This window comes from Bubalus kerabau, chromosome 1, assembly GCF_029407905.1.
Source record: "Bubalus kerabau isolate K-KA32 ecotype Philippines breed swamp buffalo chromosome 1, PCC_UOA_SB_1v2, whole genome shotgun sequence".
Classification (NCBI taxonomy): Eukaryota; Metazoa; Chordata; class Mammalia; order Artiodactyla; family Bovidae; genus Bubalus; species Bubalus kerabau.
This window is the reverse complement of record NC_073624.1, coordinates 275206689-275278777: the sequence shown is the minus strand read 5'-3', so window position 1 is coordinate 275278777 and position 72089 is coordinate 275206689. Positions and strand designations below refer to the sequence as shown.

Below are 72089 nucleotides of genomic sequence, written 5' to 3'. Positions count from 1 at the left end.
ACATGTGTCCCTTTGAATCTAATAAGGAGGGGCTTTCTTTCCATCTCTACTTCATTTTGTACCATTAATAAAGACCACAGGGGGCTAATAATTGAATGGAGCATGAGTCAGAAAGATAGTGATTATAGTTATGAGGGATGGAAGATCAAGGGGAAGGAATTTTTTATTATAAGAGACATAATTATTTTTATTGGGAAAAAGTGAATAGAGAAATGAGATTTGAAAGTTAACCACAGTGACAGAGGAAGAGGAGAGAAATGATGATGAAGAAAGAAGACATTGGAGCAAACGGAATTAAGAACTACTATGGAAGAGTTGTCTTTGAAACACAGGAGAGAAAATCATTTTCTAATTTAACCTAGACTGATTTAACCCTGTTCATGTTTACTGTTTTTAGAAAAATCCACTTAAAACTGGAAGATTCCAAATAAATTCTGACTCTCAGTTCTTGGAATGCTTATGAAACTATTCTTCGATGGCCTTCTTTTTTAAGATATTTTACTGAAGTATAGGGGATTACTTTACCTATACTTCACCTATACAGCCCCATTGTGGTTCTTGCTGCTGTTTAGTTGCTTTAGTCCTGTCTGACTCTGTGCAACCCCATGGACTGTAGCCCTCCAGGCTCCTCTGTCCATGCAATTCTCCAGGCAAGAGTACTGGAGTGGTTGCCATGCTCTCCTCCAGGGGATCTTCCCAACCCAGGAACTGAACCTGGGTTTCCTGCATTGCAGGCAGATTCTTTACCACTGAGCCACCAGGGACGCCCTATTCAGCCCAATTACTTCATGGCAAAGAGCAGGGGAAAAGGTGGAATAGTGACAGATTTCCTCTTTTTGGGCTGAAGATGATGAATATAGCCATGAAATCAGATGATTCCTTCTTGGCAGGAAAGCTATAACAAACCTAGACAGTGTGTTGAAAAGCAGAGTCATTACTCTGCTGATAAAAGTCTGTATAGTCAAGGCTGTGGTCTTCCCAGTGGTCACATAAAGTTGTGAGAGCTGGACCATAAAGAGATCAGAGCACCAAAGAATGGATACCTTAGAACTGTGTGAAGCTCCAGTATTTTGGTCATGTGATGTGAACAGATGGGGAAATGGATGGGGAAACAATGGAAACTGTGAGAGAGACTATATTTTTGGGCTCCAAAATCACTGCATATGGTGACTGCAGCCATGGAATTAAAAGACACTTGCTCCTTGGAATAAAAATTATGAGAAACCTAGATAGCATATTAAATAGCAAAGACATTACTTTGCTGACAAAGGTCTGTCTACTCAAAGCTATGGTTTTTCCAGTAGTCATGTATGGATGTGAGAGTTGGTCCATAATGAAAACTGAGCCCCAAAGAAGGATGCTTTTGAACTGTGGTGTTGGAGAAGACTCTTGAGAGACCCTTGGACTTCAAGGAGGTCAAACCAGTAAACCCTAAAGGAAATCAGTTCTGAATATTCATTGGAAGAACTGAAGAGCTGAAACTGAGCTCCAAATCTTGGCCACCTGATGTAAATAACTGACTCATTGGAAAAGACCCCAATGGTGGGCAAGATTAAAGGCAGGAGGAGAAAGGGCTAACAGAGAATGAGATGGTTGGATGGCATCACTGACTTGATGGACATGAGTTTGAGCAAGCTCCAGGAGTTGGTGATGGACAGGGAGGCCTGGCCTGCTGCGGTCCATGGGGTTGCAAAGAGTCTGATGTGACTGAGTGACTGAACTGAACTGATGCAAACAGCTGACTCATTGGAAAAGTCTCTGATGCTGGGAAAGAATGAGGGCAGAAGAAGAGGGCATCAGAGGATGAGATGGCTGGATGGCATCACCAATGCAATGGACATGAACTCTGGCAACCTTTGGGAAATGGTGAGGGACAGGGAGACCTGGCCTGCTGCAGTCTATGGGGTTGCAAAGAGTCAGATACAACTGGGTAATTGAACAACAGGTGATTTACAGTGTTGTGAACATTACTTTGCCAACAAAGGTCTGTCTAGTCAAGGCTATGGTTTTTCCTGTGGTCATGTATGGATGTGAAAGTTGGACTGTGAAGAAGGCTGAGTGCCGAAGAATTGATGCTTTTGAACTGTGGTGTTGGAGAAGACTTTTGAGAGTCCCATGGACTGCAAGGAGATCCAACCAGTCCATTCTGAAGGAGATTAGCCCTGGGATTTCTTTGGAAGGAATGATGCTAAAGCTGAAACTCCAGTACTTTGGCCACCTCATGTGAAGAGTTGATTCATTGGAAAAGACTCTGATGCTGGGAGGGATTGGGGGCAGGAGGAGAAGGGGACGACAGAGGATGAGATGGCTGGATGGCATCACTGACTCGATGGACGTGAGTCTGAGTGAACTCCGGGAGTTGGTGATGGACAGGGAGGCCTGGCGTGCTGCAATTCATGAGGTCGCAAAGAGTCGGACATGACTGAGTGACTGAACTGAACTGAACTGAACTGAAAGGCCTTCTCTTTAGGTCCATTGCTGGTGCATCAGAATTCTCCCAATAAGTGGTATTTATTTTCTCTGAATACTTGCCATACGTGATCTCAACAACTCATTTTTTTCACAAAATATAAAAGGTAGATGATTGAACACTGACATTTCCCTTCTGAAATCTTTCCCGATGGCTTATCAGCATAACCCATTGTTTAAATGTTTTGCCAGAAAATTTACCATGTCCAAAACTAATCTGAGATATATCTATCCTTTTCCTCTATATTTCCCAAGTCATCAAAAAAAAAAAAAAAAAACAACAACAACAAAAAAAACAAAACCAGAACCGTGAAGCACATTGGTTACTTCAATACAGTGCAACCCACATTGCTATGATCAAGTGTTAATCCTAAATATTTCTCAGTTATTTCATCCCACTTTTTGATACCTAAGTTAAGACTTCATTCAACTCTCCTGTACTATTTCAACAGCATCCTAAAAAGGAGGGTCACTCTGCTTAAATCCATGGCTCACACTGAAACAAAAACATCTTCTACTCAAAATTCTTCAGTTGTTCTCCATCACTCATTGGATAATCCTTCAGTTTTCCCCATTATTCACAGGATAGTTCACAAGAGTCTTTTCATGACAATGAAAGGTATCTTTGTTCTAGTTCTTTTATCTGAAACCTGGTTTTGATATAACTATAAAGCTTCATCTGTCTTTGCTCCTTTGCTCACACTATATGTGTTAGTAAAACCAAAGCGTGTGGAGCTCCTGGAGACACTGCAGTATTGTACAACTCCTGCCTCTACTCGTACTGTTCTTCTGAGATTCATTCCTACCCTGCTGTTTTGATCCATTTAATTCTTGCTAATTCTTGGAATTTTAGTTTGGTACCACATTTTTTTTTTTCAGCTATTTCATGTCTAGTCATTATTTCTCTCCAAATTGTTAGCTTTCTCTAGTATCTGTATCATCCTCCAGAATCATCAAAGTAATTTCAGTCCCCTCAATGCTATAATCTTTTCCAATTGTAGATTTTTGCATTAACTCTTCAGTCTGTTCTTTCCTCTCCACTCCCCCTATCTTACCCCCTTACATGCCAACAGTTTTTCTCTATAACATTTTCCTTTGCACCAAGATAGTACTTTCTAGAAACTTCCTGAGTAGCAGTCTTTATTTGATGCCCTTTATGTCACTTCAAAGCATGGTAACAATATCAAACACATACAGTATCTAACATTTGATAGATACCTTCTAAGTACTTTGCATATGTTAAAGCATTTAATTCTGACATAATGCTGTGAGGTAAGCATGATTATTATCCCCACTTTAGAGGTGAAAAAATTGAGGTACTGGGGTATTAATTATGTTGAGCAGTTAGCAACTGAAAGGGACAAAGTTTACAGCATGCCAGGCTGTCTTCACTTTACTGTGTAGCTAGTGGTGAACAAACTGTTTGCTAAAGCAGGGGACATACAAGACGCGAGCTTAATCCCTGGGTCGGGAAGATCCCCTGCAGGAGGGCAGGGCAACCCACTCCAGTATTCTTGCCTGAAGAATCCCATGGACAGAGGAGTCTGATGGGCTACAGTCCATGGGGTCGCAAAAAGTCAGACATGACTGAGACGACTAAGCCGTGCATGCACACGCTATACGTCTCCATGTGCTGCTTCTGATGCACAGAATTAGTTTACAAATGGTATCTGTCACCATTTGCCTGATACAAATTCTATGAAAACTTATTCATTATTGAATCCTCATCATCGATCTAAAAGCCTTTGAATATCTGATGCTCAAAAATTTTTTGGTAAACGACAAAACGATATAGAACACTATCCAAAAGCAGAGCAAAATGCATCTTAACAGAACATGAGTCACTCAATATTAAATTGCCACAAGGAATTAAAATGAAGGAGAAGATATATTTCTTAACCACAAGGGCAATGTAATGCAGAAGTTAGCTACAGCACAAATACATCTGGGCAAACTTAAGTGATACAGGCATGCATATTCTCCTATTGACACGTCAGGATACACACAGGTGCAAGGATATCTGAAATAAATGAACCCAGGTGGATTTAGTTTGACAAGTTTTCCATGAGTTGAATCAGAAATGAAGGGTTTTTTTTTGTGCGTTTTTGCATTTAAGGTGTGTAACCTAGAAAGCACAGTGAAAACATATACTGTAACATATGGAGGATAAGTTAAAACGTTTTCATTTTTTTAGGTATTTATAGCATGTCATAGGTTGCATATAATAGTCTGACCCACTACTCAGAGATGAACTCATAAAACTCCTTTTCCTGACAAATACTCCAGGCATGGGCTTAATTTTTATTTTTTATTGTCCCATTGTGCTTGTACTTCCACATATACTCAGCGGTATCCCACATATCTTTCTACCTCTGCTCCTGGATATTTCTTCTCTTTTCTTTCACCCTCTTTCTTGTTTTAACACTATTCCTTGGCTTTTTATTCCATGGAGAACAACTTCACTAACTCTTAGCAATTAGCGCTTGCATTTCCAGTAACTTGTTAGTTCATCTCAGGTAGCAACCTCTTTTTGAAGTGAGGAAGTGGGGCTTAATGCTTTGCATTGTAAGCATTTTGGCATCTAACTTTAAATTAAATGTATCAGATCAGATCAGATCAGTCGCTCAGTGTCCGACTCTTTGCGACCCCATGAATTGCAGCACGCCAGGCCTGCCTGTCCATCACCAACTCCCGGAGCCTACCCAAACTCATGTCTATGAGTCAGTGATTCCATCCACCCATCTCATCCTGTGTCATTCCCTTCTCCTCCTGTCCTCAATCTTTTCCAGTATCAGGGTCTTTTCAACAAGTCAGCTCTTTTCATCAGGTGGCCAAAGTATTGGAGTTTCACCTTCAACATCAGTCCTTCCAATGAACACCCAGGACTGATCTCCTTTAGGATGGACTAGTTGGTTCTGCTTGCAGTCTGAGGGACTCTCAAGAGTCTTCTCCAACACCACAGTTCAAAAGCATCAATTCTTCGGCGCTCAGCTTTCTTCACAGTCCAACTCTCACATACATACATGACTACTGGAAAAACCATAGCCTTGACTAAACTAGATGGATCTTTGTTGGCAAAGTAATGTCTCTGTTTTTTAATATGCAGTCTAGATTGGTCATAACTATCCTTCCAAGGAGTAAGCATCTTTTAATTTCATGGCTGCAATTACCATCTGCAGGGATTTTGGAGCCCAGAAAAATAAAGTCTGACACTGTTTCCACATCTATTTGCCAAGAAGTGCTGGTACTGGATGCCATGATCTTAGTTTTCTGAATGTTGAGCTTTAAGCCAACTTTTTCACTCTCTTCTTTCACTTTCATCAAGAGGTTCTTTAGTTCTTCTTCACATTCTGCCATAAGGGTAGTGTCATCTGCATATCTGAGGTTATTGATATTTCTCCCAGCAATCTTGATTCTAGCTTGTGCTTCATCGAGCCTGGCGTTTCTTATGATGTGTTTCTCTGCATATAAATTAAATAAGCAGGGTGACAATACATAGCCTTGACGTACTCCTTTTCCTATTTGGAACCAGTCTTTTGTTCCATGTCCAGTTCTAACTGTTGCTTCCTGACCTGCATATAGGTTTCTCAAGAGGCAGATCAGGTGGTCTGGTATTCCAATCTCTTTAAGGATTTTCCACAGTTTATTGTAATCCACACAATTAAAGGCTTTGGCATAGTCAATAAAGCAGAAATAGATGTTTTTCTGGAACTCTCTTGCTTTTATGATGACCCAGCGGATATTAGCAATTTGATCTCTGGTTCCTCTGCCTTTTCTAAAACCAGATTGAACATCTAGAAGTTCACAGTTCACATATTGCTGAAGCCTGGCTTGGAGAATTTTGAGCATTACTTTACTAGTATGTGAGAGGAATCCAATTGTGTGGTAGTTTGAGCATTCTTTGCAATTTCCTTTCTTTGGGATTGGAATGAAAACTTTTTCCAGTCCTGTGGCCACTGCTGAGTTTTCCAAATTTGCTGACATATTACGTGCAACACTTTTGCAGCATCATCTTTTAGGATTTGAAATAGCTCAACTGGGATTCCATCACATCCACTAGCTTTGCTTGTAGTGATGCTTCCAAAGACTCACTTGACTTCACTTCTGGCTCTAGGTGAGTGATCACACCATTGTGATTATCTGGGTCGTGAATATCTTTTTTATACAGTTCTTCTGTGTATTCTTGCCACCTCTCCTTAATATCTTCTGCTTCTGTTAGGTCCCTACCATTTCTGTCCTTTATGGAGCCCATCTTTGCATGAAATGTTCCCTTGGTATCTCTAATTTTCTTGAAGAGATCTCTAGTCTTTCCCATTCTATTGTTTTCCTCTATTTCTTTGCATTGATCGATAAGGAAGTCTTTCTTATGTCTCCTTGATATTCTTTGGAACTCTGCATTCAAATGGGTATATCTTTCCTTTTCTCCTTTGCTTTTGGATTCTCTTCTTTTCACAGCTATTTGTAAGGCCTCCTCAGACAGCCATTTTGCTTTTTTGCATTTCTTTTTCTTGGCGATGGTCTTGATCCCTATCTCCTGTACAATGTCACAAACTTCTGTCCATAGTTCATCAACACTCTGTCTATCAGATCTAGTCCCTTAAATCTATTTCTCCCTTCCACTATATAATCATAAGGGATTTGATTTAGGTCATACCTGAATGGTCTAATGGTTTCCCCCACTTTCTTCAATATAAGTCTGAATTTGGTAATAGGATTTCATGATCTGAGCCACAGTCCACTCTCTGTCTTGTTTTTGCTGACTGTATAGAGCTTCTCCATCTTTGGCTGCCAAGAATATAATCAATCTGATTTCGGTGTTGGCCATCTGGTGATGTCCATGTGTAGAGTCTTCTCTTGTGTTGTTGGAAGAGGGTGTTTGCTATGACCAGTGAGTTTTCTTGGCAGACCTCTATTAGCCTTTTCCCTCCTTCATTCTGTACTCTAAGGCCAAATTTGCCTGTTATTCCAGGTGTTTCTTGAGTTCCTATTTTTGCGTTCTAGTCCCCTATAATGAAAAGGACATCTGTTTTTGGTGCTAGTTCTAAAAGGTCTTGTAGGTCTTCATAGAACCATTCAACTTCATCTTTTTCAGTGTTACTGGTCAGGGCATAGACTTGGATTACCGTGATATTGAATGGTTTCCCTTGTCAACAAACCGAGATCATTCTGTTGATTTTGAGATTGAATCCAAGTACTGCATTTCAGACTCTTTTTTTGACCATGATGGCTATTCCATTTCTTCTAAGGGATTCCTGCCCACAGTAGTAGATGTAATGGTCTGCTGCTGCTGCTGCTAAGTTGCTTCGGTCATGTCCGACTCTGTGCGACCCCATGGACTGCAGCCTACTAGGCTTCTCCATCCATGGGATTCTCCAGGCAAGAACACTGGAGTGGGTTGCCATTTCCTTCTCCAATGCATGAAAGTGGAAAGTGAAAGTGAAGTCGCTCAGTCATGTCTGACTCCTAGCGACCCCATGGACTGCAGCCTACCAGGCTCCTCCATCCATGGGATTTTCCAGGCAACAGTACTGGAGTGGGGTGCCATTATCTGAGTTAAATTCACCCATTCCAGTCCATCTTAGTTTGCTGATTCCTGGAATATCTATGTACTTGCCATCTCCTGCTGGACCACTTCCAGTTTGCCTGGATTCATGGACCTAACATTAGGTTCCTATCTAAAATTGCTCATTGCAGCATTGACTTTGCTCTATCACCAGTCACAGCCACAACTGGGTGTTGTTTTTGCTTTGGCTCCATCCCTTCATTCTTTCTGGAGTTATTTCTCCACTGTTCTCCTATAGCATATTGGGTACCTACCAACCTGGGGAGTTCATCTTTCAGTGTCATATATTTTTGCCTTTTCATACTATGCATGGGGTTCTCAAGGCAAGAATACTGAAGTGGTATGCTATTCCCTTCTCCAGTGGACCACAGTCTCTCAGACCTCTCCATCATGACCCATCATCTTGGGTGGCCTGATACTACATGGCCTAGTTTCATTGAGTTAGACAAGGCTGTGGTCCATGTGATCAGATGGGATGGTTTTCTGTGATTGTGGTTTCAGTCTGTCTGCCCTCTGATGCCCTCTTTCAGCACCTACTGCTGGGAAAAAGGTAGAATTATATAAAGTAGTCTAAGCATGGCTCTCCTCCTTTCTAAACTCCTTTGGGTCTCTGAAATTCCAGCTACAACCCCTAACTCATAAACAATTTGATTTACTATGATTTTCTTTTTTGTTTTCTGTGTAAAAACTTTACCTCAAATTAGGAATAGTAGATATTCCTGCAACTAGGATTGGCAAAGTGTTTCTTCTCTTTATTCCTGGGAGTGAGATATTCGACTGCTCAACCAGAATGTAAAGTGAAGAATCAGATTCATTCATAGCTCTATTGCTTTATTGATTATTATGGGAGGAAGAAATAAAGCAATATTCACCTTGTGTATAAATAACATACAACAGCAAAAAGCTAACATTTATTGAATGTGCCAGATGCTGTTTTACCTAGACAATTTATTTGTGTTACCTCTTCATAAGTGACAGATACTCTACCAAGTAGGTACCATCTTCATCTGTTTTACAGATAGATAAACTGAGGCTAAGTTTAAGTCTTTTTTTTCTAGTGATTCTTAACTATTGAACAGGAGGGCTGGATTTCAGCCCATGTCCACCTGGCTCTAGAATGTATATTCCTAAATAACATGCTATTAATATATCATTCTGTATTTAATATCACAAACCTCAGAAGAATTTTAATATTAAGTACTGTTTAAATTTGGAGAAGGAAATGGCAACCCACTCAAGTATTTTTGCCTGGAAAATTCCATGCACAGAGCAGCCTGGAGGGTTACAGTCCACGGGGTCGCAAAGAGTTGAACACAACTTAGTGACTAAACCACCAACACCACTGTTTAAATTATGTATTCTATTAAGTTCTCTATGATTAAAATTAAACTGAAATTTAATGACCTTTGAATCACAATTTAGGCAAAACAAATCGATGTTTCAAGTGTTCAAATGAAAATTTTAACTTATAAAAATACTTTATGTAGTTTTAACTGAAATTTTATGTAATATATCTCCACCAATCTCCTTAGCTCTCTACCAATAAATCTCATTATTCCACTTTTAGTCTCTCCTTGACTTATCTTTTATTAATGTCTCTCTACTATTTAATACATCATATTTTGTCCAACCTTTCTCCATCATGTAAAAATGTATTTAAATATTTTTGTTTCCTTATGGTAGTCTTCCAAGGAAAGGGTTTATTTCCTATTTTGAAAGATCTTAGAAAATTATAAAAAAATGCATATTTGCCCAGCCTGAAATTTTGAAACAGAAGTTTTGTATATTTAGCTATTAAATGACAATGATAGAATAATTGTTAGAGGCATATTGGAGGCTTTATATCAGCATCAAATGACTGTATCACTTAACTCTATTCTTTATTTTTATTTTTTTAAATTTTCTGTCAAAAAGGAGAATTAAATTTTCTTAAATTAAATTAGTTTGAATTGTTTCCTCCCAACTCAAGCCTCTTTTCAGGATTTATAATTGGAAAGAATATGCATAAAAATCAGCAAAAGCAGTAACACAAACATAAGTGAGATAATTATTAAAATATTTTTGTAAAGAACATTCTATGATTACAGAAATCTGAAATTATATGGTGTTAGAGACTGATTTTATAATGATTTAACAAACCAAATGACAACTTTAACAATCTAGTGTTGATGATAGTTTTATGATCAATTTAAATATATTAATGGGAATAATTCTTAATATAATTAGAAATAATTGATGACCAATTAAATTTACTATCAACTGCTTCTCAGTCATTTATGTCACATACCTCTGCCTAGGTGGTGTTTTATTCTGCTATATCTTCTAAGATTTGAAATATTCCCCTCTGATAGGGTTTCTTCACCCGCTCAGTGGTGAAGAATCTGCCTACAATGCAGGAGACTCGGGTTCTATCCCTGGGTCGGGAAGATCCTTGGAGAAGGGAATGGCAGCCCACTCCAGTTTTCTTGCTTGGAGAATCCCGTGGACAGAGGAGCTTGGTGGGCTACAGTCCATGGGGTTGCAGAGTCAGACAGGAGTGAAGCGACCTAGCACACACACGGCAATTCCTGTGTAAGTGTAGCACATGTTGTGTTCCTATGAATAGGTAAACTGTTTCCGTGGTGAGTTTTTATATGAAGTAGATTCATTATATGGACCCAATAAATGAGGTCATCAGCGATGTGAACTGCTCTGCTGTTGACATCAAGGCCCACAGTTTTGCTGCTTTCTCTTTTGTTGTGGTAGTTTAGTCGCTAATCTGTGTCCAGCTCTTTGTGACCCCACGTACTGTGGCCAGTCTCCTCCGTCTCTGGGATTTCCCAGACAAAAAACACTGAAGTGGGTTGTCATTTCCTTCTCTGGAGGGCATACATGATTTTTTCTTCTTTCTCCTTAACACAAATAAGGCTTGAAGTTTTAATAAGAGATTCTGGAAAGGATTCTAGGAACATGGCACAAATCAAGTAGACGGACATACCTACAACTGGCTACTCTGTGCAGTCAGAGATGTTTGCAAATTTCAGAACTGAACCTTCTTGTGAGTAGTTCACCATCTTAATATAGAACACTAGCTTATTAAATATTTAAAAAATGAGATTTGTTTCTTCCTCAAGACCTTGCTCCTCCCCCTGTTGAGGCAAGAAGAAGGGTGAAAATGGGATCTGTATTATTCAAACCAATCTTTGTTTTCTTTCTTTCCCTGTAAATTGCAGCTGTGTAGTGTCTGATAGGGTTTCTTTTTATTTGCTCTTAAAACTTCTGCTGGTTATCTGCAGTCCCTGAAGTCTATGTGAGACCTCTGAAGGTCTGTTAACTACAGAACACCCTCTATCAGACAGATTCTGCTTTGACACAACCTCATTTGCTCTCCCTTAGCTCCTCCCCACAGGACACATACTTCAGGGATTTTCTTGCCCAGCAAACATTTCTATTATACGGTGCACAGGCAGGGTTGCTCAAACACAGCTAGTTTTCTAGATGCCCACTTGATCCACAGCCATCTGTCTCTGCTCTGATAAGAAAAGGGACAGTTCAACAAGTGAAAAACTTATGTATGTCGACCAGGGAAAGGAATAAAATGCTAGACTCCTCCTTGCACTGGTGTCCTTGCCTCTCTCTTTCCTTTTCAGCCTCTCCCAGAACAATATCTTTCTTCTTTTTTTTTTTTAATTGTTCAAATTTTTATTTTGATGCACAGTATGAGGAATGAACTCTTAAATCAACTGAATTTTATAGAAATGAAACAGCAAATAAATTAGACCCATGTTAAAATAGAAGGTCAGTTAAATGTCCAAATTTAAGGACATAACAGCCACAGATAAACTTCAATTCTATATTCTTCTTTCAGGAAGTCAAAGTCTTTCAAACACAACTTTACTATGAACTGGTCCAGAGCTCAACAGCATACGGGAATGCTTAACAGGGGTGGTGATCAGGGACACGCTTCCTTGGTGCTGCCTTGATGATGTTGTCCACTCGCAGAATCACCTCTGCTGCTTCAGCTGCACTTAAAAGAACTTGTCGCTTCACCTGGAAACTTTCTGTTATACCCAGTATCGACATATCTCCAATGGTACCTTCCTTCATATCCAGTCCAGCAGTTGTTTTGCCTTCACTATGGGCAGCTCGGAGCTGTGCCACCAGGTCTGCACTGTCATAGCCCGCATTGTCAGCTATGATGGTTGGCAACATTCTCAGTGCTTTAGCGTAAGACTCCATTGCAACAGCTTCTTTGCCTGGTGTTCTACTGGCAAGCTGTGTCACGGCATGAGCCATCAGCATCTCAGAACAGCCTCCTCCATAAACTGTTCTAGAAGAACAATATCTTTCTAATGGAAAAATATAAACACAAATTGCCTTTCTTGTTCCTATTGGAGAGTGATAGTTGGTTAACTTCTGCAAGACCAATTTGACATACTCTAAGCACTGGGTGAAGATGGTTAGACACAAATGCTTATGAGTTACGTACTATATGAAGTTTCTTAGAGCTATTAATTTTTAGTCTTAGCACAATCATGAAACACCTAGTCATCACTGGTTGAAGCATGTTTGATTATGCTCTAAACATTTAACTGGGTTTCTGAGAGTTTCCTTATATTCCATTTACTTACCTTACATGTTTCCATCCTATGCATTTGCAAACTGGAGAAAGCAATGACATCCCACTCCAGTACTCTTGCCTGGAAAATCCCAGGGACGGAGGAGCCTGGTAGGCTGCAGTCCATGGGGTCGCTAAGACTCGGACATGACTGAGCGACTTGACTTTCACTTTTCACTTTCATGCATTGGAGAAGGAAATGGCAACCCACTCCAGGGTTCTTGCTTGGAGAATCCCAAGGATGGGGGAGCCTGCCGTATATGAGCTGCCGTATATGCAGTCGCACAGAGTCAGACATGATTGAAACGACTTAGCAGCAGCAGCAGCAGCAGCAGCAGCACATAAAATAGAGTAATATGCACTGACGTCAAAATTACACTTTTGATTATTATTTTTCTAAAAATTATTGATTAAGTTTATAATATTTCCCGTGTAACTTCCTTTCCAATATAATTTTCACAGAAGAAGAATTTCCCAAGTAATCATATCCAAAGCATTGTAATCTCAAACTATTTGAAGACAGTTCAATTCAAATCAGTCGCTAAGTCATGTCATACTCTTTGTGACACCATGGACTATAGCACACTAAACATCCCTGTCCATCACCAAATCCTGGAGCTTGCTCAAACTCATGTCCATTGAGTCAGGATGCCATCCATCCATCTCATACTCCGTCATTCCCTTCTCCTGCCTTCAATCTTGGCCAGCATCAGGGTCTTTTCCACTAGTCAGTTATTTGCATCAGTTGGCCAAGTATTGGAGCTTCAACTTCACCATTAGTTCTTCCAATGAATATTCAGGACTGATTTCCTTTAACATTGACTGGCTTGACATCTTTGCAGTCCAAGGGACTCTTCCCTGATGCTTCAGTTCAAAAGCATCAAACTTCAGTGCTCAGCTTTCTTTATACTCCAAGTCTCATATCCACATATGACTATAGGAAAAACCTATATAGGTCTGAATAGATGGATCTTTATCAGCAAATTATTATCTCTGCTTTTTAATATCCTCCCTGGGTTGGTCATAGCTTTTCTTTCAAGGGGCAAGTGTCTTAATTTCATGGTTACAGTCACCGTCTAGAGTGCTTTTGGAGTCCAAAAAAATAAAGTCTGTCACTGTTTCAATTGTTTCCCCATCTATTTGCCATGAAGTAATGGGACCACATGCTATGATCTTAGTTATGGCACCCCACTCCAGTACTGTTGCCTGGAAAATCCCATGGATGGAGGAGCCTGGTAGGCTCCAGTCCATGGGGTCGCTAAGAGTCGGACACGACTGACCGACTTCACTTTGACTTTTCACTTTCATGCATTGGAGGAGGAAATGGCAACCCACTCCAGTGTTCTTGCCTGGAGAATCCCATGGACAGAGGAGCCTGGTGGGCTGCCGTCTATGGGGTCGCATGGAGTTGGACACGACTGAAGGGACTTAGCAGCAGCAGCAGCAGCATCTGCATATCTGAGGTTATTGATATTTCTCCTGAATCTTGATTCCAGCTTGTGCTTCATCTAACCCCAGCATTTCACATGATGTACTCTGCATATTTGGAGAAGGAAATGGCAACCCACTCCAGGACTCTTGCCTGGAAAATTACACGGATGGAGGAGTCTGGTAGGCTACAGTCTATGGGGTCACAAAGAGTCAGATAAGACTGAGTGACTTCGCTTTCTTTCTTTCTTTCTATAGTTCCTTTTGGAGAAGGAAATGGCAACCCACTTCAGTGTTCTTGCCTGGAGAATCCCATGGACAGAAGGACCTGGTGGGCTACAGTCTATGGGGTTGCAAAGAGTTGGACACGACTAAGCAACTAACACACACACACACTGCATATAAGTTAAATAAGCAGAGTGACAATATACAGCCTTGACATACTCCTTTCCCAATTTGGAACCAGTCCGTTGTTTCATGTCTGGATCTAACTGTCGCTTCTTGACCTGCATACAGATTTCTCAGGAGGCAGGTCAGGTGATCTGGCATTCCCATCTCTTGAAGAATTTTCCACAGTTTGTTGTGATCCACACAGTCAAAGACTTTGGCATAGCCTCTGGAACTCTCTTTATTTTTCAATGATCCACTAGATGTTGACAATTTATTCTCTGGTTCCTCAGCCTTTTCTAAATCCACGTTGAACATCTGGAAGTTCAAGGTTCATGTACTGTTGAAGTCTAGCTTGGAGAATTTTGAGCATTACTTTGCTAGCATGTGAGATGAGTGCAACTGTGCAGTAGTTTGAACATTCATTTGCATTTTCCTTCTTCGGGATTGGAATGAAAACTGACCTTTTCCAGTCCTGTGGCCACTGCTGAGTTTTCCAAATTTGCTGGCATATTGAGTGCAGCACTTCACAACATCATCTTTTAGGGTTTGAAATAGCTCAACTGTAATTCCATCACCTTCACTACCTTTGTTCATAGCGATGCTTCCTAAGGCCCACTTTACTTCGCATCGCAGGATCCCTGACTCTAGGAAAATGATTACTCCATTATGGTTATATGGGTCATTAACATCTTTTTTGCATAGTTTTTCTGTGTATTCTTGCCACCTCTTCTTAACATCTTCTGCTTCTGTTAGGTCCATACTATTTCTGTCCTTTATTGAGCCCATCTTTGCATGAAATGTTCCCTTGGTATCTCTAATTTTCTCAAAGAGATCTCTAGTCTTTCCCATTCTATCATTTTCCTCTATTTATTTGCATTGATCACTTAGGAAGGCTTTTTTATCTCTCCATGCTATTGTTTAGAGCTCTGCTTTCAGATAGGTATATCCTTCCCTTTTCTCCTTTACCTTTAGCTTCTCTTCTTTTCTCAGCTATTTGTAAGGCCTCCTCAGACAAACATTTTGCCTCTTACATTTCTTTTCCATGGAGATGGTCTTGATCCCTGCTTCCTGTACAATGTCACAAACTTCTGTCCATAGTTCTTCAGGCACTCTATCTATCAGACCTAATCCCTTGAATCTATTTCTTGCTCCCACTGTATAATCATAAGGGATTTGATTTAGTTCAATCTGAATGGTCTACTGGTTTTCCCTACTTTATCTTTGAAGACAGATATATTCAAAATAGGAGAGAAATAAAATTTTCACAGATAGAATTGTTATGTGTAAAATCATGTGAAATTTGTGTTACAGTTTTATGGAGTATTATCTTTTCAGTAAAAATTTTAAATAAAATGGTATCATAGGAATGCAAAGTATCATAAGAGACGACTGAGAACAATAATATGCCCATAAATTGGACAACATGGAAGATGAATTAATTCCTAAAAGTATACACTGTACCAAGAATGAATCAGGATGAAGTAGAAAATATGAACAGACTGATTACTAGCAAGGAGATTGACTCAGTAATAAAAACATCTCAACAAACAAATATTCAGGACCATATTGTTTCACTGCTGAATCCTATCCAGGTGTTAAAGAATTTATATCAATTCTTCTCAAACTTTTGGAAAAAATAAAAGTAGGGAACTCTTCTAAGCACATTTTGTGAAGTCAGGATTACTGATACCAAAATCAGAGATGCCACAAAAAAGTAAATTATAAGCCAATATCCCTGATAAACATAGATATAAAAATTCTCCCTAATTATTAACAAAGCAAACTCAATATATTAAAACGATTATACAGCATGATTAAGTGGAATTTATTTGAGTGATTCAAAGATGTTTCAACATCGACAAATTAGTCAATATCATATACCACATTAACAAAATATGATCATCTCAATAGATGCAGAAAAAGCTTTTGATAAAGTCAAGCATGCATTTGTGATAAAAACTCTCAGTCACACAGGGGGTATAGAGGGAAACATACCTCAATATTATAAAGACCATATATAGCAAACGTAGCTGACATCACTAACAGTGGAAAGCTGAAAGCGCTTCTTCTACGATTAGGAAGAAGACAAGGATGCTGACTCTCAGCACTTTTATTCAACACAGTAGAGGAGGCCCCAGCTAAGCCATCAGAAAAGAGAAGGAAAATCCATCTAAGTTGGAAAGCGATAAGTAAGACCATCGTTATTTGCAGATGACATGATGCTACTTACAGAAAAAACCCTAGAGTTCATCAGCAAACTTTTAGAATGAATAAATTCAGCACAGTTGCAGGATACAAAATCAATATGCAAAAATCTATTGTCTTTTTATATTAAACAGTGTATTATGAGAAAGAGAAATATATAAAACAGTTCCATTTACAATTGTACCAAAAAGAAATCCCTAAGAATATGTTTAACTGAGGAGGCAAAAGACCTATGCACTGAAAACTGTAAGACTCTACTGAAACTAACTGAAGAAGACACAAGTGGAAAAACACTCCATGTCCATGAGCTGCAGGAATGAACAGTGTTAAAATGTTCACACTATGAAAACCAACCTACAGATTCCATGTAATCCCAATCCCTATTTCGATGGTATTTTTCATAGAAATAAAACAAAAATACTAAAATTTGTATGAATAACAAAAGATTCCAAATAGCCAAAGCAATCTTGAGAAAGAGCAAATCCATAGGCATTGCACTTCCTGGTTTCAAACTATATTACAAACTATACTAATTAAAACAGCATGGCATTGACCAAAAAAGCCACATAGGTCAACGAAACAGAAGAGAGAGCCCAGAATTAAACTGCAGCATATACTGTCAACTAAATCCTGACTAAGAAGCCAATACTATACAATGGTAAAAGGACAGTATCTTGAATATTGAGATCACCGGGAGAAATATCAATAACCTCAGATGTGCAGATGACACCACCCTTATGGCAGAAAGTGAAGAGGAACTAAAGAGCCTCTTGATGAAAGTGCAAGAGGATTGTGAAAAAGTTGGGTTAAAGCTCAACATTCAGAAAACTAAGATCATGGCATCTGGTCCCATCACTTCATGGGAAATAGATGAGGAAACAGTGGAAACAGTGTCAGACTTTATCTTTTTCTGCTCCAAAATCACTGCAGATGGTGACTGCAGCCATGAAATTAAAAGACGCTTACTCCTTGGAAGGAAAGTTATGACCAACTAGATAGCACATTCAAAAACAGGGACATTACTTTGCCAACAAAGATCCGTCTAGTCAAGGCTGTGGTTTTTCCAGTGGTCATGTATGGATGTGAGAGTTGGACTATGAAGAAAGCTGAGCACCGAAGAATTGATGCTTTTGAACTGTGGTGTTGGAGAAGACTCTTGAGAGTCCCTTGGACTGCAAGGAGATCCAACCAGTCCATCCTGAAGGAGATCAGTCCTGGGTGTTCATTGGAAGGACTGTGGTTGAAGTGAAACTCCAATACTTTGGTCACCTGATGCAAAGAGCTGACTCATTTGAAAAGACCCTGACGCTGGGAGGGATTGGGGGCAGGAGGAGAAGGGGACGACAGAGGATGAGATGGTTGGATGGCATCACTGACTCAATGGACATGAGTTTGCTTAGGCTCTGGGAGTTGGTGTTGGACAGGGAGGCCTGGTGTGCTGCAGCTCATGGGGTCGAAAAGAGTTGGACAACACTGAGCGACTGAACTGAACTGAACTGGAAAACCTTCTATACAACAAAGGATCCCATTAAAAAAAATTCAACCTACTGAATAGGAGAAAATAATTGCAAATCATATCTGATGGGGGTTAATATCCAAAATTTACAAATCACTCACAGAATTCAATAACAATAACAACAAGAAAACAACAAACATTCTGGTTAAAAATGGGTAGAAGACCTGAATAGTTATTTTTCCAAAAAAGACGTTCAGATGACCAACAGATATATGAAAAGATGCGCAACATAATCAATCATCAGGAAAATGCAAATTGAAACCACAGACAGATATCACCTCACACTTGTTATAATGACTATTATAAAAAAGAGAAGAAAAATAAGTGTTGGGAGGATGTGAAAAAAAAAGGGATTTTATGCACTGTTGATGGGAGTGTAAATTCATTCAGCCACTCTGAAAAGCTGCATGGAGGTTTACTAAAAATTTTTAAATGTAATTATCTTATGATCCAGCAGTTCCACTTCTGGGTATTTATCTAAAGAAAAGAAAAACACTAATTTGAAAAGATCACATTCCCATGTATATTGCAACATTAACTGCAACAGTCAAGAAACAATCTAAGTGTCTATCAAAGGATGAGTGAATAAAAAACTGTGAACCTCCCAGATATTTCACAAAGTGAAATACGTCAGAGAAAGACAAATACTGTATTATCTCTTTTACAAATGGAATCCCCCCAAAATAAATACAAGCACACAGATGCAGAGAACAGATAGGTGGTTGCAAGAAGCAGGATTGGGGGTAGATGAAAGAAAGGGGTGAACTGTTTTGTTTCTGTTTTTTAGGTTAAACAAACTGAATAATTTTTTAAATGGCTAGAACATAATATATTAAAAGGAAGAACACCATGTATGGGAGACCATATGTCACACAGGAAAAAACACTATCTTTCACATAAATGTAGTCATTTTTTAAATCAGAATTGCAGAAGCTATGGAGCTCCACTTGGTGTTCTACATAGCTTTATCAGGAATTTGAGTCATTTACCGAAGCTATCTGGAGAAGGCAATGGCATCCCACTCCAGTACTCTTGCCTGGAAAATCCCATGGACGGAGGAGCCTGGTAGGCTGCAGTCCATGGGTCGCTGAGGGTCAGACATGACTGAGCGACTTCACTTTCACTTTTTACTTTCATGCACTGGAGAAGGAAATGGTAACCCACTCCAGGGTTCTTGCCTGGAGAATCCCAGGGAAGGGGGAGCCTGGTGGGCGGCCGTCTATGGGGTCGCACAGAGTCGGACACGACTGAAGCGACTTAGCGGCAGCAGCACTGTAGCTATCAATGTGTATTCTCTCTTTCTCTCTCTGAATATTGTAAGATTCTGGCTCTGGTCAATAATCATGCTTCCCAGCTGCTAGTAGTTGAATCAATAGAGTTTGTTCTCTACATGGATTTAAGAAGTGCATCTTGACTTCAATAAATGCTTTGTAGAACCAAGGGTTTTTAGGGCATGACTGTGTTAAATACTGAACAACTTTACAATTGATACTAAATCTTGTTAAGCTTAGAAACTGTTAAGAATGCCATGAATATAGACAACCCATAATTTAAAAGATGCTATTCCTAATGAAAATAACTGTTATTGAGTTTTAAAAAAACTTAATTGAATATTCATTCTGTCATTATGACAGTATAGGTGCTAGTCGTATAAAACAGGGAAATCATATATAATTATATTTAATTTTAGCAACATCATTATTCTTTCTTGGGCTTACTATATGTAGTCAAATATGACAAAAATGTGGGCATTTGGAGAATATGAAAATGATTTTGACTTAGGGACACTTGGTTATTTATGTCCTAACCCTAAGATTTCTTCTGTTATCTTTAGCTAAGAAAGAAAGTGAATACTATGCATGGTTTATCGAAAAAAAATATGATTAATGTATCTTTTAAAGTAATTGATCATTAATAATAATAATAGAAGTAGAGTTCTTAAGAGTCCTAAGTTACACATGAACAATTGTGAATAGTATTTCACACGCATCATTTGATTTGATCTTTATACATTAATATTGATAATAACAACATCTATCTTTGTTCAAGTATTTACTTGTATCTAGACAATTTGTAGAGGAAACTTAATAGTTTCAGGAAAAAAAAGACATTAAAAACCCTGAGGCTTAAATACTGCATTTTATATTGTCACTATACTTTGAGAGCAATGAGCCAAGATTCTTTTTCACTATTAACTGACTCTGCCCAATACACTAGATTTCCTCCTCAAGTTCTTGAACAAATGCAAGGTAATTATCATTAACCATTCAATAAGTGAGGCTCCATGATCAGGAAAATCTCACAGACTTTGAATAATAAACTAAATCAGATCCTGCTGCACCCCCATATAACCCTTCTTCAATTATGAAGATAATGAGTATGTACAATAAAGAATGAAAACTCAAAATCCTTTGTGGCATTAAGAAAGGGATATAAATAGTAATTTCAAAAGACAAATATAGGTACTTTCAAATGTGTAGAATATGAACGCAAGGGAAAATCATATGAAAAAAAGGGCTTTATTCATCCACTTCACAACTTTTTATGAAAGAAAGTTGGTGAACATGGCATCTTGATTAATTTCACCCTTAATTTTTTTCTAATTCATTTTTCTTTTCTCACATTTTTATGAGATGGTCAGAAAACTTCTTTCTTTAACTTAAATTTATTTACATTATAAACATCAACTACTTAAGTTATTTTGAAAGAACTTTGAACAAGCAAACAAAACCCACTTAGTTCCCACTTGTTCTTAATGGTTTATAATATAGTATTGTATAGTATATTGTGTCCCTTTTCTTTCTTTTTCACTTATTATACAAACAATTATACCATTGTTTTCAGATAATAAGATGCATAATACTGTACTCTGCTTTTTCCCCTGTAGTAGGCTAATACAATGTAAATGTTATCACCTAACAATAAAGATAATTGTTTTAATAAAAAAAAACTTTTACATCTTCTGTGACAAAAATGATTTTAAAAAATTGATGTAGTTACACCGCTAAACAGAATTTTTTTCTTTTAGTTTGGGTTCTTGTGAAGAGGAATAAACATGCAGCCCTTAGCACATTTTAGAATGTACTCTAATACCCTGCATTTAATACGGTGTATCTCTCTGTCCCCACAAATGTTTTGTATAATCCCCTAAGAATGTACAATAAACTGCATTCAGCCTGTTGTCAAGAGCCTGAAACCAGGATGTCAGAGACATGTAGCTATTAAGATATAAAACTTGTAATCTCAGTAATGTTTTACTTTGAATGTCATTTTATGAGGATTTTCCAATACCTTTTCCCAAGTTCATTGAGGCTCACAGGGGCAGTGTGAAACAAGGAGTTATAGGCCAAAAATTTGGGTCAAGTTCAAGCTTACTGCAGAGAAGGCAATGGCACCCAACCCCAGTACTCTTGCCTGGAAAATCCCATGGGGCAGAGGAGCCTGGTAGGCTGCAGTCCATGGGGTTGCTGAGGGTCGGACACGACTGAGCGAGTTCACTTTCACTTTTCACTTTCATGCATTGGAGAAGGAAATGGCAACCCACTCCAGTGTTCTTGCCTGGAGAATCCCAGGGAAGGGGGAGCCTGGTGGGCTGCCGTCTATGGGGTCACACAGAGTCGGACACGACTGAAGTGACTTCGCAGCAGCAGCAGCAAGCTTACTGACTGAATTCATCAAAACTTTATAAGGTACACGGACCTTGTTTTTATCCCCATTTCTTCACATAGAACTTGGCGTGGATTAAGTACTAAATAAATATCTTTTGAACAAATAAAGACATGAGCTGAAACAAACTGTTAATGTTCCCTGAGTCACAGATTCTTCAGTTGAAAAATGGAAATAATAATATCTGAACTGTGATGCCAATAGGAAACTTACATGCGTGTTTGGTTGGTTTGTGTGTATATGTACATGAAAATGTTCTGAAGTTTGTGCTAGCTATAAAGTACATGTGCATGTAAAGAATTATTATTTTTTTAATACTGGAATCCTTTTTGAAGGCACTAAGTGAGGAAAATGAGCACTTTATGATTCTCACTCACTATGATAAACATCAAAAAAAGCTTGTAAATCCAAAGTGAGGTTTATAAATACAAAAAGTGAGAATACCCCTATGCTTCCCACTTGTGATAAATTGTCCTGACCCAAATACTCACATCTGTTCCCTGAGAGGCAAGTTAAATACCACTTAATGCTGTCAATAGGATGTTCAAGAAGAAAACAATGTCTTAATGTGTCAGAGACGTTCTCACACACTGCACTGCCATTAAATATGCACATCAATCAAAGCCTCATTAAAGGAAGTAGTGGGTTTAACATTTAGATTATCCGTAAATCTTAGAGCACTCACTGTGATTGGTAGGAGCACGTCAAAGATGAGTCAGTGGGAGCCGTCCATCTGTGGAGCAGGCAATTCACGAGGTGCGCTGTTGGTGGAGAATTTAGAAACAATAATAAAACTCGACTAAAGTTGGTCTGCTTTTTATTAAAACCACGCCTCAAGTCAGTGATAAAATTGTCCTTCCAGAAAATATCTGTTGTTTTAAGTACTAAACAATTGCTATGGTTACTACTCAGTTTTAATAATATATATGTAAGCTTCAAATTAGCACACTTTTATTACTTATCCTTTGGTAAACATTGTATTCTACATGGAATTTAATTTAACTCTCAGTTATACAGCTGGGCTTCATACATGCATTTGTTTCAATGACAAGTTTTTAAAGATGTGGAATCATTTAAGCTCTCTTCAAGCACAGTTCATGGTTCCATTTAAACAGCAGAGTAGAAATAAACAAAATAGTCTAGTGATTGTAAAAGAAGGAACAAAACTTGATAACCTATACTTTTATTTGTGGTAGGTACTAGAAGCTGTTGGAATTACTCCTAAAGAAACAAAGATGTACAGCAATATGACACTTTCTGGAATTTGCTGTAAAATACATACCTTGTTTCAACAGTCTGTTCTTTATACAACAATCTGTGGGTCAGGAATCATCAGTAGCATAGCTAGCGTGAATGACACACCAAGTAGGATTTTTATAACTCTATGGCAAAATTTTTCCTTATATTTTAGATTATTAAAATTGTATAAATCGGTTGCATCGTGAAATAAATTTTTTGAAATTAAAATTAATGAGAAGTGTTTCTCAATCATTACTATAAGTAGTCATAGTGTTACTAGTTATATTGCCTATAACAATAAATATTTTAAGAAGATTCATTTTGATAAAGTCATTGATATATCAACAGATTAATACTTTCAAATACAAAATGTAAATGTATTAAAAATCATTACAACCTTAAATATATGATATTTTCATAACCTTTATGAGACACAGTAATAAACTAAGAAATACTAACTCACTCTAATAGTCCTTTCTGTAATATATAATAATTCCACATTTATATTCCTTAATTTGTTTTATTGATATTATACATCCATGAAGTTCAGTAAATAAACCTTTGCTCTCTTTGTTCTTTCTGGACATCACTCTTACGACTCTCATTCCATAATTATTAGTTGGTAATGACCTACTCAGTGTATCATTTGCTACTGATGATTCCTGACCCACAAATTGCTGTATAAAGAAAAGACTGTTGAAACGAGGTATGTCTATTTTCAAACAATATGGAACTAATGGATTGTTTTTAATAACAGACAAATTCACTTCTCAATTGAATACCAAAGGGAAAAAAAAATTAATGTTGGTGGTTCAGATGGTAGAGAATCTGCCTGCAAAGCAGGAGACCTGGGTTCGATCCCTGGGTCAGGAAGATCCCCTGGAGAAGGGAATGGCAACCCACTGCAGTGTTCTTGCCTGGAAAATTCCATGGACAGAGGAGCCTGGTGGGCTACAGTCCATGGGTTGTAAAAAGTTGGACACTGAGTGATTTTTAAATTACAAGAAAATAAAAGGGACTAACAACACCTACCACTGGCAAATATACAGAATACCTAGTGGTAGGAGTCTAAACGGGTACAATATTTTGCAAAAGAACTTAGCCATAGGCATACCCTGTGACCCAGAAGTTTCTTGTAAGAGTGACCTTTGTTGTTGACTAAGATGTTGGCTCAGTCACTAAGTTGTGTCTGACTCTTTGTGATCCCACGGACTGGGGCATGCCAGGTTCCTCTCTCCTCGACTCTCTCCCAGAGTATGCTCAAATTCACGTCCATCAGGGTGATCTAGCAGCTTCATTTATGATGTTTAAAAACTGTAAACTACCCAGTTTCTTATCAACTGTAGAATAAATGAATTATCTGTGACATATTAATAGAATTAAATATTCTAGAGCAATGAAAATGAAAAATCTGCTAAATGCAATAAGATGCATTCTCACAAAATTCACTAACATACTTTATATAAAGCATATATAAAAAAGAACTACAAAATTTATATTAAGTTCAAAACTGGACAAAACTTTTATGGAAAAAAAATTCTTTATAGAGCATCAGAAATCAGGGGAGTAACTAATTTGGGAAGAAGTATTAAAACTGGGAGATATCTCAAGGAGGAATTTTGGTGTGCTAGTAATATTTAATTTGTTAAAGTTTTCTATATGCATGTTCTACTTCCATAAAAAGTGTTTATAATACATGATAATACATAGCACTTAGTGTAATTTCAAGAACATAGCAAGTCTAAACAAGAATTTTACTTGTATAGCAGAGCCACAGAGAAGATGTCTCTAACCTATAATAGCACTAAACATAAATTGATCTTATAGCAACCTTTGTCTTAAGGCACTGGTATAGACATTTATATTTTACAAAAAATGTTTTAGATGTAAAGGTCATTATTAGGCAATTTAGATAAAATTGGATTTTGAGATTGAGGGAAAAAGATCTATTACTTTTGTTTCTTATATGAAGATTTGATATCTCATTCACAACTTAAATCATTATCTCACAAGGAATTACTAGACTGCCTAGTGGAATTAACAGTTAAAGAGATATAAAGAATATGTATGTTACATTATTCTTAGCATTTCATTTATGAGTTTTCACAGATGTCTTGAAGTGTACATTAGGGAAAATCACTTTGCCAGACATATAATTAATACTTTTCAAATCAAGAACCTATTGAAAGTTATATCATATCTGAACTATTTTGAGCTTTTCTAATTAGGTATATGCTATTATTTGTTTTGACCAATTTTATTTTTTTCCAAGAAAACTCAAACCTAAATTTTCTGGGTAAAAATCCTTGAATTTTCTTCAAGGACAGAGGATAAGGGAATAGTAACAATGTATTATAATGGCAAGAAGTATATATGTGTGCTTTTCTTTTTGATTTCCTAGATTATGCATATTGATTAATACTTATAATAATTAATACATAATGTTTTATAAGTCAATTTCATTATTATTATAACTATGTGTGAAATTTCATCAAATATGAAATTATTATAAGTTACTGGTAAGTTAAGAATAAAAGCCCCATACCAATGTTGTTCAAATTATTTAAATATTATCAAGATTTATAAATGGGGAAAAGAATTAGTAAACCAAAAGGATGAAATTTTAAAGTGCTTGACAGACAACTAAATCAAGGTTAATAAACTGTGTCCTTTTATCAAACAAGAAATGTTTCAAGACAATGTCTATATGATACCATTAATTCTTAAATCACTAGAAAATTACAATTCCATATGCAAAAAAATTCAGTTTCTTATAATGTGAGATAATTGTCATAAATTATGTACATAGAAATTATGCAAGGTTTTAGTGTACTGACATCACTGAAAAATCTGGAAAAAATATGATTTAAATATTTTGCTTTGACACGAAGTTAGAATATCATAGCTTGGGTCACAGAAAGACACTTAAAAAATAATTTTTTTCCAACTACTACATAGCAAAACTATCATTGGGTAGAAAGTTAATTTTCTTCCATATTATGTAACTTATCACAGATAATTTACTTTCATTCCCATGAATCATGCAGATAGAAAGAAACATTTATATATACCACTGCTCCACTTGTAGGTTTCTATTAAAAAATAATATCCTAAAATGCAATAAGTGGTTTAAAAATCTTGGGTCTGCTATAATTTTCAATACTGTTATCTCCATGAATTAGATTTCAATCTCTTAAAAAACTATAATACGTATCAATCTAGCAGTTACCTGTCCTGATGAAATTTTGGTACTTGATCCCTTTCTTCAGTTCAGTTCAGTTCAGTTCAGTCGCTCAGTCGTGTCCGACTCTGCAACCCCATGAATCACAGCACGCCAGGCCTCCCTGTCCATCACCAACTCCCGGAGTTCACCCAGACTCACGTCCATTGAGTCACTGATGCCATCCAGCCATCTCATCCTCTGTCATCCCCTTCTCCTCCTGCCCCCAATCTCTGCCAGCATCAGAGTCTTTTCCAGTGAGTCAACTCTTCACATGAGGTGGCCAAAGTACTGGAGTTTAAGCTTTACCATCATTCCTTCCAAAGAAATCCCAGGGCTGATCTCCTTCAGAATGGACTGGTTGAATCTCCTTGCAGTCCAAGGGACTCTCAAGAGTCTTTTCCAACACCACAGCTCAAAAGCATCAATTCTTCAGCGCTCAGCTTTCTTCACAGTCCAACTGTCACATCCATACATGACCACAGGAAAAACCATAGCCTTGACTAGACAGACCTTTGTTGGCAAAGTAATGTCTCTGCTTGCTCAGTCATGTCTGACTCTTTGCGACCCTGTGGACTATATAGCTATACAGCTCGCCAAGCTCATCTGTCCCTGGAATTTTCCAGGCAAGATACTGGAGTGCGTGGCCATTTCCTTCTCTATTTAATTAATCATTAAAAATGATTAATATATTTAATTAACACATTTTGAAGCTTGTTTTTAAAAACAATTTTCAAATTAAAAAATTAGAATGTGATCATTTCAAGTATTTCTCATAAAGTTCTATATGAAAATATATGCTTGGGACACAAAAAATTTGACTGGATTACCAACATTAAAACTGGGGCATCATTCACAAAGAATTCCCATTGGAAGCTTAATGAATAATTATTTTTCTGTTTTTATTAATCTGCTTTCTTAATTTTTTTAATCTGTTCTAAATATAGACACAATCAGTTTCCCCTTGCCTGAAATTCTTTACTATTGTGAAATGAAGGTATGACTTTTTATCCTGAAATTTACTGGTAGGAAAGTAAAAGACCATAATGTTGCAGATGAAATATATGGACCAGATACCCTCATACGATTCAAGAAAAAGTGTGAAAAGTTGGCTCTGCTTGCTGTGGTATTAAATGAATGAGACATGTATATTTTCTTTTTTAAAATGTTTTTGATGATATTTGTTTAATTTGTGGACTTTCCAGGGACTTAGTTGTAAAGAATCACCTTCCAATGCAGGAGATGCAGATGACTTGGGTTCAGTCCCTGGGTTGCGAAGATCCCCTGGAGAAGGAAATGGCAACCCACTTTAGTATTCTTGCCTGGAGAATCCCATGGACAGAGAAACTTGGCAGGCTACATACAGTCCATGGGGTCGCGAAGAGTCAGACAGGACTTAGCAACTGAGCACAGCACAGCAGCACATTTGTTCCACTTTTTAGGTTCAAGTCGAGGACTTCAATGAATTAAATATTTTAAAGATTTTATCTAGATAGATATGAATTTTTAAAAATGTAGCCACAATATATTATCCAATTTAAAAATTACTATTTCCTTAATACTATCACAAAATATACAGATTAAACCATAATTTGACTTAATATGGACACAAATAAGATCAATATTTCCCAGGTCTCTTCTGTTTATTGTGAATAATTCATATTTATTTAATTATATTCTTTCCATAATACCTCTTTTTTGATTTGCAATTTTTTTATTGAAAAAAAATGAATTTTTTGGTTGAATTTCACAAAGTTTGGATTTTTCTGACTGCAGTGTCATTTATTGAACATATTTTTTCATAATTTATATCTCCTGAAAACTGACAGGTAAATCTTGAGGCTTGATTTTACTTCAGGTGAGAGACTTCATACATGGTAAGGTGTAATTTTTTTCATTCAACATCAGCTAAGAGTTTGGAAAATTTATTGTTGGCAATTAAGACTACATTGTCCTTATTCCCAGAGTGTTGTTACTCTGAGTGGTGATGAGGTTTCTTCTCGATGAGAATCAATGTAAAACATCCTGTGGCAGAAAATATGAGGATGATACAAAGCATTAGCTCTCTGGGGTTCCTGTTTGGATTAGATTTATAAGGTAACGGTATACCTCTATATTTCATTGGGGACACATAAGCAGAGTCATTAATTCTAATGAGTCCTGCTGAATACTTAGCAGTGCTAAGCTACTTTCTATGTAATCTTCTACCTATATTCTGGAGAAAAAGTTTATCTTGTCCTGTAGTGAGCTTTTGGGAATTAAAGACAAAGTTTTGTCAACTTAGCAGAAAGTAGTGCTGAGCATTTGTGCTTTAATTCTCCAAATATTAGATGTAGCTCAGTGGTAAAGAATCTGCCTGTCAATGCAGGAGATAACGGGTTTGATCCCCGGGTCGGGACGATCCCATGAAGAAGGAAATGGCGACCCACTCTAGTATTTTTGCCTAGGAAAACCCACGACAGAGGAGCCTAGCAAGCTACAGTCCATGAGTTTGCAAACGAGTCGGGCACAGTTCAGCAGCTAAACAACAAACACCTCTGGGCCAGGCACTGTTTTAGAAAATGAAGGTATAAATATTAGTGAAAACAGATAACATTTTCTCTTTTTATAGCACCATGATGATATGAGGAATAAAGATAATAACTAAATAATCCTCCTAGTTAATATACAATTACTAATTGAAAGTGCTCTGAATGGAAAGAACATTATTTAACATCATTAAAACAAAGGAACCAAATTTCGAGATGTAGCAAGAAATGATGAAGGCAGTCCAGAACCAGGCACATTTGGGAGGTGATTAGTATCCACCGGTATGTTCATGGATTTCTCCTGGCAAAAATACTGGAGTGAGCTGCCATTTCCTCATGTGATAGAGGCAAAAGGAGAACAGGCTGGCAGAGGGTGAGATGGTTAAATACCATCACCAACTCAATAGACATGAATTTGAGCAAAGTCTGGGAGATAGTGGAGGACAGAGGAGCCTGGTGTGCTGCAGTGCACGGGGTCGCAGAGTCGGTCACAACTTGGCGAATGAGTAACAAGTAACCATCAGGATAATTTGTGCAACATAAAAAAATATTTCTCAGTTTCAATTCCAGATATTCATTAAGGAAGGAAACTTGATTCCTGAAAACATTTCTGAAAATCTTTGAGATATCCTCCTCACACTTTTTAAAACTAGACATTGAATACAAGGATTATCCCTAAAAGGAAGAGAGAGATGAGAGATATAATTTCTAACTCACAACTGCCTGTAAAACACAGGCCTTCTCATCCCTCTTGTTTGCCCATATGGTCCACATGGAACATATTGGGTAAGCAAAGAACTATATTTGGTCACAAAGAGTTCTGACTTCTGGTTAGGTCCAAACATAATTTTAACTGATGTTTGCAATTCAAACTAAATAGTGTAGTGATTATATTAACTACATCAATATTAGGCTAACTAAGTTGCTTTGTCTAGAAATAGAGAAATTTCTCATAGGCCACATGTAAAACAACCATAAATAACCATGTGAAAAAATATGAAAGCAAGCTGAACAGATTTAGAAATACAATATCCCCTACATCATGAAGTATTTCTCTACTTTGGCAGTTCTTTGTGTGAGAGAGTCACCAAAGACACTTTAATATACAGAAACCACAACTTTTTTTGTAATAAATGGGAAACAGAAGAATTGGAAAACAGAATATAGGAAATAATTTATGAAGAAAAAGATAGAAAACAAAGGAACAATTTTTTACTTATAAAATTTTGCAGTCTGATACCTGTCTTGCTCATATGAACCATTTTTTCAGAGAAGATAAGTGGTGACAGATGTGGTTTTGTTATGGAAAGAATGTAATGTCAAGCAGCTGAGCAAGTACACTTCTTAAAGAAATTAATCCTGTCTTCCTAATTGGACTCTTTTTGTCTCTTCTTTCCTCCTTAAATTTCTAACTGGCATTTTCAGTAAATGATAACAATCTTGATGGCATCTAATGGTCTTAGTGATATTACATTCCCAATTCTTTCTGTTGGTAGTGTTCAGAAACACTTTTATAGTACAAGTACCCAAGGTAGAATAATTCATTTGAAAGTATGGCCATTTATTTATGATATGTTATCATTTCCATATATATTCTCCTTTCTATTACTATATATTTTCTTTCTTGTTATACTTTTTTCAAAGGAGAAATAGGTGAAGTGAAAGTTGCTCAGTCGTGTCCGACTCTTAGTGACCCCATGGACTATACAGTCAATGGAATTTTCCAGGTCAGAATACTGGAGTGTGTAGCCTCTCCCTCCTCCAGGGGATCAAACCCAGGTCTCCTGCATTGCAGGTGGATTCTTTACCAGCTGAGCCACAAAGGAAGCCCAGAAATAGGTTAGACAATGATAATGCTAGTAATTCTATTTTATAGGAGATAAAAATACCATTTTTATATGTTATATATTTAACCATGACATTTGATATTCCTGTAGCATGAGGATAACATCTTTAAGTGGGGAGGGGCAGTTTCACATTTCTACTAGCTAGAATTTTATACCAAAACCTTTATTTTTAATCCATCATAAACAACAGAACAGTCAATGACAGAATACCAAATTAAAGGCCCTCTGTGTGTGTTAAGTCGCTTCAGTCATGTCCAACTCTTTGTGATCCCATGGACCGTAGCCCACCAGGCTCTTCTGTCCATGGGATTCTCCAGGTAAGAATCCTGGAGTGGGTTGCCATGCCCTCTTCCAAGGGATCTTCCTGACTCACGGATTGAATCTGCCTCTTTTACATCTCCTGTGTTGTCAAGTGGATGCCTTACCACTATCGCCACCTGGGAAGCCCAAAGGCCCTCTGGGACCTTTTTACCTTCCTCAAAGACCCTCTGTGGAAGGTATATAGACGGTGGAAATTATATTTGTATATGTATAATACCTTTTCTATTGCTGTATGTATTGGGTTGGCCAAAAAGTTTGAGTTTTTCCATAAGATGGTAAGGAAAAACTCACAAAATTTTGGTGAAGCCCGTATTTGGTATGTTGTCACTACACCATGAGGATTATCCCAGTGACACTAGGGCCCTGGGGCTATGCCTGGGTGATGATGGTGATGAAGTGAGGAGGATGGGGGTAATTTATACTTTGGGAGCCTAGAGGGCTGCTCAAGGAGAGACTGTGATTCCAGTGATACTTCCCTGGTCTGGAACGACCATCTTCACATTCCAATGAAACAGCTCCTCACCTCTGTGTGGTGTTGTCTGGCTCTGCATGTAGTCTTTCACCTGGGATTTTCTATTTTCCTATCCATCATCTTCTTACATCATGGTTAAGCTCTTCAAGGCATTCTAGATCAGTGCTGTCCAAAAGAAATATTATTAATGACCCATATATAATTTACAAGTGTCTAGTAACATTATTAACAAAAGTAAAAATGAATTAATTTTAATATCTTTAAACTAAGATATTAAATATTTCACACACATCAATGTAAGAATCATTAATGTGTATCTTATTACCTTTGTTTTATTTTAAACCAAAGGTCCAGAATCTGGTATTTTACACGTACAGCACATGTCAGTTCGAGCTGGCCACATTTTAGGCATGCAACAAGCACAGTGCCTTTGTTGTTTTCAGTCACTAAGTCGTGTTCCACTCTTTGTGACCCTGTGACACACCAGGTTCCTCTGTCCTCAACTATCTCCTGAAGTTTGATCAGATTCATGTCTGTTGAGTTGGTGATGCTATCTAACCGTCTCATTCTCCGCTGCCCAATTCTCCTTTTACCTTCAGTCCTTCCCAGCATCAGGATCTTTTCCAGTGAGCAGGCTTTTTGCATCAGGTGGCCAAAGCATTGCAGTGTCAGTTTCAGCATCACTCCTTTCAATGAATATTTACGGCTGATTTCCTTTAGGTTGTACTGGTTGGATCTCCTTGCATCCCAGGGGATTCTCAAGAGTCTTCTCCAGCCCTACAATTCAAAAGCATGACTTCTTCGGCAGTCAGCCTTCTTTATGGTTCAACTCTCACATTCATACATGACTACTGGAAAAAACCACAGCTTTGACTACATGAAGCGTTGTCAGTCAAGAGATGCCGCTGCTTTTTGATATGCTGTCTAGATTTCTCAAAGCTTTCCTTCCAAGGTGAAAGTGCCTTTTCATTTTGTCACCGCAGCCATCATCCACAGTGATTTAGGAGCCCAAGAGAACAAAATCTATCACTTTTTTAGTGATAGATTTTTTTCTACTTTTTTCTATTTTTTCCCCCTACTTTTTCCCCTTCTATTTGCCATGAAGTGATTGGACCAGATTCCATGATCTTAGTTTTTTTGCATGTTGAGTTTCATGCCAGCTTTTTCTCTCTCCTATCTCATCCTCATGAAAAGGCTCTTTTGCTTCTCTTTACTTTCTGTTATTAGAGTGGTATAATCTGCATATCTGAGGTTGTGAATATGTTTCCTGGAAATCTTGATTCCAGCATGTGATTCATCCAGCCCAGCATTTTGCATGATGTACTCTGCGTAGAAGTTAAATACGCAAGGTGAACATATATAGCCTCGACATACTCGTTTCCCAGATTTGAACCAGTGCGTTGTTCCATGTCCGCTTCTAACTGTTGCTTCCTCACCCAAATGCAGGTCTCCCAGGAGATAGGTAAGGTGGTCCAGTATTCCCATCTCTTGAAGAATTCCCCACAGTTTGCTGTAATCCACACTGTCAAAGGCTTTAGCATAGTCAATGAAGCAGAAGTAAATGTTTTTCTGGAACTCTGCTGATTTCTCCATGATCCAGTGAATGTTGGCAATTTGACCTCCGGTTCCTCTGACACTTGGAAACCCAGTTTGTTCATCTGAAAGTACTTGGTTTAGGTACTGCTAAAGTCTAGCTTGAAGGATTTTGAGCATAACCTTGCTATTGTGTGAAATGAATGCAACTGTATGATAGTTTGACCATTGTTGGGCATTGCCTTCTTTAGGATTGGAATGAAAAGTGAACTTTTTCAATCTTGTGACCACTGCTAACTTTTCCAAAATGCTAACATATTGAGTGTAACAATTTAATAACATCATCTTTTAGGATTTTTAAGTACCTTAGCTGCAATTCAGTCACCTCCACTAGCTAATGTTTCCTAAGGCTCACTTGACTTTACATTCCAGTATGTCTGGCTTGAGATGAGTGACCACACCATCATGATTATCAGGGTCATTAAGATGTTTTTTGAATGGTTCTTCTGTGCATTCTTGCTACCTGTTCTTAATCTCTACTACTTCTGTTAGGTCCTCACTGTTTCTGTCCTTTATCACGCCCATCCTTGCATGAAATGTTCCCTTGGTATCTCCACTTTTCTTGAAGAGATCTCTAGTTTTTCCCATTCTATTGTTTTCCTCTATTTCTTTGCATTGTTCATTCAAGAAGGTCTTCTTTTCTCTCCTTGCTGTTCTCTGGAACTCTGCATTCAGTGGGGGTATACCTTACCCTTTCTCCCTTGCCTCTTGCTTCTCTTCTTTCCTCAGTTATTTAGAAAGTTTCCTCAGACATCCACTTTGCCTTCTTGCATTTCTTTTTCTTGGGGATGGTTTTGGTCACTGCCTCCTGTAAAGTGTTATGAACCTCCATCCATAGTTCTTCAGGCACTCTTTCTTCCAGATCAAATTTGAATCTATTTGTAATCTCCATTGTATAATCCTATGGGATTTGAGTTAGGTCATACCAAATGGCCTAGTGGTTTTCTTTACTTTTTTTTTTTTTTTTTCAGCTTAAGCCTGAATTTTGCAATAATGAGCTCAATGATCTGAGCCACAGTCAACTCTAGGTCTTGTTTTTGCTGACTGCATGAAGCTTCTCCAACTTCAGCTGCAAAAAAACATAATCAACCTAATATAGATATTGACCAGCTGGTGATGCTATGTGTAGAATCATCTCTTAGGTTGTTGGAAAAAGATGTTTGTTATGACCAGCATGTTCTCTTGACAAAACTCTGTTAGCCTTTGCCCTGCTTAGTTTCGTACTTCAAGGCCAAACTTGTCTGTTATTCTGAATATCTCTTGACTTTTCTACTTTTGCATTCCAACCCCCTACGATACAAAGGTCACTTTGTGTGTGTGTCTGTGTGTTAATTCCAGAAGGTGTTGTAGGTCTAAAATCAGTCAATTTTAGCTCTTTGTCATCAGTGGTTGCTGCAGACTTGGATTACTGTGATGTTGAATGGTTTGCCTTGAAAATGAATTGAGATCATTCTGTCTTTTTTGAGATTCCACCTAAGTACTGAATTTGGGACTGTTTTGTTAACTCTGAGGGCTACTCCGTTTCTTCTAAGGGATTCTTGCCCATAGTAATAAATATCATGGTCATCTGGATTAATTTTGCCCTTTGCCATCCATTTGAGTTCACTGATTCCTAAGATGCTGATGTTTATTCTTGCCATCTCCTGTTTGATCACATCCACTTTACCTTGATTTGTGGACCTAACAGTCCAGGTTCCAATGCAATATTGTTCCTTATAGCTTCAGACTTTACTTTCACACCATGCATATCTACAACTGAGCATAATTTCTGCTTTGTCCCACTTTGTTCTTTCTGGAGCTATTAGTAATTGCCCTCTGCTCTTCCCCAGTAGCATATTGGACAGCTTTTGACCTGGGGGGCTCATCCAGTGTCATATCTATTTGCCTTTTAATATTGGAGTGGGTCGCCATTTCCTTTTCCAGGAGACCACATTTTCTCAGAACTCTTCACTATGACTCTTCCATCTTGGATGACCCTGCATGGCATGACTTGTAGCTTCACTGAATTATGTAGGCTCCTTTGCCCCAACAAGGCTGTGATCCATGAAGGGACACATGTGCATAATGGCTACCATATTGGAGAGCACAGCTCCAATTATTCCTCCTTCATGTAGCCACAGGCCTACATCAACCAATCAAGTTCTTTATCAAGGATACCCCATTTTTTAACACTGAGAAACCTATTAATGAGACAATCAAGTAAAATCCTTAGAAAGCCAAATATCACATTTTCCTTTAAAGTTTATCTGATCTGGACACAATTGACATGAGTCTGTATAACCCAGTTCATAAACAGAGCATATGAAATTTCATTCTCAGTCTCCTTGCATCCCACACCTAGACATCAGGATTGTACATTATTTCCTCTTCAAACTCTTAGGTATCTATTTGTTGACCAAGCCCTTCAGTTCAGTTCAGTTCAATTCAGTTCAGCCTCTCAGTCATGTCCAACTCTTTGCAACTCCATGAATCGCAGCACGCCAGGCCTCCCTGTCCATCACCAACTCCCAGAGTTTACCCAAACTCACATCCATCGAGTCGGTGATGCCATCCAGCCATCTCATCCTCTGTTGTTCCCTTCTCCTCCTGCCCCCAACCCCTCCCAGCATCAGAGTCTTTTCCAATGAGTCAACTCTTCACATGAGGTGGCCAAAGTATTGGAGTTTCAGCTTCAGCATCAGTCCTTCCAATGAACACCCAGGACTGATCTCCTTCAGGATGGACTGGTTGGATCTCCTTGCAGTCCAAGGGACTCTCAAGAGTCTTCTCCAGCACCACAGTTCAAAAGCATCAATTCTTCGGCGCTCAGCCTTCTTCACAGTCCAACTCTCACATCCATACATGACCAGTGGAAAAACCATAGCCTTGACTAGATGGACCTTTGTTGGCAAAGTAATGTCTCTGCTTTTTAATATGCTGTCTAGGTTGGTCATAACTTTCCTTCCAAGGAGTAAACCCTTAAGATGTTCTTAATATAAATTAGGCAGAAATAGGAAGCAAAAGAGAGTTCCAAACTCAAGAGAAGTTGGGAATCATATACACCATATATCATATCCTTAGGAAATTAGTATGTTCATAGTAAAAGCCAAAAGCAAGGTTATATTTGTTCAGATAGAGCTATATTCTAATTCTGCCTCTATCATCTGTTTGCATATATGCTAAGTCACTTCAGTCATGTCCGAATATTTGTGACCCTATGGACTGTGGCCCTCCAGGCTCCTCTGTCCAGGGGATTCTCCAGGCAAGGATACTAGAGTGGGTTGCCATTTCCTACTCTAGGGAATCTTTCCAACCCAGGGGTCGAACCCACATCTCTTATGTCTTCTGCATTGGCAGGTGGGTTCTTTACCACTAGCACCACCTGGGAAACCCTAGAATATTAGAGTGGGTTACCATTCCCTTCTCTAGGGGATTTTCTTGACCCAAGTTTCAAATCCAAGTCTCCCACATTGCAGGCAGATTCTTTACCATTTGAGCTACTTGGGACCTAAAATTTTCACTATAGGAACATTTTTTGCTCTAATATAGGAACAAAAATATTAATAGTCTTTGATTTTAAGAATTACAATTTCAACCATATCTTTAATACTTGCACTGGATCAGACGGTTTGCTAAGGATTTCACATTCATTATTTATTAAATAAAGGAAATATATCTCACCAAATGTGGTAATACATGTACTATTTCTATCTTATATTTGCTTATCAATATAGTCAGTATAATACATTAACTATTATGATTATAATGAATGCCTTATTATTTCTCATCTATCTTCAATTTTCTTAATTGATGATAACATCTCAATTTTCATAATAGAAAATCTGCAGTGACAAAACAATGTGTATTATATGAATCCCCAGGGTACAGTTTGTTTATTTCTTATCAACTTCTGATGCTCAGCTGCTCAATAGATAATGAATAAATTAACAAATTAATTAGTGAGCCAAAAAAGGGAGAATTTCTGAATTCAATAGCCATGGTACAGCAAAGCGAGATTATATTATTATGTTCTCTATTTCATTTAGAGAGCTGTATTTTACACAGCATCCTCCAAAATTTCTCAAAGCAAACCAAAAGAGATGTACGTTGTACCATCAGTGGAACAAATCGAATGTCTATTTAAATGGGGGAATCAGATTCTTTGACAATGAGACCAATTTGATTCCTCTTACTGCTGACTCATTTGAAAAGACCCTGATGCTGGGAAAGGCTAAAGGCAGGAGGAGAAGCGGACGACAGAGGATGAGATGGTTGGATGGCATCACCGACTCAATGGACATGGGTTTGGGTGGACTCCGGGAGTTGGTGATGGGCAGGGAGGCCTGGCGTGCTGTGGTTCATGGGGTCCCAGAGTTGGACACGACTGAGCGACTGAACTGAACTGATTGCTCTTCTCCTTCCCCTTCCCACTAGTGACTAGGTCACAGATATGCCACGTGGTTTGTTAAACAGCCGTACACAGACACTTGTGAACTCTCTGGATGCAGAACAGATTCATATAAAAGAGGGTCTGCTCTTTCTGAGATTTTAGATCTGGGAATTTGTTGAATCTGCTTCCTTCTTCTTTTTTTTTTTTTTTTCAAAATCTTACAAAATATGAAGTTTTTGCTTCTACCATCAACATGTAAGTTATTAACAAACCATACCAAACCATTTGAGAGCAAATGTTGAGGTAATGCCCTTTTGTGTACAAACTTCTAGTTTAAAAATGCTCATTTTGTAAGAGCCAACAAAGTTAACTGGCAATGACATTGGCATTTTTGAGAAAATTAGATATTCATACATAAAAGCAATGAGACACCTATTTTACACTACTCAGAATTAAATCAAAATATATTAAAGACTTAAATATAAGAATAGAAACTATAAAACTCCTAGAAGAAAATAGTAAAAAAAAAAATTGCTGGACAGGGCTCTTGGCAATGATGATTTGGATGTGACATGTAAAGCACAAATAACAAGAGCAAAAATAAACCTGTAGGACCATAACTAAAATGCTTCTGCACAGCAGAAGAAACAATTAACAAAATGAAAAGGCAGCCTATGGAATGGGAAATGGTATTTGCAAACTATGTATCTGACCATGGGCTAATATCCAAAATATATAAAGAACTCATATAACTCAACAGCAAAAAATGTCCAAATAATCCAATTAAAAACTGAGCAGAGGATCTGAATGGACATTTTTCAAAAGAAGATATATGAAAGGACATAGGTACTTGAAAAGATGTTAAATATCCCTAATCATCAGAGAAATGGAGTGAAAAGCACAAGATATTATCTCACACCTACTAAAATGGCTACCAACCGAAAAGAAAGGGATAACAAGTGCCCTATTACTGCAACTGCAAGTTGGTATTGCCACTATGGAAAACAGAATGGAGGCTCCTCCAAAAATTGAAAATAGAACTGCTATACAAGTCATCGACTTCAATCCATAAGACATATCCAAATAAAACAAAAACCCTATGTAGAGAGATATCTGCAACCCTGTGTTCATTGCAGCATTATTTACAATAGTCAGGCGTAAAAACAATATGTGTCCAAATAAAGATATATGGATAAAGAAGTTGTGACATACATACAACAATGGACTATTTTTCAGTAATTAAAAAAGAAGGGAATCTGCCATTTGTGACAACATGAATGGAACTTGAGAGCATTATGCTAAGCAAAATAAATTAGACAAAGAAATACAAATTCTGAATGATTGCTCTTACACGTGGCATCCGAAAACAAAACAAAAAGCCCCACAAACTCAAAAAAGATCAGGATTTGTACTTATAAGAGGTGGTAGGTGGCGGGAGGACGGAATGGTTGAAGGTGGTTGAAAAAGTACAAACTTCAGTTATAAGATAGGTAAATAGTAGGGATCAGCAGGTAAAGAATCCACTGGCAATGCAGGAGATGCAGGTTCAACCCTCGGGCTGGGAAGGAGCCCAAGGAGAAGCAAATGGCAACCCACTCTAGTGTTCTAGCCTGAAAACTCCCATGGACAAAGGAGCCAGGTGGGATAGAATCTAAAGGATCACAGAGTCAGGCAAGACTGAGCTACTGCACACACGCAAGTGCTAGGTGTGCAATGCACACGTACAGTTAACACTGCTATATGATACATTTGAAAGTTATTAAAAGAGTAAATCCTTAGAGTGGTCATCATAAGAAAAAAAACCTTTTTTTTCTCTTTTTTTGTATCTATATGAGATTATGGAGGTTAAGCACTTACAGTCATTCTCATTTCAGTTCAGTGCAGTCGCTCAGTCGTGTCCGACTCTTTGCGACCCCATGAATCACAGCACACCAGACCTCCCTGTCCATCACCAACTCCCAGAATTCACTCAGACTCACGTCCATTGAGTCGGTGATGCCATCCAGCCATCTCATCCTCTGTCGTCCCCTTCTCCTCCTGCCCCCAATCCCTCCCAGCATCAGAGACTTTTCCAATGAGTCAACTCTTCGCATGAGGTGGCCAAATACACTTAAAGTAAGATTATGCTGTGTACCTTAAACTTATATAGTTGTTTAGTTGCTAGTCATGTCCAACTCTTTTGTGACCCCTGGATTGCAGCCCACCATGTTCCTCTGTCTAGGGGATTTCCCAGGCAAGGACGCTGGAGTGGGTTGCCATTTCCTTCTCCAGGGGATCTTCTCAATCCAGGGACCAAACTCTTGTCTCCTGCATTGCAGATGGCCTCTTTACCAACTTGTATAGTGCTATATGTCAATTTTATTGCAATAAATTTAGAAAAATTTAGGAGAAAAATAATCAGCATTTTGTATTAAATGCTATTTTGAGTGTCAATCCATTTTCTTTACTTTTCTTGCCCTATTAAACTTTACTTAAATGGATATATTTTTATATAGCTACATTTCCTATTTACGTGAACAGCAAATAATTGCTACTTTATATGTGATTTTATCCCTGGAGCAGGAAATGGCAATCTGCTGCAGCATTTTTGCCTGAAACATTCCATGGACAGAAGTCTGGTGGGCTACAGCCCATGGGGTCACAAAGAGTCGGACACAACCAACAGGCTGAGCTCACATGTGATTCTATATCAGAGTTACATATCATTATTTTCATCTAGGCTGTTTATTTAAAGAACTTCTACATTAAAAGAATAAAAAACTACACCATCAAAGGATGAAATTTTCATTGAAACGGCTCAGGAAATCCTAGTCTAAAAATTTTCAGGATGTTTCCAATGCCAGTATTAGAACATATGCTTATAACAAATAAAAGAGATGTAATTCTTTACACCTGGGAGATACTTAAGATGAAGTGTTTACTTAAAGAAAGAAATAAGATTCAATGTTTTTCCTCAAAGGAAAATTGATATAAAAATGTATCTCCTCTCTCCTTCCTGCTTCCTTCCTTCTTACATTCCTTCTCCCCTTCCTTTCTTCTCTTTTTCGTTCCTTTCTTTCTTAGCAGAGGAATAAAGCTCCAAATATTGATATCATTGGAGTTCAAGAAATGAGATCCATTCTTTGGAGCCCTACACGATTAAAGATTATTGCCTGTGGGGACAAAGAGTTTGTCTCAGTAGACTCTATAACTACTTCAATTGAGTAAAAGGTATGCACGGTCCTGCTATTGAGCTTTCTGTGAAGTTCATACTCGGATCATCACATTGTTGACAAGATATCTCACATATGGGAACAAGAGCACAGATCCATAGACATACTGCTCCGCCTTTCCATGCTTGAGGATTCAGCAAACACGATCTGGATTATGCACGATACTTGATGGAAATAGCCAAAAAACAGACTCGATCTTGCTGTAAACTGACAGGAATCTTAGCCTGAACGTGTTTGAAAGACAAAGACACTATTAAAAAAAGAGCGGGGGTGGGGAGAAATCACCAAATTATCAAGAATTGTCAAGCCATCCTAGTTTCAGGACCTATACAGTTCAAAGTTGAGTAGAGGACTCCAAGCCAGGAAGGTTTATAGACTTCTAATTCTGTCTTTAAGATATTTAATTTTTTGCTTAAGCTCTTTTTTTAAATGACAATTACAGGGAATCAAAAAAAAAAAAAACAAAAAACAAAAGCAAATGAAAACCAAAAAAGCAAAATCTCAGCTTTGTTAAGCTTTATACATTCTCAAAGAGTTATCTGTAAAGTAAAAGAGTCTTGCTGAATAAATGAAGGTTAAATCATCAATAGCAAGATCATTATTTTCTCATTTAAAAGATCTATAAAAGGACGCAGCGCTGCCCTTGCTGTATTAATTTGTGAGCATAAATACTTGAAGGTAAATGCTTGGGATATGCATCTGGTCCAAAGTTAAAATAATAAATGAAAGCTAACTTCTATTTCTTTGAATCTACTTTTCTCCTAGATTATAAAGCAGATCAAATTATGATTTGTAAGGAAACGCACCTTTACTACTATATTTATCATATTGTGTATAATACTGTACTATATTTATATATCAAATCATATTTAACATGTGACAGAAGGTGTATCCATATAAATAAATAAGGGTCGTGTTACTAGGAGTTCCTCTCACTGGTTTCACTTTATGTTCATTATGAACCAAGTTTGGCATATGCATATATTAAGTGAGATTCTTTACATATTTAGCACAACAAATACACAGCAAAGTACCTAGAAGTAAGAGATTTGTGCATAACTTTTGATGAGAAATTTTAACTTTCTGGGGCTCATTGTTTTTGTTCAGTCACTCAGTCATGTCCGACTCTTGGTGACCCCGTGGACTGCAGCACACCAGCCCTCCCTGTCCTTCGCTATCTCCTGGAGCTTGCTCAAACTCAAGTCCATTGAGTCACTGATGCCATCCAACCATCTTACATTCTGTCATTCCCTTCTCCCGACTTTAATCTTTCCCAGCATCAGGATCATTTTAAAGAGTCGGCTCTTCCCATCAGGTGGCCCAATGTACTGGAGCTTCAGCTTCACTTCAGCACCAGACCCTCTAATGAATATTCAGGACTGACTTCCTTTAGGATTGACTGGTTTGATCTCCTTGCAGTCTAAGGGACTCTCAAGAGTCTTTGCCAACACCACAGTCCAAAATTATCAATTCTTCATTGTTCGGTTCCTTATGGTCCAACTCTCACATCCATACATGACTACTGGAAAAAAACATAGCTTTAACTAGGCAGACCTTTGTTGGCAAAGCAATGTCTCTGCTTTTTAATATGCTGTCTAGGTTGGTCATGACTTTTTTTCCAAGGAGCAAGCATCTTTTAATTTTTTGGGTGGAGTCACCATCTGCAGTCATTTTAGAGTGCGAGAAAATAAAATCGGTCACTGTTTCCATTGTTTCCCCATCTATTTGCCATGAAATAATGGGACCTGATGCCATGATCTTAGTTTTCTGAATGTTGAGCTTTAAGCCAACTTTTTCACTCTCCACTTTCACTTTCATCAAAAGGCTCTTTAGTTCTTCTTCGCTTTCTGCCATAAGATGAAACCCCTGCATCTCTGAGGTTATCGATATTTCTCCCGGCAATCTTGATTCCAGCTTGTGTTTCTTCCAGTCCAGCGTTTCTCATGATGTACTCTGCATATAAGTTAAATAAGCAGAGTGACAATACACAGCCTTGACATACTCCTTTTCCTATTTGGAACCAGTCTGTTGTTCCATGTCCACTTCTAACTGTTGCTTCTGGACCTGCAAACAGCTTTCTCAAGAGGCAGGTCAGGTGGTCTGGTATTCCCATCTCTTGAAGAATTTTCCACAGTTTTTGTGATCCACACAGTAAAAGACTTTAGCATAGTCACTGAAGCAGAAGAAGTTTTTCTGGAACTCTCTTGCTTTTTCTATGATCCAGCATATTTTGGCAATTGGATCTCTTGTTCCTCTGCCTTTTCTAAATTCCAGCTTGAACATCTGGAATTTCTTGGTTCAAGTACTGTTGAAGCCATCTTGGAGAATTTTGAGCATTACTCTGCTAGCATGTGAAATGAGTGCAATTGTGCAGCAGTTTGAACATTCTCTGGAATTGCCTTTCTTTGGAATTGGAATGAAACTTTATCTTTTCCCATCATGTGGCCACTGCTGAGTTTTCCAAATTTGCTGGCATATTGAATGCACCACTTTAACACTTTTAGGATTTGAAACAGCTTAGCTGGAATTCCATCACCTCTACTAGCTTTGTAGTATTGCTTTCTAAGGCCCATTTGACCTCACACTCCAAGATGTCTGGCTCTATGTGAGTGATCACACCATTGTGGTTATCTGGGTCGTGAAGATCTTTTTTTATAGTTCTTCCGTGTATTCTTCCCACCTCTTCTTAATATCTTCTGCTTCTGTTAGGTTCCTACCATTTCTGTCCTTTATTGTGCCCATCTTTGCATGAAATGTTCCCTTGGTATCTCTAATTTTCTTGACGAGATCTCTAGTCTTTCCCATTCTATTGATTTCCTCTATTTCTTTGCATTGATGGCTGAGGAAAGCTTTCTTATCTCTCCTTGCTATTGTTTGGAACTCTGCATCCAGGTGAGTACATCCTCCCGTTTGTCCTCTGTCTTTCACTTCTTTTTCTCAGCAGTGTTGTTATGCCTCCTGAGACGATCATTTGCCTTTCTGTTTCTTCGGGAGGGTTTTGATCACCATCTCCTGTACAATGTCACGAGCCTCTGTCCGTGGTTCTTCAGGCTCTGTATCAGATCTAATCCCTTGAATCTATTTGTCACCTCCACTGTATTTTCATAAGGGATTTTATTTAGGTCTTACCTGAATGCTCCAGGAGTTGGTGATGGACAGGGAAGCCTGGCGTGCTGCAGTCCATGGGGTCACAGAGTCAGACATGACTTGAGTGACTGAACTGAACTGAACTGAATGCTTTAGTGTTTTTCTCTACTTTCTTCAATTTAGCCTGAATTTTTGCAATGACTTCATGATCTGAGCCATAGTCAGTTCCTGGTCTTGTTTTTGCTGACTGCACCGAGTTTCTCCATCTTTGACTGTAAAGAATGTCCTTAATGGCCTTAATGTCCTTATTTGTAAAATCATTTATTTGAAAAAAAAATAGGTTAGAGCTAGATGTTCAAGCTGTTATATTTTTTTTTTCCAGACAGGGCACAGAGACACATGCTTAAGAATCTATCTATATTATTCCTTCCTTTTCAATATAAAAGAGCTTATTAACTGATTTACTTATTTTCTTGATACTTAAAGATGTATTATTAGAGAAAAATAAAGTAAGTTTTTAATTATTTTTTTGTCCAGCTTTTGCTTCGAGGAGCTTGTTTTATATATAAGAAGGTATGAAGATTTTCTCTGAAACTGCATGAAGAATAAGAATAAATAAAAACTATAAACCAGTTTTGTACCAGGTTTCAACAATAAAGAAATACCTTTGGTTCTTTATATTACCTTTTGGACTATACACATGATTATAATTGACTGATCTAGTTACCTTTAATTCCAGTTTATCCCCATTTGATTCTAAGCAATTATCTGTCTAGATGAAGTAAAGAAATAAATCATCTGCATTTTATATGAGGTGTTGACATTTATTGATTTAATGTTCTCTTAAATTCTTTCAGGGAAACAGTTTTTAAATTATAATAATAAGTGGACAGAAATTAATGGACCTAACAAGAGCAACATGTTGGCGTATAATTCATTGTCAAAATTTTGTAAGTGAATTTTATTTTCACCCTTTTTAGTAAGAGAAAATTATGGCTCAGAGGCTATGTAGCTATCTTTTGTAACTTGCATGGCTCCTTTCCCACGAGCAGTGTGAGGATACTGCACTATCAGTGAAGTGAAAGTCCCTCAGTCGTGTCCGACTCTTTGCGACACCATGGACTATACAGCCCATGGAATTCTCCAGGCCAGAATACTGGAATGGCTAGCCTTTCCCTTCTCCAGGGGATCTTCCCAACCCAGGGATTGAACCCAGGTCTCCCACATTACAGGCAGATTCTTTAGCAGCTGAGCCACCACTGAGAAACATAATTATTCCTTTTAGACGCTGACATGTATTATGTTTTCTGTTTTCACAAGACTAAAAGTCCTTCAAAACAAAATCTTTGAAAAAATACTGTATTCTAAATAATTTAGAAAGAAACAGATAAACTATTATGAATATAATAAATGATTAACATTCAGAAACTTCTGTATTAATATTTAATACAAAAATGTGTTGTAATGTAAGTATAAACTTTACTAAACATTGTATATAAAAAAATGAAGCATAAATCATTCAGATTACCTTTCTTATAATCTCCAAGAAAGCTGTGAGTATGTATTAAATGTGTCTTTCTCCAAATACATAATCAGCCATCTTTCACTTCATAATTCCTTTCATGATCTTTACCTTGCACTCTATCAGTTTTACCCAATCCTTTATCTATCCTCTTGATTTTTTGGCATGTTTTCATCTTTAAAACAACAGAGTTACAGCTTCTATTTTTCAATATGCAAATAAATTATATTTCAAAATTGTTACACTTTATCAGGTTTGATTGGTGGCTCAGTGGTAGAGAATCCACCTGCCAGTGCAGGGGATGTGAGTTCAATCTCTGAGTCAGAAATTCCCCTGGAGAGGGAAATGACAACCCACTTCAATATTCTTGCCTGGGAAATCTCATGGACAGAGGAGCCCTAGTGGGCTACAGTCCATGGGATTGCAAAAGAGTCGGACCTGACTTACTGACTAAGCAACAGACAACACAGATACATGCAAGGTAAGTATAAAATTAGAATATACCACTTATCCCATATCAGTTTCATATTTAAGCATCTTTAATAAAATCTGGATTTTCCTAACATTAACAGCAATAAAAATTTTGTTGTCAATAAAGATTAGGTTAAGGGAGCAATAGATAGATCATAACAAGTTCAGTCAAAAAAAAAGAAAAAGAGAAGTGAGCTGATTTTGCCTTAATAGGAAATATAGAAATGGTGAAAAGAGTTCAAGTGTCAAAATTTTACCTTCGGTTGAATTCTTTCCTTATTTGAAATCATAGTGAAGGGCTGTCTCCTTTTAGACACCTGTGTTTAACCATACTGTTTTCTGATACAAACTATTTTTCTTCTGTTACAAGTGTCTATGCTACATTGTTAAATCTGAAGTCTGAGGTCAAAGAAGACAATATCACTTCATGATTCAGACACACTACAAGAGGCATTCTCCCATACCCCTCTGATGCCTGAAGTGCTCTTGTGAGTTTCCAGAGCTTAGCCTTCCATAGAAGGGAAGGCTAAAGTGAATCTAAAACATGGTTAAAGCAACTGTTAGGTTCTCACTATTGTGGAAAATAAACCCCCAGTCTTGAAATTTTACTTCAGATTGATTAGGCAAATAAATGATGCTTGAAAAAGCTGTTCCACTTCAAAATCATTGGCTTTTGCACACTGTTCTCAGTTTGATTTTTGAAAAACCTCTCCTCTCTGACTATTGTGCTACCCACAATGGTCTTTTGGCATTATCTGTTGGGTTATTGTAAGATCTCAGTGTACACAAAATGCAAGCAGCTGAAAAACTTACTTTATATTAAAGACATACACAAGTTTTTAAATGGAGAAACAAAAGAAAACCTTAATGGAAGTGTGGAAATCAATCCAAAGAAAGTACAAAATTGACTTAACTTGGCAGGTTTAGACTTATTGAGCTAAACGGACAATTCAGTTGGATAGTGAAGTTCAGGAAATACAATTATTGTTCTATTATATTGATGACTCTTGGGATTTGGCTTTTGAGGTTGTTTCAGTACAAATCTTTTACAAAACATCTATGTAAAAATCTCTCCTTACCCTTCTGGTGTGTAGGTCACGATAGTTAGTCAGTTACTATTGATGTTTACCAAATATTATTTTGCTAATTTTAAGAATTTAAAGTCTCATATATCCAATGATACACTCATTTAAAGCCCCAGCACGTCTCACCAGGATTGTTTGCATTCTTGATTAATCCCTGGAGCATACAGGATAACTCATCCTAACTAGCTGTATGAGGAAGTGGAAAATCTATAGCAAGACTGAAGCCCTATGGTTATTCTGAGAAAAGCACCTACCCCTTCAGTCTCACTTTTTTTTTTTCTATTATGTGTATTACTAGTCACTAAAAATCAAGTGATATTTTTCTAACATTTGATTTGGTAAAAAGGCTTTACTGTTTTCAGTTTATAAGACCCTAAATTCTTAAGCTAACATGTTTCATAAATCATCAGACAATAAGAATGCTAGTGGCTCTATACAAGATATATTTGGGAGGGCATTTTAAAAATATTCAAATACAATTAGCATCTAAAATTTTATATTATTTAATTTATAATTTAAACTTATAGGTCATACAATTTTAACATGATTCTACTTAGCATATGTAGTGAGATAAGTTTGACACTTTGCAATAGAAAATTTGTGGTGACTGAGGGTTTTCTGTTCAATGATAGGCAGCGTTGGAGAAGCAATTATTTTATGCTGAAAGCAACCATATAACCTCATGATTACACCCATAGGAATGCCTTCAGAGTTTACTCAGATGAGTACACAGCAAGATGACCAAGAACCATTCAAACAATAGACACAGACTCCACACTTCTGAGTTAGTTCACTGTGGGTAATACAAAGCTAAAAGAGACCGAAGATTTAGAACTTTAAAGTCATAAGACATAGAACTTCAGTGCACTCGATTTTTCATGTCACTTCCAAGGGCTCACAGAGTACCTGTAATTCAGATTATACATCACTAGCTTATATGGAGAATGTTAAGAAAAAACTTGGGTTACCACAAAACATTTTAGCTGGGCCAATAGCATTATGAGAACAGGCATTTCCAGGTTCGATGCAGGATACAGGCAGCTTGGGGCTGGTGCACTGGGATGACCCAGAGGGATGGTATGGGGAGGGAGGTGGGAGGGGGGTTCAGGACTGGGAACACGTGTACACCCGTGGCAGGTTCATGTTGATGTATTGCAAAACCAATACAATATTGTAAAGAAAAAAATAATAATAATAAAAAAGAGAAAGAGCCGCTCTTGTTGAAAACCTCATCAAAAACCCCGTCAGGACTGCTTTACCTTTCTGAATCATCCTGTAAATCTGATTATTTTATAAGGGTGATCAGGTGAAGAGAAATGACAGAAAAGTCTGGTTCAGGCTTTGAATAACTGCAGTTCAGATAAACACTGAGCCTTCATGAGAAATGTGTATCTTGTAGAGTCAGAGTGGCAAGTAATGGATACAAAGTCATGATAATTCATTCAGTAGAGGCTTGACACAAACAAGGAATCTGGGACCACTAAAGTGGGGGAAAACAACAAAAAACAGAAAACATACAAAAATTGAAAATATGACTTTGGTGGATTTTGTTAAAGATAGCATCCTTTGCTGCGTAGCTCTGCTGAAATGTTATCAAGTAGAACATTACTTGTTCTGTGTCTAGGAGGACCTGTGACTCATGCTGCTGCTGCTGCTGCTAAGTTGCTTCAGTCGTGTCCGACTCTGTGCGACCCCATAGATGGTAGCCCACCAGGCTCCCCCGTCCCTGGGATTCTCCAGGCAAGAGTACTGGAGTGGGTTGCCATTTCCTTCTCCAATGCATGAAAGTGAAAAGTGAAAGTGAAGTCGCTCAGTCGTGTCCGACCCTCAGTGACCCCATGGACTGCAGCCTTCCAGGCTCCTCTGTCCATGGGATTTTCCAGGCAAGAGTACTGGAGTGGGGTGCCATTGCCTTCTCTGTGACTCATGCTACTTCTTCCCTTTTCCCATTCTTCTTCCCTTTTCCCATTTGTGATTCAGGGTCCTGGCTGGATTCCTGGAACACAGTGGATATTTGGATAATGGGTTAATCAAGTATAATAAATCAAAGTATGCCATATATTATGCAGTTAGTGGCTATTTGGTTATTTTCCATAATGAGAAATATTATAAATAATCTGAGTTTCTCACTCTTTTTCTACCAAACACTCTTTTCATATCCAATTCAAGACGTAAATAACTAGTAGTCATCTCTCTCGCAATTGGTATTTTAAATGCTCATTTGTATTTCTTTTCAAATTTCTTCCCAGGGAATATTTAATGAGTGCTTGTTAATTATGTCTGTGTTCAAAGATGGGATGTATCATTTGCAAGAAAGATCAAGTTTTGGCCTTTCATGGGGCTTCCATTTTAGTGAAAGAAAAAGACATGAAACACAAAATTACATAATACAATTATCAGATAAATAAAATGGGAAGTGAGAATAAAGAATAATAGAAGTGATTTTTAGATAGAGTTAATTCATTCTAAAGGAGATCAGTCCTGGGTGTTCTTTGGAAGGAATGATGCTAAAGCTGAAACTCCAGTACTATGGCCACCTCATGTGAAGAGTTGACTCACTGGAAAAGACTCTGATGCTGGAGGGATTGGGGACAGGAGGAGAAGGGGATGACAAAGGATGAGATGGCTGGATGGCATCACTGACTCAATGGAGTTGGTGATGGACAGGGAGGCCTGGCGTGCTGCGATTCATGGGGTTGCAAAGAGTCAGACACGACTGATCAACTGAACTGAACTGAACTGAATCAAGGAAGGCCTCTGTGCAAAACCAGCACTTAGGATAAACTATTTCAGGAAAATAAAAGGCAAATACGATGATCTCATGGAATGAAGAGTTTTGTGAAGCAGAGGATTAGAAAGAAATCCAGTGAGGTTGGGGCTTATGAGTGAATGGGAGATTGACAAGCAATGTAATTGGAAAGGTAGGAAGAACCAGATGTTCTGTGATTGTGGAGACGCTTGGATTTTATTCTGATTGTGACAAAAGCCACCAAAAGTTTTGAAAAGAAAGTGATCTGATCTAATTTAGGCACTAAAATGATCATACTGACTGCTCTGTGGGAAAGAGGTAAGAAAATGGAATACAGCAAGAAGACTCTATTGCAGCCTATGGTGGCTGAAGTGGGGTGATATTACTATAAAACTGGAGAGAACAGTTCGGATTCAGCCTTTATTTTCAAGGAGGAACAATGTGACTTCTTGTAGATGAGAATTAGGTATAAAGGAAAGGAAGGAGTCACATATGACTCCTCATATTTTGGCTTAAAATAATGAGACATTTTGATGGCCTTATTTATCCAAGTAGGGAAAAAAGGGAATTTGAATCTGAAGATACCATTTTTGGATTATTTTTCAACCTGGGTATCAAATGTACTGGCTTATGCATTTAGAATTCTTTAGGAGAGTAAATTAAGTTGTCCTTTTAGTAGGTAAACTAACCCTCAATATGATAGCACACATCAGCAATCCTAAAAGCAAGTATCAGTAAACAAGGAAAAGGCTTTACTGAGAATTCTCTTCAGAAGTAATGTAAGTGTTTTCAATATTATTATTATTCCTTTGTTGGGAAAGAAAATATTTTACCAAAATCTTGCCTTCTTTATCCACATACACTCCCAATGGACTATTGTAATGTACCAAAAACCCCAAGGAAATACTGACAAATGACTATACCATAGTATACAGACATGTTTAAGTATTTCATTCGGAGAAGGCAATGGCACCCCACTCCAGTACTCTTGCCTGGAAAATCCCATGGGCGGAGGAGCCTGTTGGGCTGCAGTCCATGGGGTTGCGAAGAGTCGGACAGGACTGAACGACTTCACTTTCATGCATTGGAGAAGGAAATGGCAACCCACTCCAGTGTTCTTGCGTGGAGAATCCCAGGACGGGGGAGCCTGGTGGGCTACCGTCTATGGGGTCGCACAGAGTCAGACACAACTGAAGCGACTTAGCAGCAAGTATTTCATTCAAGGTGAAATAACAGTTTATTTAAACTTCCTATTGTTAAATATTATTACTAAAATAAATGTTTTATCCAGTAGAATAAGGATATCTTGGGTTTCCCAGGTGGCTCAGTAATAAGGAATCTGCCTGTCATTGCAGACATGGGTTCAATCTTTGGGTCAGGAAGATCCCCTGGAGAAGAAACTGGTAATTCATTCCAGTCTTCTTGCCTGGGAAATCCCATGGACAGAGGAGCCAGGTGGGCTACAGTCCATGGGGTGGCAAAAGAATCAGATACGGCTTAGTGACTAAACAACAACAACATAGGGACGTCTTAACTGACTGCTGCTGCTAAGTTGCTTCAGTCGTGTCCGACTCTGTGCGACCCCATGGACGGCAGCCCACTAGGCTCCTCTGTCCCTGGCATTCTCCAGGCAAGAATACTGGAGTGGGTTGCCATTTCCTTCTCCAATGCATGAAAGTGAAAAGTGAAAATGAAGTTGCTCAGTCATGCCCGACTCTTAGCGACCCCATGGACTGGAGCCTACCAGGCTCCTCTGTCCATGGGATTTTCCAGGCAAGAGTACTGACTAGACGTTCACAAATTTTATTCCTTTGTCTTTTGAGGTAACTTCATTAACTGTTTTGCTTTTTACATTTTAGCCACACGGCATTCATTCTCTTGGTTTAGTTCAAATCATTTCAGTATACTTTTATAGAATTCTGTATCTACTACATGGTTGGTCTTTAGATCAGGATATTTTCTTTTGTTCTTTACTGAAATGATAGATTTGTGCCATCAAAACAAATTGGAATTTTTCTTCTATTACTTTCCAGTAAGAATAGAGTTCAGAAAGGAAATAATATAGATGCTTTTATTCCAAGGACAGAGTCTTAATGAAATCTTAAGTGGTCCCTATGAGAGAAATATCTTTTCCTTCCCAAGTCTTATTTTTCAGCTGTTATTTATATTACATGTCCTTTTGTATCCTTCAAATAAATGTCTTTTTTTTCAAATCTAGTTATTCATATTTGGTTTATAAATTCTACAGACATAGAAATTTAGATATATGAGGCTTTCTTTCATCCAAAGAATTTTAGTATTGCCTTTTTTGAGGAAGTACAGAAGCTTGTGGAGTTTAAGTATGTTCACAAAAAATCTGGAAATAGTAAATTATTACAAAATAATCTTGCAAAGAAAGTGGCAACTGAGGCACTATTGGTAATTGATTCATGCTAAAATAATGCTGTGTGTTCAGTCACTAAGTGTGTCCAACTCTTTGCGACCCCATGGAATGCAGCACACCAGGCTCTTCTGTCCTTCATTATCTCCATGAATTTGCTCAAATTCATGTCCACTGAACTGGTGATGCTATCTATTGATGCCACTGTTGCATTTTCCAAATCTGCTGATATATTGAATGCAGCACTTTGATAGCATCACTTTTTAGGATTTTTAAGTACTTCAGCTGGAATTCCATTACCTCCACTAGCTTTGTTAGTACTAATGCTTCCTAAGGACCACTTGACCTCACACTCCAAGATGTCTGGCTTGAGGTGAGTAACCACACCATTGTGGTTATCTGGGTCATTAAGACCATCTTTGTAGAGTTCCTCTGTGTATTCTTGTCCCATCTGCTTTTTTTTAAATTTTATTTTTAATTGGAGGATAATTACTTTACAATATTGTGATGGATTTCTGCCATACTTCAACAAGAAATAACCATAGGTACACATATGTTCCCTTACTTTTGAACCTATGTGTTTCTCTCCTTTCCATCTGCTTAATCACTTCTGCTTCTGTTAGGTCCTTACTGTTTCTGTCTTTTATCCTGCCCATCTTTGCATGAAATGTTCCTTTGGTATCTCTAATTTTCTAGAAGAGAGCTCTAGTCTTTCCCATTCTATTGTTTTCTTCTATTTCTCTGCATTTTTCATGTAAGAAAGCCTTGTTATCTCTCCTTCTCCTGCCAACAGAGGATGAAATGGTTGGATGGCATCACTGACTCAATGGACAGGAGTCTGAGCAATCTCCAGAAGTTGATGATGGACAGGGAGGCCTGGCGTGCTGCAGATCATGGGGTTGCAAAGAGTTGGACACTACTGAACAACTTAACTGAACTGTTATCTCTCCTTGCTCTTCTCTGGAACTCTTCATTCAGTTGGGTATATCTTTCCTTTTCTCCCTTTCTTTTCACTTATCTTCTTTTTTTTATTTTATTTTATTTTTAAACTTTACATAATTGTATTAGTTTTGCCAAATATCAAAATGAATCCGCCACAGGTATACATGTGTTCCCCATCCTGAACCCTCCTCCCTCCTCCCTCCCCATTCCATCCCTCTGGGTCGTCCCAGTACACCAGCCCCAAGCATCCAGTATCGTGCATCGAACCTGGACTGGCAACTTATCTTCTTTACTCAGCTATTTCTAAAGCTTCCTCAGACAACCAATTTGTCATTTTGCATTTCTTTTTCTTTCGGATGATTTTGGTCAATGCCTCCTCTACAGTATTACGGACCTCCATCCATAGTTCTTTAGGCACTCTCTCTACCAGATCGAATCCCTTGAATCTATTGTTCATTGCCACTGTTTTTTACCTAAATCAAATACCTTATGATTATAGCATTTGATTTAGGTCATGTTTGAATGGTCTACTGGTTTTCCCTACTTTATTTTCAATTTAAGCCTGAATTTTGCAATAAGGAGCACATAATCTGAGCCACAGGCAGTTTAGGTCTTGTTTTCCCTGACTGTATAGAGCTTCTCCATCTTCAGCTGCTAAGAACATAATCAATCTGATTTCAGTATTGACGATTTGGTGATGTCCATGTGTAGAGTCTCTTGGGCTGTTGGAAAAGGGTATTTGCTATTACCAGTGTGTTCTCTTGACAAAACTCTGCTAGCCTTTATCCTGTTTCATTTTGTACTCCAAGACAAAACTTGCCTGTTATTCCAGGTTCCTCATGATTTCTTACTTTTGCATTCTAATTCCCTATGATGAAAAGGACACTATTTCTTTTTTGGTTTTGTTTCTAGTAGATGTTGTCAGTTTTCATAGAACCTATCAATTTCAGCTATTTGGCATCAGTGGTTTGGGAACAGACTTGTATTATTATGATGTTGAATCATTTGCCTTTTAAACAAACCAAGATCATGCTGAAACAAGTTAATTTATTATTGACACACTATGTAATAGTCAATTATGATCATTTATACTGTCATTTTTGATGAGATAAAAATAATATATATTAAGACAAATTTGACTTCAAAAATTTCAAATAACTAGAACTTTCTGTTCAGTTGCTCAGTCGTGTCCAACTCTTTGCAACCCCATGGACTGCAGCATGCCAGGCCTCCCTGTCCATCACCAACTCCCGGAAATTGCTCAAATTCATGTCCATCGAGTTGGTGATGCCATCCAACCATCTCATCCTCTGTCATCCCCTTCACCTCTTGCCTGCAATCTTTTCCAGCATCAGGGTCTTTTCCAATGAGTCAGTTCTTTGCATCAGGTGGCCAAAGAATTGGAGTTTCGGCCTCAACATCAGTCCCTCCAATGAACACTCAGGACTGATCTCCTTTAGGATGGACTGGTTGGATCTCCTTGCAGTCTAAGAGACTCTCAAGAGTCTTCTCCAACAAACACCACAGTTCAAAAGCATTAATTATTCGGTGTTCAGTTGTCTTTATAATCCAACTCTCACATCCATACATGAATATTGGAAAATGATAGCTTTGACTAGATGGACCTTTGTTGGCAAAGTACTGTCTGTGCTTTTTAATATGCTGTCTAGGTTGGTCATAGTTTTTCCTTCAAGGAACAAGCGTCTTTTAATTTCATGGCTGCAGTCACCATCTGCAGTGATTTTGGAGCCCAAGTAAATAAAGGCTCTCAGTGTTTCTATTGTTTCCCCATCTATTTGCCATGGAATGATGGGACCAGATGCCAAGATCTTAGTTATTTAAATGTTGAGTTTTAAGCCAACTTTTTCACTCTCTTCTTTCACCTTCATCAAGAGGCTCTTTAGTTCTTTGCTTTCTGCCATAAGTTTGGTGTCATCTGCATATTGAGGTTACTGATATTCTTCCCAGCAATCTTGATTCCAGCTTGTGCTTCATTCAGCCCAGCATTTCTCATGATGTACTCTGCAGAGCAGTTAAATAAGCAGAGTGACAATATGCAACCTTGACGTATTCCTTTCCTAATTTGGAACCATTCCATTGTTCCATGTCCGGTTCAAACTGTTGCTTCTTGACCTGCAAACAGATTTTTCAGGATGCAGGTTAGGTGGTCTGCTATTCCCATCTCTTCCAGAATTTTCCATGGTTTATTGTGATCCACACAGCTTTGGTGTAACCAATAAAGAAGATGTTTTGTTCTGGAATGCTCTTACTTCTTCTATGATCCAACAAATGTTGGGAATTTGTTCTCTGGTTCCTCTGCCTTTTTTGAAACCAGCTTGAACATCTGGAAGTTCACAGTTCACGTTTTGTTGAAGCCTGGCTTGGAGAATTTTGAGCATTACTTTGGTAGTGTGTGAGATGCGTGCAATTGTGTGGTAGTTTGAATATTCTTTGACATTGCTCTACTTTGGGATTGGAATGAAACCTGACCTTTTCCAGTCATGTGTCCACTGCTAGAACTTTATAATATAACAAATCCACTTAAGGTTTTATTTTACGTACTTCTAAAGTAGTGAATACCTTGGTAATGTACCATTTTAACTCTTCCATCAACTCAAGTAAATTGGGATGGCACAGTCCTTCAGTGTGGGCTTCCCTGGTGACTCAGTGGTAAAGAATCCACCTGCAGTGCAGGAGCCACAGGAGATGATGGTTCAGTCCCTGGGTCAGGAAGATCCCCTGGAGGAGCACACAGCAAGTCACATCAGTATTCTTGCCTGAAGAATCCCCATGGACAGAGACACCTAGCTGGCTAGAGTCTATAGGATTGACTCACAGAGAGTTAGAAATGACTGAAGCAACTAAACACATGCACTCCCTCAGTGTAGTTCTTCATATTTACAAATATCTATTTTCCTATCAGTAAATTTCCAAATAAACCTCTGATAACTTCTGTAGCCTGTTCAGAGCTAGTCACAGAGTCTATATACTTGATAAAAAACTATGGAATGCATTTCCCATAATTCTCTGTATTGTTGACATTAACTCTATCTGGATATTTAGTATATCCATTTATACCTGAAATAAATTTAAGAAACCTGAAATTTGCCAAGTCATTTTAAAGCACTTCTGGGTCTTATAAGAGTATTTATTTAATACTCTTTGAACTTCCAGGACATACATATCTCTGTTATTTAATTTCTATACTATTTGCTCTAAAATAAAGTGAACACTCTTAGCATATGAAATCCAGGTAACTCTGATTGGCAACAACTGTTTAGTATGTAATGAAAGTACCTTTGGAATTTTAAAGCACATGCTTTGAGAACTGATCCATTTTATCTAAATTATCAAACTTATTAATGAAGCATTATTTTGTATATTCCTTGAATATTTTTTGACATCTGCAGGTCTTCAGTGATAGCTTACTTTATTCCAAACCCTTGTCAGAAGTTTGTCAATTAAATATTTTCAAAGAACCAACTGTCTCATTGATTTTTTCTACTGTTTCACTGTTTTCAATTTCATTGATACCTGCTCTTATTATATCCCTCTGTAGGAGTTCTTTGGGTTATTTTGCTCATGGTTTTTCTAGGTATTGAGTTGGCAGCTTAGATTATTGAATTGAGATTTTTTTTTTTTGCTTTCTTATACATGCGTGCTGTGATATATATTTCTCTCTTAGCACTAAAGTGGTCCTGATGCATTATTGTGTCCAACTGCTCGTGACCCTATGGGATGTATCCCACTAAGCTCCTCTGTCCATGCAATTCTCCTGGCAAGAACAATGGAGTGGGTTGCCATGCCCCTCTCCAGGGATTGAGCCCACATCTCTTATGTCTCCGGCATTGACAGCAGGTTACCAGTAGCATCGCTGGGAATCCCCGAAGTAGTGCTACGTCCCACAAATTTTGATACACCCTATTTTGTTTTCATACATTTCAACTTATTTATAGATTTCCTTTGAGACTTTCTCTTTGACCCCCAAATCACCAAATTGTGATTTAACAGCATATTCTTTAGTTTTCAAGGGTTTGGTGGTTTTCCAGTTATCTATTATCAATCTCTAATTTGATTCTTGTATGGTTTGAGAACACACTGTGATTTCAGTTCTTTTACATTTTCTGATATCGATTTCATAGCCTAGGATAAGGTCTATCTTAGTACATGTTCTTTGACTGCTTAAAACATTGTGTATTCTGCTGTTGTTGAATGGTGTGTTCTAAAAATGTTGATCGACTTTTGTTGGTTGATAGTTTTCTCAAGTTCTTTTATATTTTCACTGATTTTTGTCTAGTTGTCCTATGAGTTACTTAAAGTGTGTTATGGTCTCCAATTATAGCTGTGAAATTGTCTGATCTCCTTTCAGTTCTATTTTTTTTTCATATGCTTTGCAGTTTTTTGCTTGGTTTACACATAATTAGTATTGCTGTGTTTTCTTGGTATATCAACCCTTTTAATCATTATATCATGTGCCTCTCTGACTGCTAATTTCCTATGCTCTAAAGTCAACTATATCTGATGTTAACATATCCACGTCTGCTTCCCTTTGGTTAATGTTTCAGTTCAGTTCAGTCGTTCAGTCGTGTTGGACTCTTTGAGACCACATGAATTGCAGCATGCCAGGCCTCCCTGTCCATCACCAACTCCCGGAGTTCACTCAAACTCATGTCCATCGGGTCGGTGATGCCATCCAGCCATCTCGTCCTCCGTCGTCCCCTTCTCCTCCTGCCCTCAATACCTCCAGTATCAGGGTCTTTTCAAATGAGTCAACCCTTCACATGAGGTGGCCAAAGTACTGGAGTTTCAGCTTTAGCATCATTCCTTCTAATGAACACCCAGGACTGATCTCCTTCAGGATGGACTGGTTGGATCTCCTTGCAGTCCCAGGGACTCTCAAGAGTCTTCTCCAACACCAAAGTTCAAAAGCATCAATTCTTCACTGTTCAGCTTTCTTCACAGTCCAACTCTCACATCCATACATGACCACTGGAAAACCATAGCCTTGACTAGATGGACCTTTGTTGGCAAAGTAATGTCTCTGCTTTTGAATATGCTATCTAGGTTGGTCATAACTTTCCTTCCAAGGAGTAAGCGTCTTTTAATTTCATGGCTGCAGTCACTATCTGCAGTGATTTTGGAGCCCCCTCAAAATAAAGCCTGACACTGTTTGCACAGTTTCCCCATCTATTTCCCATGAAGTCATGGGACCAGATGACATGATCTTAGTTTTCTGAATGCTGAGCTTTAAGCCAACTTTTTCACGCTCCTCTTTCACTTTTTTCAAGAGGCTTTTTAGTTCCTCTTCACACTCTGCCATAAAGGTGGTGTCACCTGCATATCTGAGGTTATTGATAGTTCTGGCAATATTGGTTAATGTTTACATGGTATAAATCTGATATCCTTGTACTTTCAACCTGTCTGAATTGTTATATTTGAAATGAGCTTAAAAAACAGCAAACTCTTGAGTCCTGTTTCTCAATTAATTATGCTAACATTGCTCATTTGAATTATATATTAAGCCATTTACATTTATTATAATTATAAACCTGTTAGGGATCAAGGTTACCATTAAAATTTTTGTTTTTATGTATTTTACTTATGATTATTTTTTCTGTGATTTGTTTTCTTCCAGACTTCTGTGGGTTATGTGAATGTTTTTTTAATTACATTTTTATTTATCTACAGTGCTTTTGAGTGTATTTCTTTGAATAACTTTATAAGTCACTTACTCTAAGCACTTAATTATATAATTATATACACATAGCTTACCACATTCTACTGATGGTAACATTTCATCAGAAACTTTACTTCACTTATCTACTCTATCCCCAAGTTCACTGATTCTCTCTCAGTGCCCTCCATTCTGTGGTCTTATTTTGCTTTTCATTTTGGTTTATATTGTATTTCAAATTCAAAAATGTTCATTTTTAAAAATATATTTTTAATTAATTTATTCTAATTGGAGGCTAATTACTTTAAAATATTTTAGTAGTCTTTGCCATACATTGACATGAATCAGTCATGGGTGTACATGCGTCCCCCTTATCAAACCCCCCACCCATCTCCCTCCCCACCCCATCCCTCAGGGTTTTCCCAGTGCACTGGCCATGACTACCCTGTTTCATGCATCAAATTTGGACTGGTGATCTATTTCACATATGGTAATAGACATGTTTCTATGCTATTCTCTCAAATCATCCCACCCTTGCCTTCTCCCACAGAGTCTAAAAGTCTGTTCTTTATAGCTATGTCTCTTATTCTGTCTTGCATATAGGGTCATCATTACCATCTTTCTAAATTCCATATATATGCATTTATATACTGTATTGCTGTTTTTCTTTCTGATTTACTTCACTCTGCATAATAGGCACCAGTTTCATCTACTTCATTAGAACTGATTCAAATGCATTCTTTTTAATAACTGAGTAATATTCCATTGTGTATATGTACCACAGCTTTCTTATCCATTCATCTGCAGATGGATATCTAGCTTGCTTCCATGTCCTAGCTATTATAAACAGTGCTGTAATGAACATTGGGGTATATGTGTCTCTTTCAATTCTGGTTTCCTTGGTGTGTTTGCCCAGCAGTGGGATTGCTGGGTCATATGGCAGTTCTATTTCTAGTTTTTTAAGGAATTTCCACACTGTTCTCCATAGTAGCTGTACTAGTTTGCATTCCCACCAACAGTGTAAGAGGGTTCCCTTTTTCTCCACATCCCCTCCAGCATTTATTTTTTGTAGACTTTTTGATGGTAACCATTCTGACCAGCATGAGATGGTACCTCATTGTGGTTTTGATCTGAATTTCTCTGATAATGAGTGATGTTGAGCATCTTTTCATGTGTTTGTTAGCCATCTGCATGTCTTCTTTGGAGAAATGTTTGTTTAGTTCTTTGGCCTTTTTCTTTTTTTTGGAAAATACTGATGGACATTTTCTTCAGGATTTATTTTTCAATTAATTTTTTTTTTATTGAAGGATAATTGCTTTACAGAATTTTGCTGATTTCTGTCAAACCTCAACAGGAATCAGCCATAGGTATATATATCCCCTCCCTTTTGAAACTCCCTCCCATCTCCCTCCCCAGTTTACGTCATTTATTTTTCTGGTATTGAGCTTCATGTGCTGCTTGTATATTTTTGAGATTAATTCTTTGTCATCTATTTCATTTGCTATTATTTTCTCCCATTCTGAAGGCTATTTTTTTCATCTTGTTTATAGTTTCCTTTATTGTGCAAAAGCTTTTAAATTTAATTAGGTCCCATTTCTTTACTTTAGCTTTTATTTCCATTATTCTGGGAGGTGGGTCATAGAGGATCCTGCTGTGATTTATGTTAGAGACTGTTTTGCCTATGTCTTCCTCTAAGAGTTTTATAGTTTCTGGTTACATTTAGATCTTAATCCATTTTGAGTATATTTTTGTGTATGGTGTTAGAAAGTGTTCCAGTTTCATTCTTTTACAGGTAGTTGACCAGTTTTTCCAGCACCACTTGTTAAAGAGATTATCTTTTCTCCATTGTATATTCTTGCCTCCTTTGTCAAAGATAAGGTGTCCATAGGTGCGTGGATTTATCTCTGGGCTTTCTGTTTTGTTCTATTGATCCATATTTCTGTGTTTGTACCAGTACCATACTGTCTTGATGACTATGGCTTTGTAGTATAGTCTGAAGTCAGGCAGGTTGATTCCTCCAGTTCCTTTCTTCTTTCTCAAGATTACTTTGGCTGTTCAAGGTTTTTTGTATTTTTCATAAAAATTGTGAAAGTATTTGTTCTACTTCTCTGAAAAATACCATTGGTAGCTTGATAGGGATTGCATTGAATCTATAGATTGCTTTGAGTTTTATACTCATTTTCACTATATTGATTCTTCTGACCCATGAACATGGTATATTTCTCCATCTATTGTGTCATCTTTGATTTTTTTTATCAGTGTTCTATAGTTTTCTATGTATAGGTCTTTTTTTTTTTTTTTCTTTAGGCAGATTTATTCTTAAGTATTTTATTCTTTTCGTTGCAATGGGGAATGGAATTGTTTCCTTAATTTCTCTGTTTTCTCATTGTTAGTGTATAGGATGGAGAAGGCAATGGCACCCCACTCCAGTACTCTTGCCTGGAGAATCCCATGGATGGAGGAGCCTGGTAGGCTCCAGTCCATGGGGTCGCTAAGAGTCGGACACGACTGAGTGACTTCACTTTCACCTTTCACCTTCATGCATTGGAGAAGGAAATGGCAACCCACTCCAGTGTTCTTGCCTGGAGAATCCTAGGGACGGGGGAGCCTGGTGGGCTGCCGTCTATGGGGTCGCACAGAGTCGGACACGACTGAAGCAACTAAGCAGCAGCAGCAGCAGTGTATAGGAATGAAAGGGATTTCTGCATATTAATTTTATATCCTTTCTGAAACTTTATTATACTCATTGATTAGCTCTAGTAATTTTCTGGTGGTGTCTTTAGGGTTTCCTATGTGGAGGATCATGTTATCTGCAAATGGTGAAAGCTTTACTTCTTTTCCAATCAGGATTCCTTTTATTTCTTTTTCTTCTCTGATTGCTGTGCCTAAACCTTCCAAAACTATGTTGAATAGTAGTGGTGAGAGTGGGCACCCTTCCTGACTTCAGGGGAAATGCTTTCAATTAATCACCATTGTGGATAATGCTTGCTGTGGGTTTATCATATGTGGCTTTTATTATGTTGAGGAATGTTCCTTCTATGCCTGCTTTCTGGAGGGTTTTTATCATAAATGGATGTTGAATTTTGTCAAAGGTTTTCTTTGCATCTATTGAGATAATCATGTGGTTTTTATCTTTCAATTTGTTAATGAAATTGATTGATTTGCAAATATTGAAGAATCCTTGCATCCCTGGGATAAAGCCCACTTGGTCATGATGTATGATCTTTTTAGTATGTTGTTGAATTCTGTTTTCTAGAATTTTGTTGAGGATCTTTGCATCTATGTTCATCAGTGATATTGGCCTGTAGTTTTCTTTTTTTGTGTGGCATCTTTGTCTGGTTTTGGTACTACTGTGATTATGGCCTCATAGAGTGAGTTTGGCAGTTTACCTTCCTCTGCAATTTTCTGGGAGAGTTTGAGTAGGATAGGTGTTAGCTCTTCTCTAAATTTTTGGTTGAATTCACCTGTGAAGCCATCAGGTCCTGGGCTTTAGTTGGAAGATTTCTGATTACAGTTTCAATTTCTGTGCTTGTGATGGGTCTGTTAAGATTTTCTATTTCTCCCTGGCTCAGTTTTGGAAAGTTATACTTTTCTAAGAATTTGTCTATTTCTTCCAAGTTGTCCATTTTCTTGGCATATAGCTGCAGATAGTAGTCTCTTATGATCCTTTGTATTTCTGTGTTTTCTGTTGCGATCTCTCCATTTTCATTTCTAATTTTGTTGACTTGATTCTCCTCCCTTTTTTCTTGACGAGTCTGGCTAATGGTTTGCCTGTTTTATTTATCTTCTCAAAGACCAGCTTTTAGTTTTGTTGATTTTTGCTATAGTTTCTTGTTTATTTTTCATTCATTTCTTTATATGTTTTATTTAGTGATGCTTTAAAATGTTTGAAATTGTGTGCAATTGTTGGATATAAAATATGTCAGTGATGGCTACTTCTAAAGTCTTTCTCAGATAATTCTATTATCTTTTTCATCTCAGTGTTGGTACCTATTGATTGTATTTTTCATTCAATTTAAATTATTCCTGATTTTTGATATATATGACTTTCAATTAATAGCTAGATAGTTTCATGTTTAGATTTAAAATTTTATTTTCCTGATTACTAGAACATTTGACTTCCATTTGCAAAAACATGGATGGACTTGGAGGGGATTATGGTAAGTGACAGTCTGACAGAGAAAGACAAACACTGTGTGATTTTACTTACTTGCAGAATCTAAAAATGCAACAAGCTAGTGAACATACCATAAAAGAAGAAGATTCACAGATATAGAGAACAGCCTAGTGGTTATCACTGGGGAGTTGCAAAGAGAATGGCAGATGGATATAGGAGATTAAGAGTTAACAAATTATTATGTATAAAATAAGCTATAAAAATATATAACACCAGGAATATACCCAATATTTTATAATAACTAAGAATGGAGTGTACTATTTAAAAATTGTGAGTATAATATACCTATAATTTATAAACCATTTTACATCAAGTACACTTATATTAATAAAAATGTTATTTAATGTCATATCCAAAAAGTTAATGATTAAAAATGACACAAATCAATATTGATAAACATTGAATAACTATTACTAACAATAAAATAAAAACAAATAACCCTTGGGAAGAATATAGAATCAGAATCAATAAGCAGAAAAGTTTAGTAAGGCAATCCAGAGACTGCCTTTGGAAATAGAAAGTGTATGAAGCTAAAGCAGAATGTTAGGTGTATTTGAGTTCTGAGAATTTAAAATCATTATCTTACTCTAAGTAATGAATGATGGATAGTGATGGGATTGGTAATAGAGTCAAATAAAAAGGGAATATTCTATTATGGCAATTACATGGACATTTCTTGCTCATATTAAAGACAATTATGATAGAAAAGCATCATTCTGTCATATAAAGACTGTAATTTGTGTGCTTTTGAATTCTATCTTTTCAGCTAAAACAACAAAATATTTCTTTTAGTGTTCTTTTATGAAAAAATCAGTGTCTTTGTATAGACTAGGCCAGTGTTATTGGGTTGTTCCATCACTTAACCTTAAGAGCTATTATTTTGGTCTCTAATTTTTTTCTTTTTCTGAGCAAAAGTTTGTAGAAAGTGCTCAGCAAACATTTGTAATTCTGAGTGGATGCTGTTTATTTTCAAATCTTTGATTAGACCTAACTAAATCTCTGAACTTAGGTTTAAAATCTTCAACAAAAAAGATGCATATGACAGTTAGAACTGTTGAAATGTCTTCTCCCTGATAGAAAGAAGAATTTTCTATAAAGGTGGTAGTGATGAGGTCTAGAAAATCTACAAGACTTTTTTATAGTTATGACTGTATTTTCCAAATATGCTTTATATTTTGGGACAGTTTGAAATTTGTAGAAAAATTGAGACTTTAATGTAGAAAAATTGAGAATATAGAATAGAAAGTTCTAACATATATGTATATGTTCCCATATATTATGTATAGTTGTCCTATTATTAAAATCTGACATTATTAATGTTAATAATAAGATTATTAATGAAGTTTAATTGAAACACTATTGATACATTACTATGTATTATTATTATGCATATTATAATAATGAAGCAATATCAATATATTATTGTTAGCTAAAGTTCGTACTTTTTCAGATTATCTTCATTTTTATTTAATGTATTTTTCTCTTCTAGGATCACATTCAGGTTCCCCGTGTCTTTTTAGATTCTCCTTTGTTGTGCTAAGTTTTTGGACTTTCTTTGTTTCTGATGAGTTTGGCAGTTTTAAGGTTTCCTGGTCAGCTATTTTTTTTAGAATTACACTCTACTGGAATTTTATTGAATTTTCTTCCTCATTATCAGACTGGAGTTATGGGGTTTGGTCTTGTGTGGAGGAGCATCACAGGAAAAGTGCATTTCTCACTACATACTATTAATATAGTTTATCACTGTTGATCTTGACCTTAATTACCTGGCTGAGGTCATGTTTATCATGTTTCTCCACTGTAAAGTTTCTCTTCTTTCCCACTTTCCACACTACAGTGTTTGAAGGCAAGTCACTGTGTATAGTCCACACTTAAGTTACAATGATCCTCCTGAATGCTAAGGATTACATACATTATTTTGAAGTCTTCTGTACAGGAAATTTTTCTCTCCTCACAAAGCTGTTTATTTACTCAATCATTCACTTATGTAAGTATAGACCAATGGATATTTATTTTATACTTTGGGTTATAATGCAATATAATTTTATTTTCCTACTCAAGTTATTCCAGTTTTGGCTTCTGGTGACTCTTAGTTTCTCAACATCATTAAAGTGAAGTGAAGTGGTCAGCTGGGTCTGATTCTTTGTGACCCATGGACTGAAGCCCACTAGATTCTTCTGTCCATGAAATTCTCCAGGCAAGAATATTGGAGTAGATAGCCATTCCTTTCTCCAGGGGATCTTCCAAATCTAGAGACTGAAAAAGGGTCTCCCGCATTGCAGGTCTTTACCAGCTAAGCTGCCAGGGAAGCTCGCCTATCAACCTGTTTATGTGTGTGTATGTTTAGTCACTTTATTCTCAGGCAATAGAACAATGTTTCAGGCTCATCTTGCCTATTTTCTTCCCCAGTCCTAAAATAAGCCATTTCTTCAAGGGAGCCTTGGTGCTTTAGTCTGGAGAATGGTATAGACATCGCAGTCTGAGAGCTAGGACTGGAGTCCTGACTAATCATTTTTGATAGAAAGTCCTTTGGGAAAGTTCTAGGCTGAATTGTGTTACACTTTTCAAAGTGCTGTAGAATAATCAATGAAGTCATTCACTGTCCTTGGTAAAATTCTGCCAGAATTTCAAATATTTAGTTATATTTACATCATAAAATTTGTATATGTAAGAAGTTGGACATAAAATCAGATTATCATTGAATAACTGAGAATATCATATGCAAATGACAGTAAATAATAGAGAAGTAATAGATAAGAAACTTGGCACTAAAGCCCACCTTAGTTTTTATTGCTCTTGGTAAATAAACATAGTCCAGTCAAGAGGCTGCTGCTGCTAAGTCACTTCAGTCATGTCCGACTCTGTGTGACCCCATAGACAGCAGCCCACCAGGCTCCCCCGTCCCTGGGATTTTCCAGGCAAGAACACTGGAGTGGGTTGCCATTTCCTTCTCCAAGTCAAGAGGCTAAAAGAGAGTAAAAGCTTAGGTATCACTTGAAGCAGAGTAGGTATGCTCATCACCAAAAGGAATTACTCAACTGCCCAGGCCTTGGGATATTGAGTATGAGGATGTTAAAAGCTGTTGTGTGCTATTCAGGAAGTGACAAGGGCTGAGTGTGATATAATGAAAGCATGAAAAATGATGGGGGAAAACTAACCTGATCACCATTAAGGATGCATATGTGCACGTTAAATCGCTTCAGTTGTCTCCAACCCTTTGTGAGCCCATGGACTATAGTCCGCCAGGCTCTTCTGTCCATGGGATTCTCCAGGCAAGAGTTCTAGAGTGGGTTGCCATGACCTTCTCCAGGGGATCTTCCTAATCCAGGGATTGAACCCACATCACTTACATCTCCTGCATCAGCAGGTGTGTTCTTTACCACTACTGCCACCTGAGAGGCCCACCATTAAGGATAATCTTTCTTAAAAAATGCTATATGTTCAGCTTTGAAAGACTGATATATCATAAGGAATAAGAGTAGTTTTTTATAGTTTTTGCAGAAAGATAAGAAGTTACATAAGTTTAGGGAAGTGTTAGAAACAGTTCTTGGAAGAGAGAGATTATTATTGCACTTTAAACACTGATGGCTAAGCAATTTAAATTTAACAGATGTGACAGGAGAAAGACAGCCTAATGTCACATGAGGACTACCGTAAGGGAAAGGGGGAGCTGTTTAAGGGGCTGAGAAAATAAGAGTGTCATAGTGAAAGTTTTCAATCATTTAGTGTCTTTTTCTTGATTATATTAAGCATTAGTGCTCTTCAGCTTACAGTAGATTCAATTATCATACCCTCCCATACATTACTTCTATTGATTTCAATGTTTTAAGTTAAATATAATAAGAACACTGTATCAGAGGATTATGTACTTCTATACATTTTTCAGAATGCTCCTTGTCCATATAAGGTCCTAAATAAATATTTTGTGAAAAATTAAGCATTTAAAGTACAATATTTATGATTTATAATTAAAGAGCCTATACTTATCATTAAGAACTCCCACAATAAAGAACTAAGCAAAATTGATATCCTCTATCCTTCCTCTCTATTTCTATTCCCACACTCACATATTTTCCAGGGATGGTGATTATTAGTATATTTGCATATATAAAATATATATGACAGGAATACTGCTAGCTAAAATCTATTGAGTTGACCCAGGCAATGCGATAAGTAATTTCCATATTTATTTACTCTTACTTTTATAAAACTCTTTAAAATGGTATTATTATTATTTCTATAATAACATAAAAAGAAATAATATAACAAAATGAAAGAATACGGTACTTATACTGTCAGTAAGTACTTATGTGATATCAGGCTGCTTTACTAATATCTGCAGCTGGTATGTGGAGAAGGCAATGGCACCCTACTCCAGTACTCTTGCCTGGAAAATCCCATGGGTGAAGGAGCCTGGTAGGCTGCAGTCCATGGGGTCGCGAAGAGTTGGACACGACTGAGCGACTTCACCTTCACTTTTCACTTTCATGCACTGGAGAAGGAAGTGGTAACCCACTCCAGCGTTCTTGCCTGGAGAATCCCAGGAACGGGGGAGCCTGGTGGGCTGCGGTCTATGGGGTCGCACAGAGTCGGACACGACTGAAATGACTTAGCAGCACCAGCAGCAGTTGGTATGTGCCATTTTGGGATTCTCCATGCTCTGCCCTGATAATAGTCCCACTTGCTTCTGTACCTCTGCTGGGGCCTCTTATCCAGCCAATCAGTGGCCCCAACCACTAGCACCCACGGCAGCTGCAGTCCACGTGCAGCGCTGCTCCCCATGCCGCCACAGCTGTCCCTGCTCTACCAAAGCAGAGAGCAGCCCACATAAGGCGCACCCACTGAGTGTCTGGCTCCGTGCCCAGGCAGCACTGTTCTGAGCCTCACAGGACATCTTCTAAATAAAGTCATTCCTTTAAGACTGGGAGTTAATTGATATGCCTAATACATAGAAACAAAAACAAAAAATTCGCCAAAATGAAAAGAGGAATGTGTTCCATCTGAAAGAATAAAATAAAACTACAGAAAAATAACTAAGTAGAATGGAGATACAATGAGAATCATCTCTACAGAGCAGCAAAATGAAAAAACTAAAGAAGTGAAGATACCATAACACAACTTTGGGACAATATTAAACACAGTATCATTTGCATTTTAGGTACCCCAGAAGGAGAAAAAAGAGAAAAAGAGTGAGAAAAACATATCTGAAGAAATGGTAGTTGAAAATTTCCTTAACCTGGGGAAGGAAAAAGATGTCTAAGTCCACGAGGCACAAATAGTTTTAATAGGATAAGTCCAGAGACATATACCAAGACACATTATAATAAAACATGGGAAATGTTAATAAAAAAGAAAAAAAATCCTAAAAGGAGCAAGAGCAAAAGGACTAATGTAGAAGAAAAACCTCATAAGGCTATAAGCAGAATTTTTCAGCAGAAACTTTCCAGGCCAGAAGAAAGTGCCATGACATAGTCTAAGAACTGAAAGGAAGAAAAAAAAAAAACTGCCAAGAAGCCGCCTCTCCACAGAAAGGTTATCATTCAGAATTGAAGGAGATGCCAAGAGTTTTACAGGTAAAATAAGCTAAAAGATTTCATCACCACTAAACTGTGCCTACAAGAAGTATTAAAAGGATTTATTTAAGGTTAAAACAAATTTCATTAGTTAATAACAGGATAACTTACAAAGTAAAACTCTCACTGAAAAAGGTAAGTATATATTGGGTTGGTCAAAAAGTTTGTTCAGGTTTGTCCATAAGTTGCAATGGAAAATCCCAAACAAATTTTTTGGCCAATCCAGTAATAAAGGTCACTCACTTATAAAGGAAGCATAAAGGTTAAAAGACAAAGGTAGGAAAAAGAAACTACAATTATAATAATAATTTAAGGAATGCATAAAATTAAAAAATTTAAAACGTGGCATCAAAAGTATAAAATATGGGGGGGTGATGGAGTAAAATATGAAGCTTTGGAATATGTTTGTATCTAAATTGCTGCCAACTTAACATAAGCCTACTACTTACAGAATGTCATATGTAATCCTCATGGTAATCATAAGGAATTAACTTACAGTAAATATGCAAAATAATTGAAAAAGGAATATAAATATAACACTAAAGAAAACTACCAAATGCAAAAAAAAATAAGAAACGTATAGAAAAGAACCATAAAATATCCAAATAATACATATAAAATGGCAATAAGCAGATGCCCATCAATAATCACTTTAAAAGTAAATGGAATAAATGTTCCAGTTGAAAGACACAGAGTGACTGAACGGATTAAAAAAAAATAACATCTATAAGGAAACAAAAAACAGGACCCATCTATATGCTGCCCATAGAAGACGCAGATCTAAAGATGAGTGTACTGAACGTGAGCAGATGGGAAAAGCTGTTCCATGTAAATTATAACAAAAAGAAAAAGCTGGGGCAATATTTATATCAGACAAAACAGACTTTAACTTAAGACTTTAAAACATACTTTATTTTTAGAAAAAAATTAAAAAAAAAAAATCTAGAAACAAAGGAAAACAGAAATGCGATATAGCAAAATCCATTGGATGGCAGCAAAAACAGTTCTAAATGCCAGGTCACAGCAAGACAGGTATACCTCAAGAAACAAGATAAATCCCAAATAAACAATCTAACTTAACACTTAAGAACTATAAAAAGAACATGTGAAAGCCCCAAATTATAAGAAGGTAGGATAATAGAGATCCATGCAAAAATAAATGAAAAAGAGACTAAAAAAATAGAAAAGATCAATGAAACTAAGAGCTGGTTCTTTTAAGATAAACAAAATTGACAAACATTTAGCTAACTCATCATAAAAAGAGAGAAAACAAATACAGAGATGAAAGGGAAGTTTCAGCTGATACCACAGAAAGACAAAGGTTCATAAGAGACGACTATATACACCTATATACCAATGAATTGGACAATCTAGAAGAAATGGATAAACTCCTAAAAACATACAATCTTCTCAGACTGAATCTTAATGATGTAGAAAATCTGAATAGAACAATTACTAGTAAGGAGATTAAACCAGTAATCAAAACTTTTCCAAAAACAAAAGCCCAGGACCAGATGGCTTCACTGACATATTCTACAATACATTCAGAGAAGATTTAATACCTATCCTTCACAAAGTCTTCCAACAAACCGAAGACATGAATCTTCCAAACGTATTTTACAAAGCCACTACTACAACAGATATCAAAATTAAGCAAGGACAAAAAAAAGAAAAATACAAGCAATACTTTTGTGAACCTGACTCCAAAGTGAAGGGAAACAAAAGCCAAAATAAACAAACGGGAATCCATCAAACAAAAGCTTCTGCACAACAAGGCAAAACATCATCAAAATAAAAAGACAATTCACTGAATGGGAGAAGATATTTGTAAACAATATATTTGTTAAGAGGTTAACATCCAAAACATATAAAAAAAAAAACTCATATAATTCAATAACAAGAATCAAACTGTCCAATTGAAAAAATGAGCAGAAGATAGGAATAGACATTTTTCCAAAGACAGTAAAAAGGCACATGAATAGATGTTCAACATCATCAATTATTAGGAAAATGCAAATCAATAGCACTATGAGGTATCACCTCTCACCTATTGCAAAGGCAATTTTTAAAAAGACAAGCAGCCCCAGGAAAAAAATAAATAAATAAAAAATAAAAAGACAAGCAGAAACAAATGTTGGAGATGATGTAAAGAAAAAAGAATCCTCAAACACTGCTTGGTGGGACTAAAAGTTGGTATGATATATAGCAATTAGAACTGTGGTATGGATGGCAATTAGACTTGTAGTATACATACAGATGTCAAAAATTATAATGCTGTACACTGACATATATTAATGATTATTATTTTAAAGAATATGATACTCGCTTAATGTATCACATCAAAGTAGGGCCTCAGTACCTATTCTTAACAAAATACTAATATCCATTCCAATTTTTAAAGTTTTCCACACACAACTTGCTTTCATTGCTAAATAATAAATGTTATACCTCTTTCCATACTAGAATACAAAGATAATTCTGATACTTTTGAATAGTTGAACAAAACTGTTTTATGAAGGCAGGGAGATTTATTAAACCACAATTTTATTGGAGCACATAAATGATAATTTTTCAGTGAAAATCTTTGTAAGTATATTCCTATACTATTTTCTGCAATAACTTTAGGATAAATTTGTAGAACTAGAAATACTTACTCAAGAAATTTCAGCATTTGTAAGATTACATCAATTTATACATGCAGTTTTTCTGGAAGAGTAATATGTTCCCCTTCAAACAGTTGACAACAAAACCTATTATCAAAGTTTGATCAATAGCAATCTCATAACTGAACAGTCTTGCTATTATAAGTGATTTTGATTGTACTTTCATTTGTTAACGGACCATTCACCTTCTTTAGCTATTAACTGCTTCTTCATGCTCATTGCCCATATTTGTACTAGATCTAATTCATTTTATTGTAAAAATTTCTCAGTGTAATAAGAGCATTAGCATTTATATGTCAGAAGCGTAAATTTCAGTTCAGTTCATTTCAGCCACTCAGTTGTGTCTGACTCTTTGTGACCTCATGGACTGCAGCACGCCAGTCTTCCCTGTCCATCACCAACTCCCAGAACTTGTTCAAACCCATGTCCCTCGAGTCTGTGATGCCATCCAACCATCTCATCTTCTGTCATCCCCTTCTCCTCCTGCCTTCAATCTTTCCCAGCATCAGGGTGTAAGTTTATTGTCCTCTGTTGTTTACTGTTGCCAATTATATTTTTACTTCCTCTGGGTGTTCACTTATTTCCATAGAATTGTCAACATTTCATATAGTGAAATTTATCAAATTTTTTCATTATTTTATTCTTTAGTTTTATATACTTAGACCTTACCCAGTCTATGAGCATAGGCAATATCCACACATTTTACCTGTCATTCCATTTTTTAAAAAATTTCCTTTTTGACTCTTTTATTCATTTGTAATTTGTTCTGTTGCAATCTTTTTTTAGCCCATTGGCCCCAACAATTTCTTGAATAGTGTTTCTTTCCTTCACTGATTTTAATTACTTCTGCATAATCTATTAAGGGCTTCGCAGGTGATACTGGTGGTAAAGAAACCACTTGCCATTGCAGGAGACATAAGAGATTCCTGGGTGGGGAAGGCGCCCTGGCGGAGGGCATGGCAAACCACTCAAGTATCTTTGTCTGGAGAATGCCATAGACAGAGGAGCTTGGCTGGCTACAGTCCATGGGTGGCACAGAGTCACACAAGATTGAAGTGACCTAGCATTCATACAATATATTAAATATTCATGATGTAATTTAAAATAGAAACAAATATGGTATAAATGTTA

General features: G+C 37.3%; 1 protein-coding gene across 1 annotated transcript; it reads right to left on the bottom strand.

Annotated features, from left to right (window-relative positions):
• Positions 1-11710: 11710 nt before the first annotated feature.
• Positions 11711-67504, bottom strand: LOC129633282 (T-complex protein 1 subunit beta-like). Its single transcript, XM_055555220.1, has 2 exons — positions 67416-67504; positions 11711-12341 (listed from the first exon to the last, which is right to left on the bottom strand). Exons 1-2 carry the CDS (start codon positions 67502-67504, stop codon positions 11948-11950), a joined length of 483 nt encoding a protein of 160 aa, XP_055411195.1. The 3' UTR covers positions 11711-11947.
• Between the last annotated feature and the right edge of the window lie 4585 nt (positions 67505-72089).

What these genes read in the sequence shown, in the direction of transcription:
- LOC129633282 (XM_055555220.1), bottom strand. Translation starts at nt 67,504, where the DNA reads ATGGGGAGCAGCGCTGCACGTGGACTGCAGCTGCCGTGGGTGCTAGTG. An exon ending in GATAAGAGGCCCCAGCAGAG is followed by an intron (nt 12,342 to 67,415) that starts GTACAGAAGCAA and finishes TTGTTCTTCTAG; the next exon opens with AACAGTTTATGGAGGAGGCT.